The sequence below is a fragment of the Neomonachus schauinslandi genome, chromosome 12 (genome assembly GCF_002201575.2).
Source record: "Neomonachus schauinslandi chromosome 12, ASM220157v2, whole genome shotgun sequence".
Lineage (NCBI taxonomy): Eukaryota > Metazoa > Chordata > Mammalia > Carnivora > Phocidae > Neomonachus > Neomonachus schauinslandi.
Genome location: NC_058414.1, coordinates 99,308,408 through 99,379,520, shown reverse-complemented (window position 1 = coordinate 99,379,520; position 71,113 = coordinate 99,308,408). Strand labels below are relative to the sequence as shown.

Below are 71,113 nucleotides of genomic sequence, written 5' to 3'. Positions count from 1 at the left end.
CTGACTAGGAAAGATGCACCCAGGGAGCAGACTCAACTGGCCCCTCCAACCTTTCGACCTCTCCCTACCCTAGACCCAGGCACAGATCGATTTTCCCAGATTTACCCAGTGTCTCACTCCAACCTGCTCTGGCAACTTTGAGATGAGAGGCAGATTGTCAAAGCTGTCATGGTCGACCGACCAACTGCTCCAATTGTCTATTGCATCACCACAGAAATATTATGCTTTTCATTATATACTTTGGTTCACTACATGGAGACATTGGATTAGTCACTGTTCAAGCCTGAAGGCAGGTACTAAGAAGACTAAATGTGGCAGGAAATAGTGGACAATGGGCTAGCTACCCGTGGACGGAAGAAGCTAGATTTGGAAATTATGGTGTTAGTGACTATATTATTGGTCCTTATCATTGGACCAATTATTGGTGTTAATGACTCGGAGAGCCCCAGGTAACTGTTTTCCAACTTCCAATAAGGGCACAGACCAGGACCAGCTTTGTAATTTGCAAGGTCTGGCACAAAATGAAAATGCCAGGTCCTTTCTTAAAAAAAAAAAAGAAAGAAAGAAAGAAAAAGAATTTCAAGATGACGTCAATAGAGCATTAAACCCTTCTAAGCATACGGCCCTGTGCAACTGTACATGTCACCTATCCATGAACTTGATCTTGATAAGGCTGCATACGTAGGAGTCTAGAGGAGACCCAGAACAGTATCTCCTGCTCGAAAGATCTCTCCCATTGCCCAGTTTCATTTCATTCTACATATTCCTTAAATGAAACTTGCCCAGCCAGAGCCTCCTTGGATGTTTTCCTGGTCAGCTAGTTGCTTCTCCAGGTATTATGCTCAGGTACACTGGTAAGTTCCCTAGAGGGAACAGGGCAGTCATTGAGGCAGAATCCATGGATGCCATAGGGACTAAGGATGCAGGTCTCAAATGGTAACAGCCTTGAGACCATTGGCCAAAGAGGAGCATCCAGCTCATATCCGTCCCATCTGGAACCCTAACTTAGGAGTGATCTCCCTCTAGAAGATTTGGGCTAGGAACAGAGTTGCCCCATATCTCTGCTGTATTGTTCACTTAGCCACTCTCCTCATTGTTGAGAGCGCCCTTCCACTCGCAGCTATGCTGTGGGCCACCTGTCTGTCTGCTGCTGGTCCCCACCTGCACCCCCCTGAAGTAGCCCTCTTGCTCCAGGATGCTGCTCCCTCCACACGGTCAGAAGCAGAGAGATGAACATGCACAAAGCCACAGCTTCCTGTTTTACATTTTCTTATTATTCTTTACACCACACACACACACACACACACACACACTCACGCTCACACTCACACACACGGCCATGTGGATAAATGAATTTTCCCAAAGGTTGTGGGGTCTTTAAAAGACATTTCTTTAAATTCCATGGGAATCTTCCTTTGTGGGGCTCAGGGCATATTCTGCTGCTGGGATCTAGGTAAATTCAAAGCTTAATTTATTCAGACATTGCAGAAATAATAACACGAAATATAAAATAATGGCTCCTCACAGTGTCTACATATTAACTATGTCACCTTGGTGTGTCGGTTTCCTATTGCTGCTGTAACAAATTACCAAAAATTGAGTAGCCTAAAGCAATATAAATGTATTCTCTTCCAGTTCTGGTGGACAAGGGCCTGAAATTTGTCTTATGGAGATAAAATCAAGCTCTCAGCAGAGCTGGTTCTTTCTGAAGGCTCTGGAAGAGAATCCATCCCTTGCCTCTTTCAGCTTCTAGAAGCTGCCAGCATTCCTTGGCTCGTGGCCACATCACACCAATCTCTGCTGCCTCCACCCCATTGCCTTCTTCCTCCTTTGACCTTCTTGCCTCCCCCTTATAAGGACCTTTGTGATTACATCAGGGCCCACCTGGATATTCCAGAATAATCTCCCCACCTCAAAATCATTAACTTAATCCCATCTGCAAAGATCCTTTTGCCATCAAGTAACATTCACAGGTTCTGGGGATTTGGATGAGGCTATCTTTCAGGGGACCACTCTTCAGCCTAGGACATTTGGGTAAGTTAAGCTCTCTGCACCTCACTCTCCTAATCTTTAAAATGGAGCACCTAGCTCAGCATCACTCGGCATCAGGGAAATCCAAATCAAAACCTCAATGAGATACCACCTCACACCAGTCAGAATGGCTAAAATTAACAAGTCAGGAAACGACAGATGTTGGCGAGGATGCGGAGAAAGGGGAACCCGCCTACACTGTTGGTGGGAATGCAAGCTGGTGCAGCCACTCTGGAAAACAGTATGGAGGTTCCTCAAAAGGTTGAAAACAGAGCTACCCTACGACCCAGCAATTGCACTACTGGGTATTTACCCCAAAGATACAAATGTAGTGATCTGAAGGGGTACGTGCACCCCAATGTTTATAACAGCAATGTCCACAATAGCCAAACTATGGAAAGAGCCAAGATGTACATCAACAGATGAATGGATAAAGAAGATGTGGTATATATATACAATGGAATATTATGCAACCATCAAAAAAACAAAAACAAAAACAAAAACAAAAAACCAAAATCTTGCCATTTGCAATGACGTGGATGGAACTAGAGGGTATTACGCTAAGCGAAATAAGTCAATCAGAGAAACAATTATATGATCTCACTGATGTGAGGAAATCTTAATCTCAGGAAACAAACTGAGTGGTGGGGGGTGGGAGGGATGGGGTGGCTGGGTGATGGACATTGGGGAGGGTATGTGCTATGGTGAGCGCTGGGAATCGTGTAAGACTAATGAATCACAGACCTGTACCTCTGAAACAAATAATACATTATATGTTAAAAAAAAAAAAAGAGAGAGAGAGAGAGTAGGAAGGGAAAAATGAAGGGGGGGAAATCGGAGGGGGAGACGAACCATGAGAGACTACGGACTCTGAGACACAAACTGAGGGTTTTAGAGGGGAGGGGGGTGGGGAGATGGGTTAGCCCGGTGATGGGTATTAAGGAGGGCACGTATTGAATGGAGCACTGGGTGTTATAGCAAACAATGAATCATGGAACACTACATCAAAAACTAATGATGTAATGTATGGTGACTAACATAACATAATAAAATAAAATTAAAAAAATAAATAAATAAAATGGAGCACCTACTTCAGGGGGTTGTTTGAAACTAAATAAAGTAGTACTTGTGGTACTGTTAGATCGGCACTTGGATCACAGTGATCACTAAGTATTAAGTAGTAGTAGGAACAAAAGCCTTGATGCTAGTCCCAGGTCCGAGATTACCCTCCAACAGCTGGCCTACTGTAGGATTTCACATCGTCGGTGTCTGCATCAGTCAGCTTGGGCTGCCATAACACCACAGCCTGGGGGCTTAAGCAACAGGCATTTATCTCCCACAATTCTGGAGGCTGGGAAGCCCAAGGTCAATGGGCCAGCCAAGCCCTTTCCCTGGGGAGGGTTCACTCCCTGGCTTGCAGATGGCACCTTCTCACTGTGTCCACACCTGGTGGCATGAGGAATCGGCTCTCTGGTATCCCTTCCTACAAGGGCTTTGTAAGAATCCCAGCATGAGGACCCCACATTCATGACCTCATGGACACCTGATTACCTCCAAAACTCCTTAGCCCAAATATCGTCACCTTGAGGGTTAGGGATTCAACGTATGAATTTGGGGGACAGGCACACAATTCAGTCCACAACAGTACCCAAATACATGAACAGAACTGAAGACCCTTCAGGGAGAGGAGGAGAGCTTGGCAAATCCTTACTTCATGTTTTCTGTCCCTGCAGAGGGCCTGTCCTCACATCCTGAGAATGGCAGATATGAAAGTTCTAGGACTCTGTTGATTTCTGGCTCAGCTTCTCATCCTCTGTCTATACATCTGAAAATACTTCCTTCCTACATCTTCAAGAAATAAAAATCACAAACTTCTGCCAGGGAACACCACTTCCTTTGGCCAGAGATCAATGTGGGGACAGACACAGGGCTTGATCTAGTTTGTCATTTAGCAAGAAGGTCAAACAGATCATGGGTGAGGACAGCGGCTAGGGATATTAGAGCCAGCTACCTTGTCACCAAATAAAATTAGTTAACTCCCCTTTCTAAGAATCCCCTTTAAGTGAATTGTTAGCTATCGCTCAAGCTTTCTGGGTTCTCCCCACTCACTCCTCTCCCAAAGGGCACTGCCTGAGAAAGAAGACTCAGCACCTCCACAGCCTGTCTACCGGGGCGAGGGACCTGGATTATCTCTATCCCAGCACTCATACGTCTTTATGGAAATGGTCTTCTGGCTCCAGGGACTGGCAAGAAGAGCTGCCTCCGGCAGTCTGAGGTCAGCCTTGTCACAAAAGAGATACAGTTGCTAAGTGTGCCAGCGCGCTTGGGGCTGGATCCCTCAAAGGAAACATTGATCAAAGCCTGGTGAAATACAGACCAGCCCCCTAGAGACTTTTGCTCTCTTGCACTCTGATATATTCGGTTATTCTAATAAGTTAACCATGACCATTCAGTCCTGCTATCAAACAGGTCTCCATTTCCTTCTAAGGCTTGTCTGAAGACTCTGCCAAAAGCTACTGTTCAGAATTTGTATCTTCAAAAGAGAAACACAGTCTCAGAGCTTGGGGGGGGGCGGCGCGGCCGGACTGGAGGAGGTACTCCGAACTATTGTTACTCCAAGTAGACTCTTCAGAGCAGGTTTCCAAGATGCAACACTTAGTCAACGCTCAGACTGTGCCAGTGAGCAGAACCAGGACTGCTGAGACTCTCAGTCTGGAAGCATATGTCCCTCGTGAAATCAGGTGACTGACTCAGGATCCAGCAGAGTGAGAATTAATTACATAGGACTGAATGAATGGATTAAGGAAATTCATTGTGGTTATTTGTCTTGAATATCGATGGCATTATTTTCAATGTTCTACTTGTATGGATATAGGAGGAAACCTGATTTCTTTCTCCTTAAACTATCTCTAATCCACAATTTAGTAGACTATGAATTTGTAAACTGGTATCAACCATTTTTTTCAAACTTTTTTATACCAAACAAGTGAAAAATTGTTTTAATTGTATAAAGTGAATTTAGAAACGATAAAGTTATTAAAATAATAATATCAAGGCAAAATCCACCTAGTCACAAGACTGACATTAAGGGGCTATTTTTTTTTTATTTTGGGGGTTTTTTGCCTATTTTTTTTATAGAAGAATATCTTTTTTTTTTTTTAAGATTTTATTTATTTATTTGACAGAGAGAGCAAGAGAGCACAAGCAGGGGGAGCAGTAGAAGGAGAGGGAGAAGCAGGCTTCCCGCTGAGCAAGGAGCCCGATGCGGGGCTCGATCCCAGGACCCTGGGATCCTGCACTGAGCCGAAGGCAGACGCTTAACCATCTGAGCCACCCAGGCACCCCGTTTTTTTGCCTATTAAATGAGTGATTTATTTTTATTTTTACTTTTTTATTATTATTAACATATAATGTATTATTTGTTTCAGGGATACAGGTCTGTGATTCATCAGTCTTACACAATACACAGTGCTCACCAAACTATATATCCTCCCCAATGTCCATCACCCAGCCACCCAATCTCCTCACCGCCCCAACCGTTTTAAAATGTTATCTGATCTTCACTTACCCTCAGAATTCCAAAACAAATGCTTCTGCTGAGTCTCGTTCACTTTCATGATGATAGAATCATTTGTACAGAGTCAGTAAAAATCTATCCTTTTACAAAGATACAATTGGAAAAAACAATTCTGCATGAAGATCATATGTACAGTGTGGTTTTTTTTAAGTGGAGGAGGGGCAGAGGGAGAGGAAGAGAGAGAATCCTAAGCAGACTCCACATCCAGGGCCCAGCCCGTTGTGGGGCTCAATCTCAAGACCCCGGAGATCATGACCTGAGCCGAAATCAAGAGTCAGATGCTTAACTGACTGAGCCACCCAGGTACCCCTACAGTGTGATATCTGAGAGTGATTTTTGTTTAATCAAGGACAACCAGACCACTACTAAGGAGCAATGGTTGGTGTTGTATATCGAGCAAATGCCTACAAACCCTCCCAAGAAAACATGACATCTGACTTCCAGGATCCCAGTCTCTCGGGAAATAAGGAAGTCCACTCTCTGGCAGTTCAGAAAACTTGGCAAATTTTGGAGACCTCAAAAAAAGGAAAATTCACGGAGATGTATAGGCACAGCATGCCAATTTTATTGGAGAAAGTGTTTGGGTCTCGGTTTCCTACCCTTGGATAGAAGAATGATAGAGGCTTTGAAAAGTCTGATTCAAGACTCATTTTGAAAATTTCCAAAAGAAGTCTGTTCTTTGGCATTAATAGTTCCTTAATACTGTTAGGCTGAGCAAATTCAAGGAGGCTTTTCCAGTTAAGATTCTTGCTGCATCCATGTAAGTCATCAGGCCATGTGTAATAAAGCCAATCTTCTAGGACCAACAATAATTGTTGGAGACGGTTTATGATCACAAAGTAGACAACACCATTAAAATGGTCCACAATTTAGAAATAGGTAAGAGAGATTACTGAGTGTTCTTTCATTCTGTGTGATGCTGTGCTTCCTTCACTATCGTCTGAGGTATTTTACAACTCTATAAGGAAAGAGAGGTATTTTGCATATTTCTGCCTTATAGATATGCAAATACTTTTCTGTCTGGTAGAAAGTGTAACTCAGAAGTTACATTTTACAATTCTCTTAGAGAGTCAACCCTAGATTCTCAAATGAACTTTGAACCAATTATAATACCCTACCGGTTCCCTCATTAACCAATGAGGTGAGCAAAATCTTTGTTTATACTTGCACAAGAGTCTGTGATTTTGCTTTTTTTTTTTTAAAGTAGGCCCCACACCCAACATAGAGGCCAACGCAGGGCCTACGTCACGACCCTAAGATCAAGACCCAAGCTGAAATCAAGAGTCAGCCTCTCAGTTGACTTAGCCAGCCAGGAACCCCATGATTTTGCTTTTTTTTTTTTTTTTTAACTGCACTGTAACAAGAAAGATAGGGAGAAATAGCAGGAGCAAAGCCTTGGAGGTGGAGCTTTACTGGACACAGGCAGAGAACAGCAAACAATTTGGAGAAGAGGAATCATTACCAGCCAGCCCCCTTGAGGGCCTCTGTGTTCCAGGCACCAGCCATTACATCATTACCACCTTGACTCCTTACAACCGTGTAAAACAGATATGAACAGGAACAATGACTGCTAATTTGGGTACACACAACTCCACTGAAACTACTGTATTACATTGCTTCTCAAGGAGAGAAGTAGAAGACTGGCTTTGGAAGAAAAGTTGAGACAGATTGTAATGATTGTTGAGTACCAGGCCAAGGAATGTGGACTCTCAGCCCTAGGCAGTAGAAGTCTCCCCAGAACCAGTGACATAAGAAAACTATCCCAGTGGGTTTACGTAGAAGTGCAACTAGGGCTGGAAAGGAAGAGATTGGGGGTATTTTACCCTCAAACAGCATGCACTGTCCCTTGCCTACCACCCACTGTAGGTTGAATTGTGTCCTCCTCAAAGATATGTTCACATCTTAACTCCTGGTACCTGAGGTGTGACCTTTTTTGGAATAGGGTCTTTGCCATGTCATTAAGTTCAGTTAAGGTTGTTAAGGTGAGCCCTAATCCAGTGACTGGAAGTGTTTTAAAATGAAGGAAATTTAAGCACAGATACACAGGGGCGCCTGGGTGGTTCTGTGGGTTAAGCATCCAACTCTTAATCTGAGCTCAGGTCATGATCTTAGGGGCTGTGAGATAGAGCCCCTCATTGGGCTCTGTGCTAGGTGGGGAGTCTGCTTCAGGATTTTATATATATATCTGCCTCTGCCCCCTGCTCCTGCACACACTCTCTCTAAAAACAAATAAACAGCAAACACAGATACACAAAAAATCCCATGTGACGAAAGAAGTGATGTACCTAGGAGACAAAGAACACCAAGGATGCCCAGGAACCACCAGAAGCTAAGAAGAAGCAAAGAAGGATCCTTCCCCAGAGACTTCAGAGAGCGTGCGGCCCTGAAAACGTCCTCATTTTGGACTTCCAGCATCCATTGCCATGAGACAATAAATTTCTGCTGCTTTAAGCAACTGTTTGTGGTTGTTACAGCAGCCCTGGGAAACTACTATAGATTTGGGGGCCAAGAAATGGGGTGCTGCTCTAAAATTACCTAACATCTAGAAGTGGTTTTGAAATTGCGTAATGGATAGAGGCGGGAAGAATCCTGAGGTACAGGACAGGAAAGGCCTAGATCTCCCTGAAGAGACTGCTGGTGGAAAGATGAACCTAAGGGCACTTTGTGGTGCGGTCCCAGATAGAGGTGGGGACCAGGTTGCTAGACACCGGAGGAAAGACCGCACTTGGCACAAAGTGGCGAGAAGTCGGCTGCACTGAGTTCCACTGCAGGGTGGACAGTAGGCCGTGTAAGTGATGAACTGGAATGTTCAGCAGAGGAGGTTTTCGAGAAAAGTGTGGAAGGTGCACACCTTGCTGGTTTCTCCTTGCTGCTTCTCATAAAATGCAAGAGGAAAGAGACTGGCAACGTATCCGCCAGCAAGGAGCACCAAGATGGCCAGCAACCAGCAGAGCCCAGGAAGAAGCAAGCAAGGCTCCCTCACCTAGAGCCTGCAGAGAGAACGCGGCTCTGCGGCCATCTGGCTTTTGGACTCTGGGGGCGATGAGAAATCAAGTACTGCTGTTTCAAGCTCGAGTTTGGGGCAAATCTGCAAGAACAGGGCTAGGAGACGACTATGTCGCCTTTCTCCTCTCCTCCACCCTTCCCCCTGCCTGTGTTTTGTCCCAAAGATCCCCTCTGCATCACACCATGCAAGCAGGGTGAATTCTCTGGACCATGTTCTTCCTCATTTCCCACCAGGTATCTGGCCCAGATGGACCACGGAAATCTCAGTGATAAGAGAAGAAAGCCTTCTCAGGAGAATTTAGATTTAAATCCTCTAAAGAATTTAGTTGTTGTCAACAATTTATATAACACCAAAACAAAAACTAAAAATTTGTTTCTTCTAAAGAGAGATAGAGGGGCACCTGGGGGGCTCAGTCGGTTAAGCGTCTGCCTTCGGCTCAGGTCATGATCTCAGGTCCTGGGATGGAGCCCCGTGTCAGGCTCTCTGCTCAGTAGGGGAGTCTGCTTCACCCTCTCTTTCTCCCACTCCCTCCCCCTGCTTGTGCTCTCTCTCTCAAATAAATAAAATCTTAAAAAAAAAAAAAAAAGAGAGAGGAACTTAAAGCTTGGCAGTGCAGGTAAGGCCTCCTGAACTCTTCAGGGGAACAGGCAGACTGTCCAGGTGGGGTGAGCTGAGGAGGTGATGAGCCCCCTCGGCCTAAAAGGTAAAAGCATACCCAGTCCCAGCAGCAAGAGTCAATCCCATGCTCTTACAGAATACCAAACCCACTCAAAAGAACTATTTTATCTTAATCAGCACCGAATGTCTCCCATTAATATATGAAATACAGGCAGCGGAAAAGCGTGTGGGTCTGATTCTGCCATTATCATAATCTATGGCTTGGAGGAAACCAAAAAAAAAAAAAACCCAACAAAACCATAACCCCTGTGAGGCCCGGTATCTTTACGGATAAGAAGGTAGGGAAGTCCCAGATTATCTAAATTGGAGGCCAACTCCAGAGTTGTATCATAGGAGAATACTGGGGCCTCGCCCAGCAAGGACAAATCCCCGGACTCTCCCACTGGCACAAAGCATGAGCCCGCAGACCCGCACCACTTCTCACATGTTGGTTGCTTGTAGTTCTGAACCTCCATGGCGGAGCAGGGCACCGTGGTCCTCAGAGGGAGACCACGAGGGGGGCCCAGTCCTGGGCTCCTGGCTTGAGGGGTCTGGTGTGGGGGAGCAGTGTGAGGATGCACCTTCTTCTCCCACTGCTTTTGAGTCCCTGGGGCCGTAGAGTAATGGACAGTTACAGACAGTTCCCAATACCAGCTTTATTTACCACCTGGCACCAAGAGCCAAAGAAGCAAGAAGCAAGAAAACAGGCAGGTTTTCCACCAGGTTTCGGCTTCTCTCAACACACACACAGCTCCCTTCCTTCCTCGTCCACCTAGACTTTTCCGCCCCACACCTCCAAACCCCACAGCATTTGCTTGGCAGCGCCTGGATTCTTAGCCATGCCACGGTGGAAGAGGCCCCGCTCCGGACAACAGGATCGGGGAAAGGATCCAGCCCACAGCACTCAGTGACTTGCTGGGATTTACAGGTTTGCACAGCTGGTGCTGTTACCTTCATTGCTTTCTTTTGGTTTCAACTTAACATCGTTTGTTGCTTCACTCCGATCTTCCTGTAAAGAGAGAGCTTCTAAGTGCTTTACTGCACATGATAAATGCGATCAATAAAACGTTGACAAGGGGGCACCTGTTGGCTCAGTTGGCTAAGGGTCCGACTCTTGGTTTCGGCTCAGGTCATGATCTCAGGGTCCTGGGATTGAGCCCTGCATCTGGCTCCCCACTCAGTGGGGAGTCTGCTTCCCTCTCTCTCTCTCTCTCTCTCTCTGCCCCCTACCCTGTGCTCTCTCTCTCAAATAAATGAATGAGTCTTTAAAAAAGACTTTTACAGGGATAAAGGAACGATTGTAATGGGTCTGTCAGCACACCACAGCATGACTTTTTCTTGTTGTTCCCATAATCCCCTACATTTCCGATAAATGAGCAACAGGGTGATTTATTGTGAATTCACTTCTGTACAGAAAAACATGCATCTCATCTCACCCGCAGCCATTTCCTCCCTCACCTACCCCGAGTCTGTCTTCCTCTGCACTTCGAGCTGTGGACACACAGACCACAAAGATTAGGTCACGACCCATGCCCTCTCTTTTTTTTAAGATTTTATTTATTTATTTGTTTGTTTGATGGAGAGAGAGAGAGCACAAGCAGGGGCAGAGGCAGAGGGAGAAGCAGGCTCCCCGCCGAGCAGGGAGCCCGACGCGGGGCTCGATCCCAGGACCCCGGGATCATGACCTGAGCCGAAGGCAGGCGCTTGTGCATCAGAGCCACCCAGGCGCCCCCCATCTGTCCTTTCGTTCCTGCCCACTGCCGTGCTCCCAGGGCGCTGGAGGAGGAGGGTGGGGCTGGGAGGAATCCTGGGATGGCGATGGCACTGGTCTCTTCGCGGGACACTCTCCCCACCCCTCCGCAGGCTGCTGCTGGCCTGAGGATGAGCTGCGGGATTTCCTGGGAATCTCCAGCCTGCACCGGGGCCGGGGTCAGAGCAAGCACAGCGGTTAGCACTTTTGACTCTGACGTGCCCTGAACAAAATCGGCTCTGCTCTAAATCCGTGCAGGTGCCCGCGGAGGTTGCTACCTTTCAAAATCTTAACAAATTTTTTTTTAAAGATTTTATTTATTTATTTGAGAGAGGGAGAATGAGAGAGAGAAAGAACATATGAGAGGGGATAGGGTCAGAGGACGAAGCAGACTCCCCGCCGAGCAGGGAGCCCGATGCGGGACTCGATCCCGGGACTCCAGGATCATGACCTGAGCCGAAGGCAGTCGCTTAACCGACTGAGCCACCCAGGCGCCCCAAAATCTTAACAAATTTTAATGCAAAGCCCAAGTAGCTAAGAAACAGCTGAGCAGCCTCATTGTTTTCGACTATTATTTGTCAGGAAGAAATATAACTTGAAAATTGTGTTTACATGACTCACTTGTAAGCTGTCAAAGAGCGCAAGTGACTACTTGGAAATGGAGGGTGACGGCCGCGTTTCTCTCCCCTCTGCAAGGATGCGGTATTTGCACTTGGCGGGAGAGCAGGTCTGCACGTAATCCTGCCACCTGGCTCCCCACTCAGCGAGAGGGCCTTCAGCTACAACAGAGAACAACAAACAAAACTATACAAAATCCAGGCACCCAGGAGGAAGGAAGAAGAGGGGAGCATCAATGTGGCCGGGGTTCCATCTAAAATGACTGACGGGCTTCCACTTCCAGAACGCACCCTGAGGAACCGGGCAGGCTTCTTACTGGTGGAGAAGCCACAGCTGGTGAAAGTCAATTAAAAAAATGATTAAAGTCCGTAGGAGTTCTCCTAAGGTCATATAGCAAATAAAGAAATATTCATTCAGGGGCGCCTGGGGGCCTCAGTCGTTAAACGTCTGCCTTCAGCTCAGGTCATGATCCCGGGGTCCTGGGATCGAGCCCCGCATCGGGCTCCCTGCTCGGCGGGAAGCCTGCTTCTCCCTCTCCCACTCCCCCTGCTTGTGTTCCTGCTCTCGCTATTTCTCTCTCTGTGAAAGACATAAATAAAATCTTTTTTTAAAAAAGAAATATTCATTCAAAAAAATCAACTAAATCTTCGTAAAAACAGTGAGTCTATGACACCTGAGCCATGACCTGCTTCCTCCCTTCCAGCTCGTGCTCAGCTCCTCTGGAAGGAACATGCATTCTGGGCAGCTGTGGCCAAGACGATGGGCTCCCCTCCCCTCGGCGAACCAGCAAGAGTACAGTATCTGAGGACAGCGGTGAGCATGCAACATTTCTCATCGCCTCCATGTCTGGGCTGTTGAAACTAAACTCCTGGTGGGTGCAGCCAGCAGCACCCTACTATTCCTCTACTCACGGGGCTGAGTCTGCACCCCAGGCACAGCGAGCGACCAACACTAGCGCCCCAGCTGCCCGCACCCCGGTTCCCTCAGAGGACAGCAGGTCCGTGCTGGGAGGCGCAAGCTGAAAAGACCGGGGGCCCAGCCTTCCTCTAGTGGGAAGTTCGATCAAAGGCTACTCTTGGAAACAAGGAACACTCCGGTGGGAAGCAATTTAGAGGGGCTAGGTAACCCTATGAGCGATACAAGAGAGACCACAAGCCAGCAAGTTAGCCAGAGAGAACCAGGAAAAGAAGCAGTGAAGAAGAGTCCTTTTAGGGTCACAGAAAACCTGAAAGACTGGCCACAAAAGCTATCCCTGCAGATTTAGTTCAATCAGACCGTGGGGCGATTCATGCGCAAGCGCATTATCAACAAGAGAGCAATGAGCTGGCCTTGAGTAGGCTTGACAGCCGGTCCGGTACCAGCAGAGACAGGCGGAGGAACAGAGCGATTAGGGAGAGAGACAGAAAGCTCTCCTGCAAGTGGTGTCACCCCAAGACTTCGTGCACGCCCGAGCCTGCACCCTGTGAGGAGCGCCCGGGGAGTTCACAACGCAGGGGACCCAGACACCCCCGGAAGAGTCTAGCCAAGACAGTAAACACACGCAAGCCTCCTACACCAAGCTGAACTGGAGTGACCAGAGCGGATACCCTTGCCTTATTTCTGTCCACGGGAGCAAGGCTTTCAGTCTTTTGTCATGAAACATGGCGCTAGCTGTGGGATTTCTCACCGGGTTATGGAGGGTTCTTTCTAGTTCCAGTCTGTTGAGTGTTTTTATTATGAGAGGGTGTTCAGTGTTGTCAAATGTTTTCTTTGAATCTCTTGTGCTGAGATACTGTCTCCAGAGCTTTCTTTAATTCTCTAAGTGTGATTTCCTTCAATTCTTTAAACATACTTATCATTGCTGCTTTCAAATCCAATATCCAGCGCCTCTCGCAGGCTGTTCCTGTGGCCTGATTTTTTTTCAGTATGTGGGTCACCCATTCTTGTGTCGAGGTAGGTCTTGTAGTTCTTGTGAAAAACTGGGCAGCTGAGGTAATATAGTGTAGCTAGTCTGCATACTGATTCCCCTTCTGCTTTTCTAGGCCTTGCTTTGCCGTCCTTTGCATGTCAATAAGAATACAGAAATTATTGAGACGCCTGGGTGGCTCAGTCAGTTAAGCATCTGCCTTCGGCTCAGGTCATGTTCCCAGGGTCCTGGGATCGAGCCCCGCATCAGGCTCCCTGCTCAGTGGGGAGCCTGCTTCTCCCTCTCCCTCTGCCTGCCACTCCCCCTGCTTGTACTCTCTCTTTATCTCTCTCTCTGAAAAATAAATAAATAAAATCATTTTTACAAAAGAATACAGAAATTATTTTTAGAACAAAATAGAAATTCTGCAATTGAAAAGTATAATAACTGAAATGAAAAATTGTACTAGTGGGGCTCAATGATAAATTTGAGCCAGTAGAAGAAAGAATCGGTGAATTTGAAGATGTAATAGTTATAAACATACATGAACTTCACAATCAAGACCTCAAACACACAAAACAAAAAATAACAGAAGTCAAGGACAAATAGACAATTCAACAATAAGCTGTAGGCTTTAATACCCCACTTTGAACAATGGGCACAGCAACTAATCAGAAGGTCAAAAGAGAAAGAGAATATGTGACCGAGACTATAAACCAACTGGGCTACCACTGGAACGCCCTACCCACAAAGTAGAATACACATTCTTTTCAGGCACACAAGGAGTGTTTTCCTAAATATGATCAATAGGCCATAAAATGAGCCTCAATAAATTTAAGAGGCTTGAAATCATACAGTGTGATGGGGATAAGTTCTTTTACAACAGCCTTGGCAATGATTTTTTGGATTTGACCCCAAAAGCAAAGGCGATGAAAGATAAAATAAATAAATGGAATAACATCAAACTCAAAGCTTTTGCACAGTAATGGAAACCATCAACAACATGAAAAGGCAATCCACTGAATGGGAGAAAATGTTTGCAAATCATATATGTGCTAAAGGGTTAATATCCAAAATTTATAAAGAACTCATATCATTCAACATCAAAAAACAAGCAATTCAAGGTATGCCTGGGTGGCTCAGTCAGTTAAGCACCTACCTTCAGCTCAGGTTATGATCCCGGGGTGTGAGATCAAGCCCCACATCGGGCTCCCTGCTCAGTGGGGAGTCTGTTTCTCCCTCTGCCCCTCCCCTCCACTTGTGTTCTCTCTCCCTCAAATCAATAAATACACTCTTTAAAAAAAAAAAAAAACACCAATAATAAATTCAATTTAAAAAACGGGCAGAGGAACTAAATAGACATTTTTCCAAGGAAGACATACAAATGGCTGATAGGTATGTGAAAAGGGATTCAGTGTCACTATCATCAGGGAAATGCAACTCAAAATCACAATGAGATCTCAGCTCATGCCTGTCAGAATGGCTGTCATCAAGAATACAAGAGACAACAAGTGTTGGCGAGGATGTGGAGAAAAGGGGACCCTTGTGCACTGTTGGTGGGCATGTAAATTGGTGCAGCCACTGTGGGAAACAGTATGGAGGGTCCTCCAAAAATTATAGCTAGAATTACCATGTGATCCAGTGTGGGAATACAATCACGGGTTACTAAGTTATAGGACTGCATAGCCCAGCAGAGACCTGCTTTCTGTCTTGTTGAAAACAACAGGACATGCTTCGCTTATCTAGAACAGGCTCTACCAGATTTGGGGGATTCGTAGGCTTGCCTGCTTTTGCCTTACCTATAGAAAACTCATCTCCAGAAATAGTAAAGTCTACCCTTTGAATTGCTTAAGATTAATTGCCTTGTTTGCTTCAAGAACCTTGTAACCCCCTGCTCTGCATTTTCCCTGAATTCCTACGATGTCTGTTACTTTGTTACCTGAAGTCTTTCTATTAATAAACAGGAGAGTCTAGGAGTGGCTCAGGGACTCTATCCTCAGGCTCCATCTCACCTCTCTTGACTGATCCGTAGTCTGGAGTAATTATTTCTGCCACCGTGGGTTTTGCCGGTCGAAGCCCACAAGATAAGAGTCAGACCCTCAATCCAACAATCCCACTACGGGGTATTTCTCCAAAGAAATTGAAAGCAGAGTCTCGAAAAGGTACCTGGACTCCCATGTTCACTACATTATTCACAAGAGCCAGACCTGGAAACAACCTAAGTGTCCATCTGTAGATGAATGGATAAAAATCTATCTATCCATCTATAATTTAATATAATATTAATATAATTTATTTATAATGATATATATATAAAATTATTCGTCCACAAGAAAGAAGGACATAGTGCCATTCGCAACAACGTGGGTGGAACGTGAGGGCATTATCCTAAGTGAAATAAGTCGGACACAGAACGACAAATACTGTATGATATCACTTTTCCATGGAATTTTAAAGAACCAAACTCACAGAAATGGAGAGTGGACTGTTGGTTACCAGAGGCTGGAGGAAGGGAAATGGGGAGACATTGGTCAAAGAGTACAGAGTTCCAGTTATAAGATGAGCAAGTTCTGGGGGTCTAATGCGCAGCACAGTGGTTAGAGTTAATACTACTGGATCATACATTAAAAGTTGCTAAGAGAATAGTTGATCTTAAATGTTGTCACTAAAAAAAAAAAAAAGCAATGGCAATGATGTGATGTGATGCAGGTGTTATTTAATAAATACTACAGCGGTAAGCATTTTGCAATATATAAGTGTATCAAATCAACACATTGTGCCCTTTAAACTTACACAGTGTTACAATTCAATTATATCTCAACAAAGCCGGCGGAGGCGGGGGGCACCGGTGGAGGGTAGTGGGTTGGCGCTCCTCACTAGAGAGAATAAGCTAGCAAGAATGGGTAAAAATCAGACCCCAACCAATTAGCTTCAGATGGAGTTAACTCCAGAAAGTTTAAGTGAGTTAGGCAGGGTTACAGAGTGCATTAATGACCTAGCCAGGTCCGGGGCCCATTACCACCATATGCTGTTGCAGCCTTCTCTCCACACAACGGCTGGCTATTTACTCACCTCTCTCATGACCCTCCTGAGAGAAGAAACAGAAACTCGGGTCAGAGAGACCAACTGAGGCTAGACTAAGCCTCGTATGAAAGATCTCCTTCCTCTTCCTGCTGTCTGATCTTTAATGACTGGAAAAGTCCTCCTTTCCTTTAAGAAGGACGGGACTGGCAGATAGGACCATGCTGGTGACCTTGTCCAACCTGATGTCCAGTCGAGGGAAGGAGACTCTCAAGAGGCCATTTCATAGGAAAACACCTATTAAAAAAAAAAAAAGGCAACTGGAGGTAAGATTGGTGGGCAGAGGCTGGAACTGAAACAGGCCTCAGAAATCTCAACTGCTCTTCTCTGAGGTTACAGCCCGTACTGGGGATAAGGTGGGGAGGTCACAGGGACCTTTGGAAAACATCGCCACAGTCCAAAGCAGGGGTTGGGTTTCCCATCGGAAAGGCTGGCCATGGTCCTGTCCCTTTAAATTGTCACCCTCCCTCCGGGGGCTCTGAGCTCTGAGAGGCTAGGACACTTCCTCCCCATGCTGGGAGGGGCAGCCTTCTGCGCTCACAGCCAAAGGCAAAGCACTAGGCCAGGGGCCTCTCCACCACCCTCAGAGCCTGTCACCACTGCTGCGGGAAAGGTGAGCCCACAGGGCAAGGGGGTCGCCTGGGGAGTGGGAGCTGTGAGGACTTGGGGGCCTGTGTGAGCTCACTGAGCGAGCACCTGCCTTCTACTACCTTTGAGGAAGGGGAGCAGGGTCTAGAAAGGGTAACTTCACACTTCACACTTCCAGGCTTGGAAGGATGTTCTGACTTTCAAACAAAGTAATTTCAGAAGAAGTGCTAAGCATCTTCTCCAGCCGTGGCCTGCACACACTCCTATCTGGGACTAAATCCTTTCTCCTTCCCTACTTCCTGACTAGTAAGGAAGGTGTTTGCTAGAAGGACTGCAGGAGCAGAGCACACTGGGGAAGCCTGCAGACACTCCCCGGGGGCAGATGCAGCAAAGCCGAAAGATATTTCTGAGGACAAAGAAGGCAGTCTACCCTCAGATCGTGGTACAAAGCGAAAATTATGTCTGTGAGCTGGATCCTCCTCAAACACTCCACCTCCTCAGCCCTGTGTGCGACAGGGACTAGCAGGAGCCAGCGACCATGACGAACACCGTCTTCTAACCCTTGCCCTACACATGCCCTTACACTTCACTCCCCCCAGCCCGAGCCGCCCAGGGCTCCCTGGGCTGTGAGCCCGCTTCATACCCTCATCCCCACTGGAAATGAAGGGCTTTGAGCCCATTCACCCCATTCACGGGGTGAATGGCTCAGAAACTCAGAGCACCCACCAAAGGCATTAGAATCACTCAGGGGGGTGGGGTGAGACATACCTTTTTTTGTTTTGTTTTTTTAAGTACAGATCTGTGAATCCAAATGTCAAAGAAATAGATATATTTTAAAGAATCCTTAGACATTGCCAAAAGATAGCAGGTTCAGAAGCACCGGACTAGATAAATCATCTACCATCCCATTTAAGATAACGGGAGTCTCCATGTTTTACATTCTTCAATGACTACACACCTTTGTAACCCCGGATTTCAGCTCTCAAAAACTCTGGAGGAACTCTCCAAATCCCAATCCAAACCCTGTGGGAGGTTCCAAAGGGCCCAGGAGTTCTGTGAATATTCTATAGCACAATCTCTCATTTCCAGCATGGACAAGGACTTCTGGCTTTAGCTAAATGTTTGTTCTTTGCACTGAATCTTCTGGCTGTTTCTTCACTTCTGCTCTGGGGTCAGTTATGGGAGTTTGCTGATTTGTATGCACAAGATCACTCATCACCTAAGGCCTGTGGGGTGACCTTTACTGAGGGCTTTGGGGGGTGGCAGGGGTGTTACTGCAGAAACACAAAACACTTTGGACTGAGTACCAGGCAAACCTGTCACCTGAGTTCTCTGGCCAGAGACAAGTTATCCAGCAGCCCCGCCCTCTGCTTTTCCTCATGTGGTGCCCACGGGACAGAACACGGTCACGCACAGTCAGCAGGTGTCGCCATGAAGAGGTAGACATGAACTGGATGGTGAGGCACAGACAGGACTCAGACACGTGCGAGAGAATCAGTGGTCAGAGGAGCAAGCACACAGGTGGGAAAGGAAAGGTGCTGAAACCCGCTCTCTGCCGAGCAGCTGACTGAGTAGGGGACGAGCGGGAAACGGGGCTGGGGAGGCGGACGGAGGACGGGCTGCGCGCCTGTGTCCAGGCTCTCGTGCGCTCAGACAAACATCATCACGAAGTGTTTAACTGTATTAAACCATGTCGGAATTGGGTATCATCACTTACTCTGAGAGGCCTCAGATTTGGGGCAAGACCATCAGGAGCTGGAGGGCAGTGGCCCGTCTCCCCAGGCACACAGATCAAACTTAGACCAATGATACAAGCCCAGTTATTCGGTTTTCTGAGAGCAGATCACAGGCTCTTCAGATCAGCTTGGGAGGGATGTTTTCTTTCCAATTTCCAAAAACAAAATGCAAATTCTCTTCTTGTTTTTGCCCCAGGCCAACTGCCCTAAGGCGGTTCCTAAGTCACTGAGCAAATTTTCGGATTCTCAGGGTTTTCCAAAGTCTCCCCTGGCTATGGAATCTCCTGGGAAAACTCAGAACCTACAGCTAATGTCACTGACACAGAACCACCTGGGAAAACATCAGCATCTAAAGCTCACTCTCTGACACAGAGGACCTGCTATCATCTGCCCTCTGCTTTTTGCATTCGGGGTCCCTGAAAAGTCACCAAATGTTCTCCCGGTATCGTTCCAACGCCAGCCAGGTCCTTCCAGGGTTCTTCCCTATATGCTGATGTCAGGGGAAGGCAGGAGCCTGGACATTTCCACTGGGGTGCCACCAGCGTTTTGGACCTTGCCTGACCCACATAGGTAGTTATACCTATTTGATGAATGAATGAATGAATGAATGAACAAATTGTGTTTGGGGCTCTTTCAGGCAAATGGGAGGACGGAAGATGGCAAGGGATGAAGAAAATGCCTATGGTAAGAATTTCCTCGCGGTGTGTACTGGCCTCAGGTGTCAGCTCTGGGGAACAAGGGGATGCGCTAAGTCAAGACTGAACAGACACAAATCCCAGAGGTGTCTCCATGCTGGGCTGAAACAGCAAGAGCCCAGATTTGCCTTTGTGCTGCATCTCTGCCCCTGCCCTACTGTGAGATATTAAGTGCTTTGACTAGCCTGTGCCTCCCAACCCAGAGGGTAAACCGAGGATAAGAAATCTACTCTGGGGGCGCCGTCTGCCTTCGGCTCGGGTCATGATCCCAGTGTCCTGGGATCCAGCCCCGCATCGGGCTCCCCGCTCAGCGGGAAGCCTGCTTCTCCCTCTCCCACCCCCCGGATTGTGTTCCTGCTCTCACTGTGTCTCTCTCTGTCAAATAAATAAATAAAATCTTAAAAAAAAAAAAAAAGAAATCTACTCTGACCCCCACAGAAGAGGAGGTGGAGGGAATGAGATCATGGACTAGAGGGAACACGATTTACCAGGTAGACTGCGCTAGAGAACAAGGACGGGGGCTTAACAGGTATCTTCCGGGCAGCAGGTGTAAGAGCTAGGGAGGAGGAGGGGAAGAGGGAAGGAGGGAAGAAGGAAAGAGACCAGCTCCCCTAATCCTCTGAGCAACCCCGGGAGAAACAACTGTCACCACTCCCATCTGTGCAGAAGAGGTTTAACACTCAGATGGGGCAACTTCCCCACGGTGACACGGCGGGCACACGCTGGGGCTGTGATTGCAACGCGCGGTGGCCGGGACTGCAGACAGCCCTTCACTCCCGGGCCTCCGTGCCCTCCCGCCTCTCCTGGCTGGGACGCTGGGACGGCGCCTGGGAGAAGCATCCCAGAGGCCAGGGCAGGCGTCAAGCAGCAACAGGTCTGCAGCGCGTGCGTGCCCAGAGATCACGTCCGCGGGGTCCGGGCCTGCCGTCACGGAGGGGTGCCCTCCAGAGACGTGCGCACCAGCTGCTGGAGCGGGGACAGGGGCCTGTGCTGAGGCCAAAGACGGAAGAGACACGGGGACAGACGCCCCGGGGCGCAACGAGCTCTGACCAGACCCCCTAGGGAGGGCTCGGTGGGAGAAGCAGAAGCCCAAGGCCTGGTGCTCTGCCGTGTTCCACAGGCGCCCCCGGGGCCCGCGGGAGCGGGACGCGGGTCCGAGGCGGGCAGCCCACGCCTACTGTGTCCTCACAGGTCCCGAGGACCCGGACGACGCGCCGCCCGCGCACGAGCCCCAGCTCAGGCTCGTCCTGGCCGGCAAGACCGGCGCGGGCAAGAGCGCCACGGGCAACAGCATCCTGGGCCACAGGCGCTTCCCGTCCAGGCTCGCGTCCACCCCGGTGACCAGGACCTGCGCCCTGGGGAGCCGCCGCTGGGCCCGCTGGCGCGTCGACGTCACCGACACCCCGGACCTCTTCAGCGCCGACGGCCGCCGCGCCGACCCGGACTGCGCCGAGCGGGGCCGCTGCTACCTGCTGTCGGCGCCCGGGCCGCACGCGCTGCTGCTGGTCACCCAGCTGGGCCGCTTCACCGCCCAGGACGAGCAGGCCGTGCGCGGCGTCCGCCAGCTCTTCGGGGCCGGCGTCCTGGCGCGGGCCGTGCTCGTCTTCACCCGCGGGGAGGACCTGGAGGGGGCCTCGCTGCACGACTACGTGCGCGACACCGACAACCGCGCGCTGCGGGCCCTGGTGGCCGAGTGCGGCGGCCGCGTGTGCGCCCTGAGCAACCGGGCCGCGGGCGCGGCGCGCGACGCGCAGGTGGAGGAGCTGCTGGCGCTGGTGGAGCGGCTGGCGCGGGAGCACGCGGGCGCGCCCTTCACCAACGCCGTGTACGGCCTGGCGGAGGCCCTGCGCCACGCGCCCCCCGACCTCCGGCTCCGGCGGGTGGCGCAGCGGCTGGCGGCCGGCGGCCCGGGGCGGGGGCGGGGGCGGGGGCGGCGCTGGCTGGAGATGGCGCCGCGCGGGTGGCGGCGGACGCTCGTGCTGCTCGGCGGCGCGCTGCTCCTCGGCCTGCTGCTCTGGCGCCTCAGACCAAAGGCCTTGCCGGAGGTCAGTCCCGACTGACGGTCCAAGGAGGACTTGGGCCCGTCGACTGAGGGTCACTTCGCCGCTCCTGCGGTGTGCCTTCGGGGCCCACAGGCTCTTCTTTCCTCCTTCGGTGGCGGGGATCAGCTAGGCAGCGTCCCGACAGGGCCGGGCTCCCACAAAACCTTCCCTTGGGACGTGGCCCTCCCTGCGCTCTCCTCTCACTGAAGCCAAACAACCAGAGTTGCTTTGTCTGTTTTTCCTGACCTCAGGCTGCCTTTCCCTGTCATTGGATTGTCTTCCCTGCTGTCTTTGCCCTCATGTCTCGTGGTCCCCCGAAGCCCGAGGGGGAGAGCCAACACAGAGCAGAACCTCAGTCCATCCTCGTTAATTTGAGTTCAATCTGAGTTGAATAAATATTAGAAACAATCACATTGTGTGAAAGGAAATCGGTATTTTCTTTAGATGGTAGATGTTTGTTCTGCCTTATATTCTTGTTGAATAGACACTAACTCCTGTCATTCCTAACCCAGTCTGCAAAGACCATACACCCCGGTGCAAACACACCCACACACATTCAGGCATGTGATCAGAAGAACAGAATACATTGGCATAAAACTGTCCATCTACCGGCCAGGCGATGTCTCCCTGGGCAGGGCCATTCCCACTCTCCAGCAGCTTGAAGGCAGACGGGTTCCTTAGGGGCCATTGAGACCCTGCAGAGAGTCACCTTCCAAAGAGGAGTGTTTTCCCTGGTTCACACACTCACAGGGGAAGGTTACACTTTCCAACTCAGGGATAAATTGAAAAACATTGGAGAGGTTTGGAAATTTCTCTTTAATTTCAATTTCAAAAAAGGGGCAGACAGTCTTGGGGGCCAACTGGTGAAATGATGTGAGGTGCAGAGTCATCTTCTGTCCCATGTGTCTCTGGGAGGGTCAGCTCCCTGGTCCAGGTCAAATGAGCCAGGTTAGCCCGTCTCGTCCGTCCTGACTGTGCCTCCCTGTCTCTCCGGCACCCCTACCCTCACGCACAAACTCAAGCTCCTCTCTGATACTGCTGTGTATTTCCAAATCTGCCCCCTCCCGTGCCCCCTGCCAGGTTGGCCTCACAGCCAGCCATTCTCAGCTGACTGATGACCTCAGCTTACTAATGAGATGCTTACAAAGGGACAATCCCGCCGCAACAGCTGAGCACAAATTGCAGAGAGAGGCCCACAGTCCTGCATGGAAGCCATGCAGACACTAACAGGAATGCCCAAGCCCAGTGCCGAGATTTGAAATTCCCTCAGCTGCAAAGGTCAGTTTGGTTTAAGGGGTTGTGTGCAGATCCCAGCAGGAGCCCTGATAGGGAATCTTGATTTTGGTCTTGTTCACTTTTCAGTAGACTCTTGTGATGAACAAACAGAAACAAACAAAACAAAACAAAACATTGGCATTGTCTCTCTGCTGAGAAAAAGGAAAAGGGTCACCGGCAAAAATAAATACAAAAAATAAAAATGAAGAAAAGAATAGCAAGGTGTCCAGTGTGAACAATGGAAAGTTTTAACCCATGACCCAAATAGAAAAGTCAGATTCTTCTCTTTTTAGTTGGGGAGGTTGGGATCCCAGGGAGCTCCCAAGAGGCAGTGATTGAGCTGATGGAAATGTGGGAAGGAGCACTCTGCGGGTCCCACTAAGGCTGCAATCCAGGACACACTGGGAAGAGAGTGTGTTTGTGGGCAGTGTGTTACAAGCTGGGATATATGCGAAAGGATAAAGGATGCCATGAAGAATATCTGAAACATATTAATGGGTAAAAACAACATATCATGTTAGGATAACTGGACATCCACAGGCACAATGTGAATTTGGATCCCTGTATCACGTTATATATAAATATTAGTATACAAAGTGGATCAAAGAGCTAAACCAAGAGTTAAAACGGTAAGACTCTTTTTCTTTTCTAAAGATTTATTTATTTATTTGAGAGAGAGAGAGAACACAAATGGGAGGGGCAGAGGGAGAGGAAGAGAGAATCTCAAGCAGACTCTGCACTGAGCACAGAGCCAGACGTGGGGCTCGATCCCATGACACTGAGATCAGGACCCAAGCCTTTGAAACCAAGAGATGGGCGCTTAACTGGCTGCTCCCCTCAGGCACCCCAAAACTGTAAGACTCTTAAAACACAGGTGTAAATCTTTATAACCATGAATTAGGCAATAGTTTCTAACGTATGACACCAAAATCACAATCGATCAAAGCAAAATAGAATAACTGGATTAAAACTTTTGCCCACCATAGAACACCATCAAAACTGAACAAACAACCCACAGAATGGGAGAAAATACGTGCAAATGCTATATCTGATAAAGATCTAGTACCCAGAATATATAAAGCACTCTCACAACTCCACAATAAAAAGACAAATAGCTCAGTTTTTTAAATAGGTAAAAAATTGGTTCAGCATTTCTCCAAAGAAGATACGCAAATGGTCAATAAACACATGAAAAGATGCTCAACATTATGAGTCAGTGGGGAAATGCAAATCAAAACCAAAATAAGATACCACTTCATATTCGCAGGATGGTTATAATTTAAAAAAAAAGAAAGAAAGAAAGAAAAGAAAAGCTAACAAATTCTAGTGAGGATGTGGAGAGATTGGACCCTGATACATTACTGGTAAGGGTGTCAAATGGAGCAACCACTATGGAAGGGAGTCTGGCAGTTCCTCAAAAAGTTAGACGCAGAGTTACCACGTGACTCAGTAATTCCACTCCTAGGTATGTACCCAAGAGAACTGAAAACATGTTCACACAAAAACTTATACATGAATGTTCATAGCAGCATGATTCATAATTGCCAAAAAAGTGGAAGCAACCCAAATGTCCATCAACTGATGGATGGATGGATGGAATATTATTTATCCAGGCCACCACATGAATGAAACTTGAAAGCATTATGCTAAGTGAAAGAAGCCAGATGGCACACAAAATATCACATAAAGGTATGAGTCCATTTGTATGGAATGTCCAAAAACTAGAGTGGGCTCATGAGAGTGTCCTTGAGAGGGTTTGATCCTTAGTTCCTTGTATTCTGTCAACACTTATATTCAACTTCACTTTTTGAAATGTGTTGTTGTTTTTTTATGTAGGCTCCACACCCAGCATGAAGCCCAACACGGGGCTTGAGTTCATGACCCTGAGATCAAGACCTGAAATGAAATCGAGAGTCGGGAGATCAACCGAGTTATCCAGGAGCCCCTCAACTTCACTTTTTAAGCTTTTCTCCCCTCCTGTGGGTTGAACTGTGTTCCCGCAAAAAAGATATGTTCAAGTCCTAACCCGCAGTACCTATGAATGTGACCTTATTTAGAAATAAGGTCTTTGCAGATTTAATTGTTAAGACCATTTGGTCATCTCAACCCACATGACTGGTATCCTTATCAGAGGAGGGAAATGTGGCCACAGGCACACACAGAGGGAAGACAGTCACATAAAGATGGAGGCAGAGATGGGACTATGCTGCCAAGGAACCCCTGGGCACATTGGGACCTGGAAGAGGTAAGGAAGGAAGCCCCTTCGGTCTTCACAGGGAGTATGGCCCTACCAACACTTTGATTTTGGATTTCTGGCCTCCAGAATTATGAGAAAATAAATGGTACTTCGTTATAACAGCCCTAGGAAATAATACAGTTGATGTTTGAACAACTTTGCGGATCGGGGCGGGGGGGGTAGTTGGTTAACAGCACTGATGTCGCCCTCACCCACAATTGAATATCTGAGTATAACTTTTTTTCCAGATACAATTTAAAAAAAATTATTTAAATTCAATATCTGAGTATAACTTTTAACTCCCCCAGAACTTTACTAATAATGGAAATGGTTGATTAACACCTATTTTGTATGTTATATGTATTACATGCTGTATTCTTACAATAAAGTAAACTAGAAGAAGAAGAAAATGTTATCATAAGGCAGGGACACCTGGGTGGCTCAGGTCTGCCTTCGGCTCAGGTCATGATCCCGGGGTCCTGGGATCGAGCCCTGCATTGGGCTCCCTGCTCAGTGGGGAGCCTGCTTCTCCCTCTCCCTCTGCCCCTCTCCCTGCTTGTGCTCTCTCTCTCTCTCTGACAAATAAATAAAATCTTCTAAAAAACCATAATGAGGAAAAATACATTTACCGTATTATACAGTATTTATTATTATTTTTTAAGATTTTAGTTTTAGGTAATCTCTACACCCAACTTGGGACCCGAACCCACAACTATGAGATCAAGAGCCACATGCTCCGCCGACTGAGCCAGCCGGGCGCCCCACATAGTACCGTACAGTATGTATTGAAGAAAAATTCACATAAAAGTGGACCCACGCAGTTCACACTCATGTTGTTCAAGAGCCAACTGAACATCTTTCATGTTGTGATTCCCTCTCATTAACCCTGGTCAACATACAAGAATTACATGTTTGTGCCATTCAAGATGAAATGGCAGGTCGCACATAGATGTGAGTAGGCAGGGCAGTAAGGGAATGCAGGCTGCCCCCACATCACTCTCCTTTGAGGATGGCCCAGTGGTGGCAGTAATGACCTAGGGAGGACATCAGTCCCAAAGGGGCAGCTGTGGATCAAAACCGAAGCAAGCTGAGCCCCACTGTGAAGCTCGGTGACATTCAAGCACAAAGTGATCATTCATGGGGACAAATTGGAAGCGCCTGGAAAGATACCTGCCCTAACCCTAAATACATAGTGGGAGGGGGGCTAGGTGCCTGGTTCCTACCGTTCTGTAGACAAGGGCTATAGAAGTGGCAGACCCTGGAGAGGTACAGGGTCATCTCCAGAGTTCTCATCAGGAACCATGGACGTCAGAAGGAAGTGACAAAGCATTTTTCTTTCTTTTTTTTTTTTTTTAAAGATTTTATTTATTTATTTGACAGAGAGAGACATAGCGAGAGCAAGAACACAAGCAGGGGGAGTGGGAGTGGGAGAAGCAGGCTTCCCGCCGAGGACCCTGGGATCATGACCTGAGCCGAAGGCAGAAGCTTAACGAATGAGCCACCCAGGCGCCGCTGTGACAAAGCATTTTTCAACTGTTGAAAGAAAAGGACTGACAACCCAGAATTCTGTTGCCAGAGAATATGTTCTTCAAGAATAAAAGGGGAAATCATGACATTCTCAGGTGAAGGAAAACTAATTAAGGGAATTTGTCACCAGGAGACCTTCTCGAAAAGACTAAGGAAGATTTGAAACAGAAAGGAAACAATAAAAAAAGGAACCTTGGAACACCAGGAAGAAAGAAAGTAGCAAAAATGTAGGTAAATGGATTCTCCTTCTCCTTGAGTTCTAATTATGTTTGATGATTGAAGAATATATTGCAACACCGTCTGATGTGGTTCTAAATTTATGTAGAAGAAATACATTTAAGACAATTACATTGTAGGGCGCCTGGGTGGCTCAGTCACTGGGCGTCTGCCTTCGGCTCAGGTCATGATCCCAGGGTCCTGGGATTGAGCCCCGCTTCGGGCTCCCTGCTCCAAGGGAAGCCTGTTTCTCCCTCTCACCCTCCCCCTGCTTGTGTTCCCTCTCTCGCTTTGTCTCTCTCTGTCAAATAAATAAATAAAAATCTTTTTTTAAAAAAGACAATTACCTTGTAGACAGGGGAGTTTCAATGTTCTCAAGGGTGGTTAAGTTCATATACTTCACTCTGACTGGTAAAATGATAATACCAATGGACGGTGGTAAGTTATATATATATGTGTGTGTGTGTGTGTGTGTGTGTGTGTATAAAATAATACCTAGAACAACTACCAAACCACTAAATAGTTACTCAGAAAGGGACACTTTAAAATAGTGTTTTTAAAACAGTGTTTCGAAAGTGTCCCTTTCTGAATAACTATTTTAGTGGTTGTTCTAAGTATTATAGTACAAAATTAGACACACAGATCAACAGAACAGATTAGAAAATCCAGAAATGAACCCACAACTATATGGTCAATTCATCTTTGACAAAGCAGGGAAGAATATTCAATGGGGAAAAGATAGTCTCTTCAACAAATGCTGTTGGGAAAATTGGACAGCAAAATGCAAAAAATGAAACTGGACTACTTCTTACACCATACACAAAAATAAATTCAAAATGGATGAAAGACCCAAATGTGAGGCAGGAAACCGTTAAAATCCTAGAGGACAGCACCGGCTTCAACCTCTTTCACATTGGCCATAACAACTTCTTACTAGATCTGTCTCCCGAGGCAAGGGAAACAAAAGCAATAATATACTATTGGGGACTTCCTCAAAATAAAAAGGTTCTGCACAGCAAAGGAAACAATCAATAAAACTAAACGGTAACTGACAGAATGGGAGAAGATATTTGCAAGTGACATGTATCTGATAAAGGGATAGCATCCAAATTATAAAGAACTTATAAAGCTCAACACCCCCAAAATGAATAATCCCACTAAAAAACAGGCAACAGGCAGGAATAGACATTTTTCCAAAGAAGACAGATGGCCAACAGACCCATCAAAAGATGCTCAACATCACTCATCATCAGGGAACTACAAATCAATACTACAAGGAGATATCACCTCACACCAGTCAGAATGGCTAAAATCAATAACACAGGAATCAGCAGGTGTTGGCAAGGATGTGGAGAAAGGGGAATCCTCTTGCACTATTGTTGAGAATGCAAACTGGTGCAGCCACTCTGGAAAACAGCATGGAGATTCCTCAAAAAGTTAAAAATAGAACTACCTTATGACCCAGCAATTGCACTGCTAGGTATTGACCCAAAGAATACAAAAATACTATTCAAAGGGATACATGCACCTCGATGTTTATAGCAGCATTATCAACAATAGCCAAATTATGAAAAGAGCCCATATACATAATAGAATAGTACTCAGCCATCAGAAAGAATGAAATCTTGCCATTTGCAACAACATGGTTGGAGCTAGATAGTATGCTGCTAAGTAAAAGAAGTCAGTCAGAGAAAGACAAATACCATATGATTTCACTCATATATGGAATTTAAGAAACAAAACAAATGATCATAGGGGGGAAAAAAGAGAGAGGAAAACCAAAAAACAGACTCTTAACTATAGACAACAAACTGATGGTTACTGGAGGGGAGATGGGGGGTAGAGGGATGGGTGAAATCGGTGATGGGGATTAAGGAGGGCTGATGAGCACCCGGTGTTGTATGGAAGTGTTGAATCACTAAATTATACACCTGAAACTCATAATACACTGTATGTTAACTAATTGGAATTTAAATAAAAACTAAAATGAATGAATCAGTATAAAAACACTATATTAAAATCAGAATAGAATTATAAAATTGTTCAAGTAACCCACAGGAATGTAGAGAAAAAAATAGAGAAGTGAAAACTGGAGAGAACAAGGGAAAAAACAAAATAAAAATGGCAGACTTATGCACTAACACCTCAATAATTAATTCTACTAAATGTAGGGATCTAAATTAAAAGATAGAAACTGGAGAGTAGATTAAACCATATGACCCAAGTATATGCTGCTTCCCGAAAATAATTTCAGATGTTACGGTAGAAACAAGTTGAAAAGAAAAGGATGAGAAAAGATAAATAGTGCAAATGTTAAACATGCAAAGGAAAGAAGGAATGGCTATATTAATATCAAATAAAGTAGACTTCAGAGCAAAGAAAATTACCAAAACCAGAGAGGGACACTATGCGTGATGGAAAGGTCAATCCATCAAGAAGACAAAGCAATCCTAAATGTGTATTCCCAAAAACAGAACTGCAAAACGTGTGCAGCAAAAACTGAAAGAATCGAAAGCAGAATTGAGGAATCCACAATTCCATTTGGAGACTGCATATCCCTCTCTCAACCGCTGATAGTGCAATTATGAGAAAATGAGCAAGATTATAGGAGAACTGACCCCATAACACCATCAATCCACAGGATCTAACTGATATTGATAGAAACAAGCGGAGCAGACCCACCCTTCTCAAGTGCACATGGAACACGGACCTAGATAGACCACATCCTGGGCTACGAGACACATCTCAACAAATGTAAGAGAGTTGAAACCGTATGGAGTGTGTTCTCCGACCACAATGGAATCCAGCTAGAAATCAGTAAGAGAGAGGTACCAGAAATGTCTTCTTCTCTGCCCTAGCAGCCTCGTGATTCCCTAAACCATCATCGGAAGCTGAGCAAAGGCCTTACTGATGGCCCTCCAGTGTCGAATTCTAAGGCTGAAAAGGGAATTTTCTGGGCTTGGAAAACACTCAAGACTCTGTCACTGAAGGGTGGAAAAGTAAGTGGTAAAGACCCATTTCCTCCTTTTTTCTACCCATTGCTAAAGCCAACCTCCTTTGTTTTGAAGAGAAGGGGGGAGATTACTTTCCCTAGTGCATGTGTGTCCCCGGCCCCAATACTCACTCCTTTTCCACTTTGAGCACAGATGGCTTTGCTCAAGAATGGACAAACCCAGCGTCGACTCACCCTGGGCCAGCCTCTGCCCATGCTCCGGCTTAGCCAACCCTCTGGGCATGATCAGCTCAGCTATGTAATTTGGCCCCTTGGTGGACAGTCTGAGGGCAGCTGCCTGGGCAGGGCAGACACCTTCCAGGCTGTGTGAGAATAGGCCTTCCAGGATGCTGGGCACACCACGGCTCACAGCCCTGGGGCACTGGCAACAATCTCTTCCATCCACTCACGGCGATTTCAGGGACTCCAACTCCACTCACACAGGAGGAAAACGACTCTCTTTTTTTTGACAAGAGAGGACCCTGGGGCCCAGAAAGCTTACATAGCATGTACCAGGCCACCCTGCCTACCAGACCTGAGTCTTACAGTTCACCTTCCGTCTGTCCCTCCACGCTCCTCTCCAGACCCCCTCCCATCCGCTCAACGATGAGACTGTGGGAAATGTGGAAGTGAAAGCTCAAGTCAGAGTTCGATGGGAAGACATCTGAATTATGAAACACGATTTCTCTTCCCTTATCTCTGCTCAGTCTTTGGGAGAAAGGGAAATAATACACCCTGTTGAGAAAGGAGTGTTGAAATCTCCAGCTATAACCAGGGATGTGTCGGTTTCTCCATTCACTTCTGCCAGTTTTACTTCTTCAATTTTGAACTTTTCTTGTTTTTCTGAAGCTCGGTTACTTATGATGTGCATGCGATGAAGGACAGTTGGAAGAAAGGCAGGCAGGGACAAGGGGCCCCCGCCCTAAGAGGAAACCACCTGTGAGAGGATTTTACACCACCCTGGAAGGAGCCCTCCACCCTTTCCCATGTGATAGAGAGATGACGGAAACCTGATTGGATGACAGGCACAGGGAGGGCTAATCAGATTAAAACAGCGAGCCAAGGGGCGCCTGGGTGGCTCAGTCGTTGGGCGTCTGCCTTCGGCTCGGGTCATGATCTCAGGGTCCTGGGATCGAGCCCCGCATCGGGCTCCCTGCTCATCGGGAAGCCTGCTTCTCCCTCTCCCACTCCCCGTGCTTGTGTTCCCTCTCTCACTGTCTCTCTCTCTGTCAAATGGATAAAATCTTTAAAAAAAAAAAAAACAGCGAGCCAACAAGCCCATAAAACACCCTAGACTTAGAAATTCTGGTGGCAACCCTCTCGGGGCCCCTCCCTCTTTGAGAGCTTGTACTATTGCTAAACTCAATAAACCTTGCTCTGCTGCCCACCACTCTGCCTGGTCTCCCTCTTCATTCTTCGAAGCGGCGTGACCGAGAACTGCGGGCACCAAAGGAGAAAATCCTTTCCAATATGTAGCTAGAATTTTTGTATTAGGATATTCTTTCCCTCTTCACTTACTTAGTAACCTGAAGTACAGTCTATGCTAGAAAGGCAGGATAAATGCTTGATAAACACCAGGATAAATTACAAATGAATAAAAGATTTAAATGTTAGCACAAAGAAAATAAAAAGTTCTAGAAGGCAACAGAAAAGTATTCCACCATAACTGATGCATGTGGAAGTTCTTTCTAAGTATGACTCAAAAACTAGAACACACAAATTTATGGATTCATATGCCTACATAATAGTGATACACATCTACATTTAAAAAACAAAGTAAAGGGGCGCCTGCCTGGCTCAGTTAATGGAGTGTGAGACTCTGGATCTCGAGGTTGTGAGTTCGAGCCCCACATTGGGTGCAGAGATTACTTAAAAATAAAATCATTAAAAACAAACAAAAACAACCACAACAAAAAAACAAAGTAAAATTTGAATAACAAACTAGAAAATAATATTTGCAACCCATATAATAGACAAATGACTAATCTGCCTAATACGCCAAGTTTCTAGGAAATTGAAAGGTAAGAGAGCAGCAACCCATTGTAAAAATGGACGAAAGAAAAGAAGACAGCAGAAAAACCAGCTGATACTAAACATACGAAAAGATGCTTAATTGCACGCATATGGAAAGAAATGCATATCAAATTGCATTCAGGTATAATTCCTCCTCTATCTAGTTTGTAAAACCCAAAACTATGCCTCTGACAGATTTTAGCCATGGTCATATGCTTAGAAAGACAAAAGAGTAAGCGTGTTAATAATTTTTGAACTGCTATTCCAGATGTCACTGTTTCCATTCAGAATGCCAAGGAGCCCCTTCTTTCCTCCATAGTTCTGAATAAAAGCATATACACCCAGAGAATGGAGGCATTTGGGCAAACTGTCACCTTTTCATCCAAAGCACAGCACCCCCCCTAGTATGCTGCAGTAAAGAATGTAGCAGGAATCAAGGTCAAAATGGAGCTCCCCAAACCTTCTCCCTGAATGGAGGACCATTGAGGCCAGAGTGGACCTCTACTCAGGACACACCACATGAGACCGAGAAGGGTAAACTCACCTGAGTTAGCCAGAAACAGGCCTTCTCTGGTCAGCTGAGAGTGTGGACACAGGAAGCCCCAGGCAGGTGAGGCATGGGTCCAGGGAGCCCGGGAACTGGAGCGAGGGGACATGGAACTCATTTCTTGCTTTGAGGCAAAGAAACTCTACTCCAGTATCTGGAAACAGTGGATGTCAGGCTTTCCGCCAACTTCTTTCCCCCAAATTACTTCTATTTCTTTTTTTATGTCTTTTTTTTTTTAAGATTTTATTTATTTATTTGAGAGAGAGAATGAGAGAGAGAGAGCATGAGAGGGGGGAGGGTCAGAGGGAGAAGCAGACTCCCTGCCGAGCAGGAAGTCCGATGCGGGACTCGATCCTGGGACTCCAGGATCATGACCTGAGCTGAAGGCAGTCGCTTAACCAACTGAGCCACCCAGGTGCCCTTTTTTTTTTTTATGTCTTTTTTTTTTTAAAGATTTTATTTATTTATTTGAGAGAGAGAATGAGAGAGAGAGATTACTTCTATTTCTATGAGAAGGAGTGAATATTATTCTCTTCCCAGAGAGTGGAATTTAAATATTTTCTCCTTTGGAAATTGAGGAGCAAGAGATTCTCTCTGAAAAGAGAAGGGGACTCATAGAAGGCTGCTTTTTAAATAGTCTCCCTCAGAAGCCAGACTGGAGGAGAAGACCCCACAAAGGCACTGCAGTCCACAGTCCAGCTGGACTCCCAGCCGACAGCCAGCATCCACTCCCGGCCTATGAGTGAAGCGTCTCGTACATGGCAGCTTAGGTGGGCCACCACGTGACTGCAACTCCCGCCAAGGTACACGAGGTAGAACCATCCCACAAGCCCAGTCAACCCAGTTCTTGAGAGGTAATGAAATGTAGGAAATGTTATAAATCCATTATGACTATATAAGACTATGTATGACATGAATTAATTGGCAAAAAAAGATCAGTGTTTTTACATTCTCCCCAGGACCTCCATCATGCAATGTTCCTGAAAATAAGACTGTGCCTTCTTTAACTGAAGTGAATCTGTACCTTTCTTTGGTCGCTATCATGAATCTTTAGCCACAAAGTGTCTAAGGCCAGTAAGGATTCAGAGCTTCAGGCGAGTTGACAATAGCTAGTATAGATGTCAACAAAGCCATTTCCTCCTGTGGATGACAAACATTCTTCTACACCGCACAAATGAACAAAGAGCCACCATGCAACTACCAGAAGATGACCCTAGTGACGATGACGTTGGCCTTCCAGCCAAACTCTTGTCAAAGCAAAAATTTGCTTGGTGCCCTGTGCTCGCTTGGTTGTAAATTTCACGTTGGAGCTGATTCTCATATCGCAGCCCACTAGAGCTTCCACATAGCCGTTCTAGTACTGCCTGGGTTTGGAAGACAAGGAGACACATGGAGCTGTGCGGTGTTTAAAAACTCAAACTTATTGGGGTGCGCCTCGGTGGCTCAGTCGCGTAAGCGGCCAACTCTTGGTTTTGGCTCAGGTCATGATCTCAGGGTCGTAAGATCAAGCCCTGCGTGGGGCTCAGCACTCTGCCTGGGGAGTCTGCTTCTGGATTCTCTCTCTCCCTCTGCCTCTGACCCCTCCCCCTGCTTGCACACTCTCTCTCTCTCTATCTCTATCTCTAAAATAAATAAGTAAATAAATAAATAAATCTTTGAAAACACACACACACACACACAAACTTATTTCCAAACCAGTGGACTCTAATGTTACAAAGTTTGCTTAGGGTCCAGATAAACACAAGATTTTGCATTATACGAGCACCTTCCTGCACAAGAGTAATGTGCCATCAAATGCAGAAATACGGTCATTTTTTAGCAGAAAGCTTCAGATGTAGTATCTCCGGTGAAATCAGTAACTTCTCAAGCAGTTCCAAGCAAAGTCCCCAGTGAAGAGCCAATATGGGAATGCCTTTTAGAACCCCAGCCATAAGAAACAAACAAGTCCCTGCTCTCAACCTGCATGAGGAGACACCCAGAACATGAAACCACAAGAGCAAAGTAATGACCCCTTATCAGAAACAGCTCCTAAAAGACAAAGGAAGAATGAGGCCAAAAGCTGCAAAACAAGATCACAGCACAAAACATCTCTCAGCCCACATCACAAGACCCTGAGAAAGAGCAAAGAGCAAGAACCTAGAGAAGGGATTCACAGCAGACAACTGAAATAACAAGCAGAGATGAGCAAAAAGCTAGGGGAAAAAAAAAAAAAAACAGTTGGAGAGCATTCCAAAAAAGACTGCCCTTCTCCAGGAGGGGGAAGATTTAGAGTGGAGTCTTTTAAGTATTCATAGAAAACAAATGGGATACCAAAAATAAGTACAAATGTATCTTCTTGCTGAACTTGATGGAGTTCCTTGCACATTTTTTGGTCCACACTTGATGTTTATCTATACTTTATCCAATATTCTAAATATGTGGGAAATTGTTAAAATTTAAATTAAGTTTATTAAATTGACTTTTCCTACTTCTCAATATAATGCAGAGCAGGGTGCTGTGGGGAGTGCTGGTGAGGGGCTTTTTTTCACCAAAGCTTGGCAGACTGAAAGAAAAATGTCATTATTGGCCACAAAGGGACAGGATCTCATATACATGAGTAAAAGCATCTAAAAATCTTTTTTTTTTAAGATTTTATTTATTTATTTGAGAGAGAGAGAACACATGAGAGGGGATAGGGTCAGAGGACGAAGCAGACTCCCTGCCGAGCAGGGAGCCCGATGCGGGACTCGATCCAGGGTCTCCAGGATCATGACCTGAGCCGAAGGCAGTCGCTTAACCAACTGAGCCACCCAGGCGCCCCACATCTAAAAATCTTTTTAAAAGAGAGGAGAGGGAAGCGAAAAGAGTGATCAAAATGAGCGAGGAAGGCTGTGGGCTTACTCTTGTACTCTGCACAGTCTCCAGTAAAGTTCCTAAAATTAAAAAAAGAAAGAAAAAGCTGAATATGAATAATTATGTTTGAATACAGTTTTTTAAAAAGAAACAGTAAAAACACTGTGCTTTAGGCTTTCAGGGGCATAGGATGAAACAGAAACGGTGCATAATTTCATAGAAATGAGGAAACAGAAAAGGCTGAGGAAAAAGTGAAGGGACCTCTTAGAAATAGTAGGGAGGACTTGGAGCCCTCGCATATTATGTAATGATGGATTGGACCACATTTAACCAATTCATCGGGGACTGGGGGATACTTAACTGACATCTGAGTGACAAATTAAAAACTGAGGGCCTTGGACAGATCAAATATTAGGATGTAACTTAACAATAAGGAGTTTCGGTCACCAAGGATTTTACAATGTACTTGGGTATATAGACAAGAAATAGTAAGCCATGGATCTGGGTATGCATAGAATGTGACAGAATCAAATAGGAGAGGGGCTTAAGCCAGGCTTGGCTGGGTCTGAAAACTTTCCTTAAGAATATGAGATGTGGGGCACCTGGGTGACTCAGTTGGTTAAGTGTCCAACTCTTGATCTCAGCTCAGGTCTTCATCTCAGGGTCATGGGTTCGAGCCCCGCGTTGGGCTCCTTGCATATGAGATGTAAGATGAATCATTAAATCTAAGTGATGAGTTGGAGCGGTCATCCACAGCATGAGTGTGTGTCTGGGGAGGCGGGGAGGGCTGCAGCGGGAGGCACTGGAGGCAGGAGGACGAGACCCTGGGGGGTGACTACGGGAGTAAGAATTGTGAGCAGAGAGTTACATGGAGGCCACAGTATGAACAGCTTTGCTTAAACTACCAAGGAGTTTGGACCGTTGTGAAGTACACCACGATTATATTTCTTCCTAATTTATCGAGTGTTTTATCATGGGTGTTGGATCTTGTCAAATGTTTTTTCTGCATCTATTGAGAGAATCATGGGATTTTTGTCCTTCATTCTATTAATGTGGTAAAACTCACCGATCAATATTTATATATTGAACCAATCTTGTATTCCCAGGGTTAAATCCCAGGTATACGTATTTTTAGATGGTGCTTACTTCTCATGGTCTACACTTCTTTTTATAAGTTGCTGTATTCAATTTGCTAGTATTTTGTTGAGGATTTTAGTCTAAGTCAAGATTCTTAGTGTGGGCCTCAATGGAGTGTGTCACCGCTTCCAGTGTAGGTAACCCGGGGAGGAAGGGGATGAGTGGCCAGCAGAACCACAGTGGTGCCCACAAGAACCTCATAGCCCAGAAGAAATACAGAGGTGTTTGGCGAATGCTCCAGTCCCTGGTAGACCTGGCAATGTTGACAACCTGAAGACATGGTGACCAGTAAGACGGAGAGCCATGCCTGTTGATAACAGTGCCTTGAAAGCAGTGCCCAGCAGAGGATTCACGTCGGGAAAAGAAGAAAAGCATGGTAAGTACCACATGGCAGGTCCCAGAAGTTTTCAGGAGCTTATAGAATTCATCCTTTGCGGAACCTCAGAAATATACCCAAGGAAAACAAACTAGAACTAGCAGGGGCTCTGGAGGGCTGCAAAAGCAGGAAGAGTGAGGGCTAGGAAGACATTCATAACGTAAATGACCTCATTTTAAATTACTGTAGCCTTAGTACAGACAAATTACAAATATATTTCCAAAGGCTATGTTTGGGGCATAACACCTGACCCAGGCTTGACCCCTTTTAATCTGGGGAGCAGAAAACACAGGCCCGCCCACTAACATTTTTGAATACAGGTTTAGGTGAGAAGAGAAAAACAGGAAGTGTTTGTAGCTGAAGAGCAAAGTGTGTCATGTTGTTCACAGGTAGATTTCACACCGATCTGGTAAGTACATCCTGTGTCTATTCTCAGAAATAAATGCGAGAATTATGACCACAAAGTCTTCTTGTTAGCGTCGCATTGCCTCTCCTGGAAAACTGGAAGGTGAGACACTGATGTCTCAGTCTGCTGGGGAGAAGCATAATATGGCAGTAGGGAAGGCTGGACCAAGGGGTCCATGGCAACAACCATTGTAACGATGGGATAGGAAGATGAAGTTTTTTTCAAATTTTCTATCTTTTTGTTATCAGCACACTTTTTTTTTTTTTTACTCTGGAATTTAAACTCATCACAAATGCCACATTCTGCACAAGGTCTTTCTCAGGGCAGGAAGAGCGAGAAGAGGAAGTGAAAGGGGTCACCGTGAGGAAGGGGAGGCTTGGGGGGGGTGGTCTGGGGACATTGGATGACCCCATGTGACAAATAGGTATATATGCAATGCATTAGTTGAACAGAAACACTGTGAATAAGGAAAAACCACCTCCTTACAAGTTACTTCTCCCACTCTCTAATCCAAAGAGAGCTGGAACATCTGGACTTCCTCCAATACACCACAATGATCCATTGCATCAGGGTCTCTCAATCTCCCTACTACTGACATATTGGGCCAGATCATTCTTTGTTATGCAGACTGTCCTGTGTATTGTAGGACATTTAGCAGCATCTCTGGCCCCAGCTACTGCATGCGAGTAGCACTGCCCTGCTGTGACAACCAAAGATGTCTCTAGAGATTGCTTAACCTACCCTGCGGGGCAAGGTCATTCTCAGTTGGGAGCCACCCCCTTACATCAATGATACCTCGCTGAACAGGCAGGATGAGAAATTCATAGCCAGCATTTAGTGGCCTTGCTAAGACACATATGCTTGAGAGTCTTAGAGTCTTACCAGGGTCTCAGATCCTTCAGGAACAAGAGTGTGGGTCACACAACAGGTAAACACTGACATGAACAGAAATGAAAGCTGAAGGCAAGGGGAACGGGAGGGAGCAGTGGAGGAGGAAGACCGTGAGTTACATGCAGCCCAAGATAGAATGCAGCGACAAGGGCCGCAGTTCATTCTAGAAATCTTCCACTTTTAGTTGCCTCACAGGAAGAGAGACCCAGTGGAACCCTACAGGAACTGGTCTCCAAACACAGATGGAGAAGAGGCTCCGCAGGGAGCGAGTGTGACAGCTACAAAGGTGCACCACTCTCGAAGGCTCTCCCTTCAAGAAAATTTAGTCAAGTAATCTTTGACAAGGAAGCCAAGAATATATGGGGAAAGGATCGTCTCTTCAATAAATGGTGTTGGGAAACTGGATATCCACATGCAAAAGAATGAAACTGGACTTGTATTATTCAAAAATGATCTTGAAGTGAATTAAAGATTTAAGTGTAAGACCTGAAATGGTAAAACTACCAGAAGAGAGCTCAGGGAAACACTCCTTGATATTGGTCTGGGCAATAATTTTTTTGCACACACACACACAAAATAATAATAATAATTTTTTTGCACAGACAACAAAAGCAAATATAGACAAGTGGGATAACGTCAAAGCAAAAGAAACAACAAATGAGAAAGCAACGTACAGAATGGGAGAAAATATTTGCAAATTATGTATCTGAGAAAGAGTTAATATCCAAAGTTTATAAGGAACTCAGACAACTCAATAGCAAAAAAAAAACAGCAATCTGATTAAAACACGGGCAAAGGACCTGAACAAATATTTTTCTGAAGAAGACATACAAATGGCCAGCAGATACATGAAAAGATGCTCAACATCACTGATTATCAGGGAAATGCAAATCAAAACCACAAGGAGATATCACCTCACCCCTGTGAGAATGGCTATTATCAAAAGGACAAGCGATAACAGGTGTCCACAAGGATGTGGAGAAAGGGGAAGGGGACCCTATACACTGTTGGTGGGAATGTAAATTGGTGCAGCCACTGAAGAAAACAGTGTATGAATCTTCAAGAAATTAAAAATAGGGATGCCTGGCTGGCTCAATTGGTAGGGTGTGGGATTCTTAATCTCGGAGTTGTCAGGTTCAAGCCCCATGTTGGGTGTAGAGATTACTTAAAATAAAAAATCTTAAAAAAAAAAAAAAGAAATTAAAAAGACAACTACCATATGATCCATCAATCCTACTTCTGGGTGTATATCCAAAGAAAATGAAATCAGGTGTTGAAGGATATCAGCACCCCTTACCCTGTTCATTGCAGCATTATTCACGATAGCCAAGACATGGAAACAACCTCAGTGTCCATCAACAGATGAATGGATAAAGAAGATGTGGTATATACCGACAATGGAATATTCTTCAGCCGTTAAAAAAAAAAAAAGGAAATCCTGTCCTTTGTGTCAGCATGGATGGATCTTGAGGGCATTATGCTCAGTGAAATAAGTCAGAGAGAGTAAGACAAATACTCTATGATCTCTCTTACACACGGAATCCAAAAAACTCTAACTCGTAGAAACAGAGAGTAGGATGGTGGTTTTTGTGGGCTAGTTGGGGGGGTGGAGGGGTGAGAGATGTTAGTCTAAAGGTGCAAACTCCCAGCTATAAGATGAATAACTTCCGGGGATCTAACGTACAGCATTTAAAAAAGAAAAAGAAAGGAAAACTTCCACTCTGCTCCAGGGAGGGCAGTTAGCTGGCAATCTCCAGCTGCAACACTTTCAGGACCCACTTCAGCTTCTGGGCCAAAGCCATGCCGTTCCCAGGCAGCCCTTAGCCAAGGGCTGAGCACCGAGGAACCGCCAGCATCCACCCAATGCAGGACATCGTTGCTATGCGTCAGTCTTTGCCCTAGAACTCCCTATTCAGACGGAGCCGACTTGTCGAGGGTGTACTCTCCCTACCCAGGCAGCACCGCACCCCTTCCCTTTGGCAAGTGTCAGATCTGCATTGCAGTGTGAAAGCTCTCTCAGCCCGATTCTGCTTCCTCTTTAGTCTTTAACAGCCATTACTTCGTCCCCTGCCCCTGGGGAAACCTCTTGCACTCCTAACTCCCAGCCTGTGCCCCTTGGGGGAACTGACACAGCAGTGTTGTCCAGCCCCTCTAGCGTGGTCCTAAAGGAAAGTGCGGATGGATGTTAGGTCCTACCTGGGAGAAAATGTCGCATGGCTTAGCCCACACATCCCCTGCCTCATGCAGGTCCCAATGCCACCTGCTCAACCATGGGTAGGGCACTGGGCTTTGTGCCTACCTTCCAACAGAAGGGAAGCTCTGGGAAGAGGCACAAAATGCCTTCCAGACTTTAATCCTCCCATGCTCCTGGTTCTAATTTATTTGTCCTTGCCACAGTGAAATGCCCGGAGTGGGGGATTCCTGAGCTGGCAGACGCCCAGTAAAGAAGTGGCTGTCACCCACTCTGAAGGTCCTCATGCACAAAAGATGCAAAAACCTCACCAGAGTCAGGGTGTCTATAAACATCTGCATGGCCTCTCCATGGAGGCGGGCTCTTCCTCCAAGTCAGAAAAATAGCAACCAGGAGGATGTGAGTTTATAAAATAATTCACCTTTATTATTTCATTCAACCCAATATATTTATACACACATTATCCAGAATTTGTCATATTCAGGGTTATGGAGAGTACAACATATTAATGGTGACAGCCCATGCTCTGATAAATGGGTTAAACTTGAAGGCAATGGATAATTTGAAAAAACAAAAGCAGATGACATAGATCCTGTCCTCAAAGCATACACAAAATGGTTAATAGTGATAACATCTGACCGCGCTTAGCTGGGAGAAGACTCCATAGTTCTCGCCTCGTATATCGCCCGAACCGGGCAGCCCTCGATACCATCTGCTCGGCCTCGGCAGAAACCACCATACCTGGACCCGAGAAGTGACCGTAAGCGTGGAGGCCACACTGGCCTCGGACTGCCTCCCCTTGGACTTCCTGACATGAGACACAATAAGCCCTTAGTGTGGTCAAGACATTATTACTTGAGTTCTATGAGCTTTACCCTAATTTCTAACCCTCAGGGATTAAAAAAAGAGAAAAGTGCAAAGGAGTTTTCTTTTTTAAAAATTTTGTGTACCTATTTATTTAAATTCAATTAATTAACATATAATGTATCATTTGTCTCAGGGCTACAGGTCAGTGATTCATCAGTCTCATATAATACCCAGTGCTCATTACAACACATACCCTCCCCAGTGTCCATCATCCAGTGCAAAGGAGTTTTCGATAAACTTTTCTAGAGGTGATCTAGACTTCTACTTAGAATTCTGGAACTTTGCAAAATTGGCTAATCACCAATTAGCCAACTGGCAAGCACCAATTGGCTAATTGGCAATTTCACCATGTGTCTGATTTTTGTTCTACTCTATTTCACTGCGATGGTTAGCAATAAAGTCTTTTAAAACCTCCCAGACTCATGTTCATTTCCTAAGGGACAAGAAAGAAGAGTAGACTAGGTCCCAATTTCTATTCAGGCTTGGAATAGCCACCCTGTAAGGAAAGGAACATGCTGGCCCTGAGTCCTATCCAGTGGTGCCAAGGCAGCCCCGGGGGGAAGCGGGGGGCGGGCAGCAGGCCGGGCAAGCAGTCCAGGGCATATGGAGACCCACATGAGTCTGGCTTCTCCATTCTGCCATGCCAGGAGTTGGCGGGGACACTGCTCACGGCTCTGCTCTCATGGATCCGGATCCCCTGATCCTTGGGTAGGTCTCTGTATTTGACGGCAGGCTGGCCTTGGCCTTGGTCGCAGTGTCTGTCCTGATGCCAATCTACATACACAGGCATGGTGACTCATGTGACTTAATTCTGACCCCCCAAACCACCGAAGCTCTGAAGCTTCTTTCCAAATTTCCCCACCTAATTTCTTCTTTCTCCTTTAGAATCAATCCCCTGCCGAGCCTGATGATTCATTTACCCACAAAAAGCTGCAGCAGCACAGACTGAGCTGCATGCACCTGCCAAGCCTTCAGCGTCCTGGAGCCTCCTCCCATCCCAGCATCCTACCACACCCCGTCCCCAAGTGAGGGTGTCTCTACCTTAGAGAGACCCCCAGGCACGTCAGCTGCCTACAATAAAATCTCTTTTAAATTCTTCAGTAAATTTGCGGGCTTGGGCTTTTCCTGGGCATTTTTAATGATTTTGCTGACTTTCTCCCATTCGTGCGGGTACCCCTCCCCTCCATGGCTCTTTATCAGCTCATCAGCCATTTTCAGAAGCTCTACTGCCTGGTTTTCCCTGGCTTGGCCCGTTTCTCTGTTATTAAAAGCACAGACTCGCCCCCCACACCTTTTAATGATGTTCTTAAGAGTTTTGTTATCTGTATTCTGGACATAGTCTCTAAGGTCCCCTGACTCGAGGTCCTCCTTCCGAGTGAACAGCACGATCGTGTACTTCAAAACTTCCTCTCCGAAGATGTTCTCCAAGTCCTTCACTGCCCTTTTGTCCTCTGGAGTGAACCGTCCCAGCTGGAACACCAGGACCAGAACCTTGTTCCCTTCTTCACAGCAGGACAAACAGCGTCTGACCTCCTCCTCCAGCGGGAACGGACCCTCCTCGGCACTGGTCATCAGGCAGAGCAAGGGCGTGTCCACAACCACCACCTGCAGCCTGCCCCACATCCTCCTGCTGCTCTGGCACGTCTGAGTGACCGGCTGCACTTGGAACCGAGAGCGGAAGTCGGGGTTCCCGAGAATGGTGTTCCCGGTGGCGCTCTTCCCAGTGCCGCTCCTCCCCACCAGGACAATGCTCAGGGCATCTGTCGAAAAGAAAGCGGGAAAGATTGGTGGCCACGAGCTGACCTGGGTGCAGCTTTCAAAGTGCTGCCAGACGTCACGGCAGAGGATGCCCAGAGAGCACCCTGGCCACCCTCTCACCCGGCAGCTCTATCCCCAAGCACGGTTCCGGGCACTCGCTCTGAGAACCAGAAGCATGACTTGGACCATCATCTCTGCCCCGCGTTCATCCATGACATGGCACTGTTTCTATCTCTGAATTCACTCCCTCCTTCTGGTAACTTCCCTGACTCCCTGGCACCCTGTGAGTGCCGCTGGCTTTATTACCCATCACCCGCTCAGCTGCGCCCAGCCCCCACATCTCGATGTCTTCCCGTTGCTAGCTAATGCTAACTGCAGCAAAATCTCCTTGATGGATTTGAAAAATTATTCCACAGAATTGACTTTTCATGAAAAAGCAACTACATATATCATTGACAGATTCCTAGTTCCTTCATTTGGATCACCAAAAATTCATTTCTCATTAAAACCACATTAAACTGAGTTGTCTTTCATTGATGAGTCGAAAGGCACCTCGTGGTTGTAAGAATGAATGTACACTCACACTGTTTTGTGTAGTGATGATGGAGAACAGATGTCCCTTAAAATGGAATGACAGATGCTAGCGACCTTGCAATGGGTGTTAGTGGGGGCTCCTTACAACTCTGCACTTGTACTGTGGTCTTTCTCTTCCACGCTGGCCTTTTCACAGTTCTCTCAATTATACATTCTTTGCCAAGCTACCCATATCCACCTTAAAACAAAGAGGGAGGAAAGCCTACCCTGTGCTCTTCCTTCCAGGGGAAATTATTGGATTGCTTATCCTGAACCCCCAATCTCATAGCTATGCTTAAAGATTCATCTTCCAATAGTCCCATATTTGTCACAATTTCAGTCCCTGCTTCCACATCCTCAGAGGGGGTGGTTCTCAAGAACCTCTGTGATCTGGTCTATAAGCCCCATCCCACATCAAGCAGAGGCATGAACCCTCCATTTCCATCATGACCACTCCGTTGGCAATAGGCTTAGTCCCACCTCCTTGCTTCTGATTGCTGGAGTATTCTCTGCAACGTCTTCCAGCTTTCTGCCAGCCACCCAAACCCTGCCCATTCTCCAAAGCCCATTTCAAATTGGGCTTTCCCCACACAGCCTCTCCTGACCTTCCTGCATGTCTATACTTCTTGAGGAGGCCCCCCAGCACCTGGCCCTCCGTGCTGACTATGAAAGGGCTCATAAACAGATACACTCCTTTGAGTCCGTGTTCTTCTCAGGGGAGGGCATTTGAAGTGAAGACAAAGGGGTGAGTCATGCTGACCTGGAGGAATCTCAGCTCAGGGCAATAGAACGTGTGGCCCTGAGGGCATGGGGACTTCCACTAAAGCCGTGGGTAGTGTGACTGGGCTAAGAAACCCATCTAGTGCCATGTGAGGATTCAGGCTCCCAGTCCTCATCCTTCTCTCTTCAAAATGGCCTCCCCTCTCCAAAAAGAGAAGAGTAAAGAACCAAGAAGTCAAGAGAGGGAGAAAGAGAGAGGGAGTGTCAGAGCGGGCTTAAGAGAAAGAGAAAATCAAACCAACGGTCCAGAACTATCTATCTCATCACCAGCACTGAGTCTTGAGCCCTGGGCAACAGACACACAGTGGGGAAAAGAAGAGATTGGAAAAAGCTCATTTCCTTCCCTCAAGACCTTCACCATCCAGTTGGAGAGAGGGGAGAAGGGTCAGAGAGAATTAAAGACAGTTATGTGCATGGAAAGGCACATAACTTCAGTAACCTTGGAGAAAGAGAAAAGTTAGTCAGTAGACTGGACCTGTCCTTTCTATCTTCTCTCCACCCTTTTCGTATATTTCATATCTAGTTTCTGAAAGCATCTCGAAAATGTTTTTAGACACCGTGTACCTTCCCCTCTGAAGCTGCAGGGCCTGCCCCCATTGTGCTGCACCATACTCTCAACTGTTTCCAGGAGCTTGTCCACCTGGTGCTGTTCTTCTTCCCCCGTCACTCGGTAGTTGAAGATGCAGAACCGGTCTTTGCACTCCTTGATGAGCTTGTAGAGAGCTTTATTTCTGTTTTTCAGGAACATGTGTAGATCCTGATCCCCTAGGTCTTCTTTCCTGGTGAGGAGAATGATCAGGTACTGCACGAATTTCTCTCCAAAACTGCACCGGATGGTGTCGAGTACCGCCTCATCTTTCTCGGTGAAGGAGCCCAGAGGCGTCACCAGCAGGAAGGCATGGGGGCGCCCAAAGGCATGTCTCCGGAGCTCCGCTTTAATGCCCTTTGAAGACGAGATGTCTGGAGTATCAAGGATCACAACGTTCCTCTCTCTCCAGATTCTGCTCCCAGACACAAACCTCTGGGTGACTGACTCTTCGCTGAATTTGGTCTCAAACTCTCGCTTCCCCAGAAGGCAGTTCCCGACTGTACTCTTCCCAGCTCCGCGCCTGCCCACAAGCAAGACCTTCAGTTCCGACGGCCCAGGGCTCGGCTCGCATCCTGGGGCCTGAAGCTGCTTCTCCTCTTGCCCTAGGAGGAACAAAAGAGCAAATTCAGAGTCTCTTCTTGCAGCTGAATGCAGAAATGTGGACAGGTTCTATGCTTTCTCATTCTTGTCCGTTTTTACAGAGAATGCCCGTAGTGTTCTGAGCAGCAGGACTCTAGTCCCAGTCAGAAGCTACCTCCCCAAGTAAAAGCCACAAAAGGGGCCATGAATAAATGAAGAGAGATGTAAAACGCTCCAGATTTCCCAGGAACGTGAAAATGTTAAACTTGGCCTTTAGTGCTCTTGGTCCTTAGAGTTCCTTTCATTTTACTACCAAAGGTAAGTGCCTGGGCCATGAAGTCCATGGGCTAAAGCAGGACAAGGGAGAATCTGAGTTTAAGATGTCCCTTCAAAAAAAATAAATGAATAAAATAAAATAAAATGCCCCTTGGTAGTATATTTATAAAATGTTATACTACTCAACAATCAAAAAAAACAAAACAAAACAAAACAAAAGAATGAGTGGATGAATGAACTATTGATATGCAACATGCATGGATCTCCAAAGCATGCTAAATGAAAGAAGCCAGACACAAAACCACACGCTATCGGGTCCCACTCTATGAAGTTCAAGAACAGACAAAATTAGTCTATGTTCCCAGAAGTCTGGATTCAGTTCCCTTTGGGGAGACCCAGCAGAAACTTGTGAGGTGATGGACATGCTCCAGATCTTTATCTACATGGTGGTCACATATGTGCAGATATGTAAAAAGTCATTGAGCTTATACACTTAGGATTTGTGCATTTTACTCTGTTAACTGTACCTCAGTAAATGGCTGTAGAGACCTGTGCCCCAAAACTATCCCTGCCCTCATGCCGTGGCCCCACAACGTCTCCTCAATCCGAGGTCAGCACCAGACCTACAGGCTGAGCAAATGGCAGAGTCAGCCACTCCAGGGAACATTCAGAGTCTGAGGCATCCTGGGCGCTATGCGCCGCAGGTCTGGGAGGCGGTGTCTGAGCCGTCCCTGGGTGTCTGAGCCGCAGGTCTGGGAGATGGAATGAACATCCTTCAAAGAAAGCCACTGAAACACCAGTGATGGCGCATCCTTCTGCGCCTGATGTTGCGCCATAAGAAGGATGCGCCATCCTTCTTATGTTGCCTTCGAAAGCTCCGACTTTCCCCCAAATCACCTCATACAAGTCTGCATCCTATCAAAAGTCCCTTCCAATGCCCTCATTCTGAGATACCCCGTGGCTCCCCATGGCATGCTATTTCCTCAGGGCCACGAGGATCATTTGGGGACATAACACGAAAGTTCCTGGAGGTCTTGACTGAAGGACATCAACAGAATTTTAAATCCCTACTTCTGCCTGAGTTCACATATTTCGGGCTAAGTTTACTCATCTGTAAATGAGAATAATGATAATACCACCCTCTTCATAGGGCTGTTAAGAGGAATATATGTGTATGGTTATTATGAGAATTATGTTATATGCGGGAAAGATTGAATTATTTATATATTTTTACAGTACGTAATGTTAATTGTGATTATTATCACTAAAATTGAACTAATAATAACTATTATCATTATTATTTGGGGGAGTTCTATGAGGACAGAGAACTCATCTATCTTATTCATTGCTGAATATTCAGTTCTTGCACAGAGTTGGTCCAGAAATAACCTGAAGGTCCATCAGTAAAGGGATGGTTGAATTAGTCATGTACGCCCTTACCATGGACAAAATTGCACCTACTAAACAGAATGAGGTGGATCTATACAAACTGACGTGCAGTGTGCAGGATGTATCATTAATGGCAATCATTACACGGATCCTGACCTCCACCACTGAATTCTACAAATGAGTGTTATCCATGAAGATGATTACTGCTTTCCCAGGGGGAGTCAACATCGTATAGTTCTGGATCCAGGGCCAGAAAGACAAGGCTGAGTCGGGGAAGAAGCCACGAAAAGCAAGCCCACCTCCATAACATTTCAGGGAAGGCCCAGGACACCCACACCATGTCCAGAACCTACTCCCAAGTGTTAGGAGTTCCCTGGGAGATAGGCTGTGGACACCAACCTGAGCTAGGCCTCCAGAGTACATCTTTGTTCCTACTTATCTAATTTCTCCACTTCATTTTGATGCATGATGCATTCAAAAGGATACAGCTGTAAGCTTAACATTTTTAAGGATCATCTTACCATGTGGCTTGTCCTCCTTCTGAGACGTGGCTTCATTCACACAATCCTAGGAAATAAAGGGGAAAATGATGCACAGGGACCTAAAATTTCATCTTTTCGCAAAGTAAAGAAATGGAGATACAAGTATATAATTCAGAGTAATTTGATGAGGAGGCTGTGGTCAAATCAAGGCCATGGTCATGTTCCTTGTTGGCTTCTGTAGACCCGTCCACAATGACAGTAGATCTTAAGACCCCACTGCTGTCACCACAACAGGCTTGCCAGAAGTATGAAGATGGGTCTTGTTCTTGCTCAGAGGAGCCCCACAAATGCCATCTAACCAAGGCATTGAGCCTGAAGTTCCAACTTTCCTTCTCCCCAGTCCCCAATAGTAATGGCAATTCCTTTCAAAGTCTTCCAGAGTTTCTGCTGTCCCTGGAGAAAATCTAGAGGCTTAAGAAGAGCTACTGGACTTCCTGGAAGAAGAAACTATAGCCCACTGGTGTCTGAATGTTCATCTGAGGGACCAGGGGAAGGGAGGAGATTGGGTGTGAAGCTCCCACACACCTCTGGTGTCTTCTGCCCGCACTGCACCCCCAGGATAGAGATAAAGCTTCTTCTGACATAAGAACCAGGGAAATTTGGAACTTTCCCCATCCAGGTGGGCAAGTGGAGCCAAACACACAATTGGTATTCCCTTCCCCTGCCTGGCAAAGCAGACTAGCTCCCAAAATTTAAATTGTCATAGAATCAAAAGAGAAGGTAAAAACGATACACAATCCTGATGAATCTGCTATTCCTAGAAGCTTCCAATACTTTATTTTAACCATGCCAGCCAAGGAAATTTTCCCTCTGCTTTCTTACCTGGCCTTACCCCAAGCTGTGGATCCCTTCCACCATCCCTCTCCCTGAATCTTCTCCTCGCAGTTCTGACCATCAGACTTCTTTCATCTTACCTAGCACAACTCAAATTCTTTCATGTGTTTTAAATGCCAAAGGTTGTTACAATGCAAATATGTACGATCTAAAAATTAATAATTTTAAAATTTCTAACTCACTGTAAAAGGAGCAGCTGCTAATTAACATACACCCTTCTGTATTTTTCTGAGTTTATACGCATACACTCAGGCATATATGAACACACAGGGAGACTTGCTAGACATCTTGTTCTGCAATCTGCTTCATAATATGTGCTGTACAGCTGTACAAGTCGGTATGCGTAGATCAACACCGTTTTTTTAGGAGATGCTATTTGCTCCACAGCATGGGGCATGGAACATCCTGTACTGATGTAATGACTATCAGGTTATTTCTGGCTTTACTATTTCAAAAGATGCCATGATAAATATCCTTATGCATCCATCTTTATATATGTGAATGTTTTTATTTCTGGGTAATAGTCCTAAAAGTGGGTCAGTCTCTGGGTTGTTAAAGTCCTTAATGCCTCCATAACTTATGTGAACCTTATACACATCCATAACAATACTAATAACAATAATAATGGCAGCTGATAATCACCGAATGCTTACATCTCAAGTATTAGCAAATAACTTTGTAAGCACTTATTTCACTGACTCCTCACAGAAATCTCAGAGATACGTATTATTATCTCTGTTTTACGGATGACAAAAGTAAGATCCTGGGTCAAGGAAATGGATACGGGTTCCATCCCTCAAGGAGTCTGTGGGGAGGCAACCACCGCAAGTATATTCACAGTAATCACTTGACTCGTGGGGCCATGTGAGGAGCGCCATGATGGAAGGAAGGGCCGGCAGGGAAGACCCTCTGAGGAAGTGAGCTCACGCTGAGGCAGATGGATACACAAAAGCAGACATGGTACATGGTCAGATGGGAGAGGGGAAGTGTCCAGGGGAAACAAATCACAGGTTGGAACCTCCAGAGTGGACATGAATGCAAGTCAAGGACCACAGGGAAGGCCAGTGAGACCAACACATGAAGAGCAAGTTAGAGGGTGAGGGACCAGCTCAGGTCAGGGATTCTGAACTTGATCTGAAGATCAGCAGAGAATCACTGCAGCATTTTAAACAAGAGGGTGTCGTGTTCAGGGTACATTGCAGAGAGCTCACTTGTGCCCGGATCCTCTCTGTGGACATCCCTGTTCCAGACAGCCTTCAAGAGAGAGACAGATGGTTATAAAGGAGAGAGAGGGAGGGCAGACCTAGGAGATAAGAGAGTGACAAGTTCTCTCGCGCCTCAAGGTCCTCACCTGTAGAAGATGAGTACACAGAGTGCTTGTGGAGACTTCATCCGTTCATGTGTCTGGGACTCAGTAGGTACTCAATAATTATTGCCTTCCTTCTCACTTCCATCCTGTTTGGGCTTAACGCTCATCAGTTCTCAGAGTTTCACTCTGACCAACACCACCCCCCACGCTGGATTATTGCTTGATTACCTCTGCTGGCACTTGCGTTAAGAATCCTCTGTACCAACATTCACTTACTTACCCTGCATCTGGAACTGTTTTGTGTCTTATGCATGAGTCACTCAAACCGAAGTGTAAGCTCCTCAAAGGCAAAAGCCTGAATTTTTGTATCTTCCTTAGCTACAAATACATTTTCTGTTCAGGTTTAGAAATTAAATAAAATACCACTCTGGCTGTTGTGTATGAAACGGATTGAGGGTAAGGCACAAGAATGAATGAGGGGAAGGTTGTTCGTAAGATAGGATAGGCAAGAACCGAGGCTGGCTTGGACCGGACTAGGGGGGCAGCAGAGATGGAGAGAAGTGGGTGGGTTCCAGGCACCCCGACCACACAAGACTTGATGACTTCTCAGATAACAGCTGCCAGCTAGTAGGGGCAGCAAAGCTGAACTCTGGGTTTAGGTTCGAAGAGCATGGTGAGCAGCACGACCATTTACCCAGTTGAGAGGAAATCAGAAGTCTTAAAGATTTCAGAGGGAAAACCAAAAGTCTGGACATATGAAGTCTGAGATCCTATACGAGAGCCGAGTGGACATGTCAAATAGCAGTTGGATAAGGGAGTATGATTCAGAGGAGAGGCCTGGACTGGAGGAATGAATCTGGAAACCATTAGCGATCGACAGAGCTCAAAGCTGGAAGGCAGAATTGAGGAAAGCCTAGAAGATGCCAGTGTTCAGGAGGCCATGCAAGGAGAGCTCGGGAATCTCTGGAGTAGCCAGAAAGGGCAGGAGGAAGAAAACAAAAACAGTGTAGTTGTATTGAAGCCAAGGGAAGAGAGGGTCCATTTGTGTATCCAATACTGTGAGGGATATAGTTAGGTAAGGACTTAAATGTATCCATTAATTTGGTAATAAAGTCCAAAGTTCAAAGGCTAATACTCAAAGCACCCTACCGTCTGGTGCCTCATCTTTGCAGATCATGGATAAATATCTCCTTAAACAAAGCCTGTGGTCCATCACAGAATACCACACCTCCCTTATCTGTGCCCGTCATCCACCACGAGCTCTAGCAAGAAAGATCCTTGCAGACCTTAAGAATGTCTTACCAGGAATCCGCTGCCTTCATTTCTGAAGTTCACGATATATGGTCCTCCATTTTCATCCACCAACCTCTGGACCTGGCAGAGGAGCCCCCTCACCTGACGGGCCCGCTCCTCCTCGCTTGCCTTGTTGTTCAGAGCGCAGTATCGGCCTCCATGGTTTTCAACCAGCTCGGCAAGGTACTCCTCGCCTTTGATGTAATCTTGCAGAGAGTCATCCTCCAAATCATCCTCCCGAGTGAAGACGATAATGATATATCTCTTGGCTTCGGCTCCAAACAACTCGTGGATGCCCCTGACTACCTGTTGGTCCTCCACCTCATAATGGCCGATGGGAATGACCAGCAGCAGGGCGTGGAGGCTGGGCGCAGAGAGCTCCAAGCAGCATTCGATGTTGTATTGCTTGTCTTTGGCACAAGACAGGGAGGAGAAAAGGTCGGGGGTGTCGATGACCACAACCTTCCCCTCTCCCGTGGCCCCGCTCATTCTCTGGCACACTTTCGTCACCATCTGGCCACTACATCTGGACACAAACACAGTTTTGCCCAGAATCGTGTTTCCTGTGGCACTTTTTCCCGCACCACTGCTCCCTAAAAGGAGAAGCCTCAGTTCCTGCATGGGGCAGCCAGGCTCCCTCTGCTGACAAGGGCTCCTGCTGGTCCTGCTGGACAAAGAGCAACTCATCAGTGTCCACTCATGAACAGTCCATAGAGGAACAGCAAGAAAATGTATCCTCTTTTTAGTTTCTCCCCAAGGATTGGGACTACTGACGTCAACTCAGACTAGATTAGGATAAGAAATCCTGTTTCCCAGGATCCTTTCTGCGCTCTTGTCTCTGAAATAAATCCGTATTGGTAAGATGTCACACACTGTTGGTTGGCTAAGCCAACGACCCCCTTCTGTCTACATTCATCCCCCACTATACACACTGGGGGAAATGCAGACACTATGATAGACAGAATAACGCCCCTCCCCAAGATTCTCCCTGGAATCTGTGACTACGTTATTTTACATGGGAGAAGGGACTTTGCTAATGTGATTAAGGATGTTGAGATGAAGAGATAATCTTGGATCATCCAGGTGGACCCAATACAATCGCACTGTAAGAGGTCCTTCCAAGAGGAAGGCAGGAAAGTCAGAGTAAGAAAAAGGAGATTTGAGGACAGAAGCAGAGGTCAGAGAGTGAGAGAGATTTGAAAATGCTACACTGTTGTCTTTGAACATGGAATAAGGGGCCACCAGTCAAGGGGACTGCAGGCAGCTTCTAGAAGCTGGAAAAGGCAAGGAAATGGATTCTGCCACACAGCCTCTGGAAGGATCCTGCCCAGCACCTTGATTTTAGGACTTCTGACCTCCAGAACTGTAAAATAATAACTTGGTGGGCTTTTAGCAACTAATTTTGTGGCAATTTGTTACAGCAGCAACAGAAACTAATACGCTTTTTCTCCCAGCTTCCTTTCAACTGGGAGTGGCCATGTGACCCAGTTCTACCTGATGACAGTTGAGGGAATATTTCCTTGGGCTTTCTTCTTATTTGGAATTTAAATGTGATATCTGGGGGCTCCTGGGTGGCTCAGTCGGTTAAGTGTCTGCCTTCAGCTCAGATCACAATCCCAGGATCCTGAGATCGAGCCCCACTTCAGGCTCCCTGCTCAGTGGAGAGCCTGCTTCTCCCTCGCCCTCTGCCCCCCCCACTTGTGCTTCCTCTCTCGCTATCTCAAATAAATAAATAAAATCTTTAAAAAAAATAAATGTGATATCTGGAATCACAGCAGATATCAGGAGGCAATGAGGTAACCAACAAGAGAACAAAAGGTCAGCGTGTGCCATCACACTGAAGGACTGCAGAGCAGAGAGAGAAAAGAATCCCTGATGACATCACTAAGCTGCCAAAACATCCTTGAGATCACCTTTTTTTTTTTTAAGATTTATTTATTTATTTATTTAACAGAGAGAGAGAGAGAGCCAGAGAGCGCAAGTGGGGGGAGTGGGAGAGGGAGAGTTAGAAGCAGGCTCCCTGCCAAGCAAGGAGCCCGATGTGGGGCTCGATCCCAGGACTCCGAGATCATGACCTGAGCCGAAGGCAGACACCTAACCAACGGGCCACCCAGGTGCCCTGAGATCACCTTTTTGTTAAGTAAACAGCTGGTATTCTAAAGATCTAGCTGTTGCTACTCAAATCGTGGTTCACAGGCTAGCGATATTGTCAATAATTGAGACCATGTCAGAAATGCAGAATCTCAGTCTCCACCCAAACTTCCTGAATGAGAATCTGTAACTCAACAAGTTCCAGGTGCTTCTCACGAACACTCAAGTTTGAGAAGCACTGGTGTAAGCCACCATTAGTTGAAGATCAGCATTCCCAACTGAATCAGGATCCACTTGAAGAGCCGAGTTTCCCAGCACCATTTCTTGAACAGTCCATCCTTTTTCAAATGATTCTGTCAGATACCATGTGCCCTAATTTCCTCAAGTTTATGGCTAGGTTGTCTGTTCTGTCCATTAGATGCTCTCTCAGTCTATTCCTGAACCAGAAAGCCTTATTTACTAAAACCAAAATGACTTAATATTATTCTACTTAAAATATAACTTTAAGTCTTCATTACATGATCCATCAGGTAGGTCCCAACACCTTGCTATTGTTCAAAATTGTCACACTCTTCTTGGTTTTTTAATCTCCTGTAGGACTTTGAAAATCAGTTGTCCTTGTCTTTAGGAAATCTCTGTTGAAAGCTAGAATGCCATTGCATTGAATGTGTAGCTTAGTTTTAGAACTGACATTTTCATAGCGTTGTTGTCCTCCCCACTCTTTTTGTGGGTCAGTTTTAAACATGTTCTAAGTTCAACCATTATTTCTTCTTGATCCATAAATTAGGAGAAGAGATTATCAAATTTAAAAATGTATTGGGAGATTTGCTATCGTTTTATTTATTTCTAATATTATTAGTCTCTGGTCAGAGAACAACATCTGTATAAAATATTTGTCACTGGTCGAGATTTACTTTTTAGCCCAGTAAAATTTTTGTAAATGTTTCACGTGGGCTTAAAAAGAATGTGTAACTGGCAATTGGGGGTGCCTTTCCCAATCAGGGACCCCACCTCAATTTTACCACCTAGGCTCCAGGTATCCAGAAGGTCCAGCATGCCCTTCTCTGCACCACTCTCCTGTCTGTCTGGAAAACTCCTCCCCATTCTTTACCACTTAGCTGAAGTGTCACCTCCATGTCAAGCCTTCTGTGATTTTTCCAGGTTGGACTGATCATGAGCTCTTTTCTGGACTTCTGCAATACCACTCTCACTGGTCCCCCTGTTTCCACCCTTCTAGAGCCTATTGCCCACCAACAGCCAGTGTGCTCCTACCAAAACAAGAGACAGATAACGTCCTTCATCAGTCCAAAATCCCCCAGTAGCTTTCCACTGACTTGAAGTAACAGGCAAAGCCTTTGCAGTGGTCAACAAGACCCTACCCAATCTGGGCTCTAGCTGCCTCTCCGATCTCATTCCCCACCCCTCTCCACCTTGCTTTGTCTGCTGTAGTCACATCAGCCTCCCTGCTGTTCCCCAAACAGGCAACCTTGGGGCTCTGTGCTGGTTGTTCATCTGAGCTAGAACATTCTTCCCCCAGACTTGTGCAAGGCAGCTTCCCTTCTTTTAGGTCTTTACTGTAGTGTCCCTGTGGTGCAGAAGGCCTTCTGCAGTCATCCTGTAATTAAGAGCAACCCTCCCTGCTGCATCCCACAAGCATTCCATGTCCCCTCCCACCCCGTTCTATTTTTCTCCCCAGCAACCACAGCAACCACCTTTCACATGGTGCATTGACTTGCTTATCACTTTTTTTTTTGTCTCCCCACCACTGAAAGGTAAGTCCCGTGAGAAGGAGGACTTGCCCTGGTTTGTTCACCACCGCATCTACAGCTTAGAGAAGGCATTCACTGCTAAGTACCTGCTTGTGACTGAGTGGATGGCTATGGACTTGAAGAACGAAGACGAGCAGCTGAAGGAACTGAAGAGTGGGACAGGAGAGCCCTGCGGCTGGGAGAAGCCGGAGAAGACAGTGCACAGACTCCTCCTCCCCCCGCCCAGAAGCCCACCACGAAAAAAATGCAGTGGACTGAGTGAGGTGCAGAGAAGCTCATCTGGCCACAGATGGGCTGTTCTCTAGATCTGCATCTCTGGATCTCCACAGGATGCAGGAGGCAAAGCCGCCTCGCCTAGAACACACACCTCAGAGCTGTCACGCCAAGGAGAAACAGACTTTTTGGTAGCTGAGGTCCAATCACTGTTGGGACACTTCTAAGAGTACCTTTGTACCATGACACAGCCCTGAATGAAGAGACCCTCTCCTTAACTCTCCATCCCCCTTAGTCTCCTTGGCTTTGTTCATGATGCTGTTCCTATCTGATAGTATTTACTGTCTAGCTTCTATGTTCTCTTTTCTCTCTACCACTCTTAGTATGAAACTCCATAAGCACAGAGACCACGCCTGTCTTGTTCTGTGTCCCGAGGTCCTAATACTGTGCCTGGCAGGTAGCATACACTCCCTAAGTGGTGTTAAATGAATGATCATGGGGGAGAGGGGTGACGAAAGGAGGAAAAACAGTTCTTAGAAATGAAGAGGGAGATTGAAGTGATGTCATTTTTTTTTCATTTTCATTCTGCTTTATTAGGTATTTATTTTATTTTTTATTATTATGTTCAATTAGTACATCATTAGTTTTTGATGTAGTGATGTCACTTTGAATAATAAAAGAGAAGTAACTTGGGGGCTCCAGGGTGGCTCAGTCCATTAAGCCTCTACCTTTGGCTGAGGTCGTGATCCCAGAGTCCTGGGATGGAGCCCTGAGTTAGGCTCCCTGTTCTGCAGGGGGACTGCTTCTCCCTCTCCCTCTGCCTGCAGCTCCCCTTGCTCGTGCTCTCTCTCTCTCTCTCTCTCTGTCAAATAAATAAAATCTTAAAAAACAAAAAAGAGAAGTAACTTTATATTGTATCCCAAGCCAGTGAAGTGGTATTTTTTGTACATCAATTTTTTTTACATTAAAAAAAAAAAAGACACTAATGGGTAAATAGATGAAGGACGCAGACACCTCCAGCAGGTCTGAAGAAGAAAGGAATTTATTTCTCACCTCAGCTCCACTGTTTTACATGACTGTCCATCACAGTGACTAAATTAGTCTTTGCTAAATTCCTAGCCAGGCCGCCATATTGAATCAGGACCCACCCACCTCCATGTGGACAGTTGCCAACCTGTGGCATTTTCTCCCCAGCATACAAAAACACTTTTAAGGACAAAAAGGAGCCAAAACACCCCCTTCCCTCACTCTCTCCTTTACCCACACTCCCCTCGGATCATCTCCCAGACCATTCTGGACACCCCAGCAGGTTAACGGAGACGAAAAAAGACAACTTTCTCTCCAAAACTTTAGTTGAGACTCTCCAGCAGCCTGCACTTCTCAGGATATAGCCCAAGGGGGCCGTGGCTTCAGCCATCCAAGCAAAGCTCCCAATGGTGTGGGGATCTGTCCCACATTAAGGGGCAGTTCACACCCACAGACAAAGATGGCCAGAGAAGCTTCCAGAGCCCAGCCTGGGGAGGACTCAGTCCCAGCCCAGCAGGTCAGTCATCAGGAGGAGGAGAAAGAGTTCAAAGGTGAGAGCCTAGGAGGCTTAAATGCAGGTAAAATCAGAGTCTTGTTTTGGGCAACCACCAGCACCTTCGGTGCTCAGTTAACGGGACCCACCAGTGCACGGGGAGGAAAATACTATAAAAGTGAACGTGGAAGACCGGAGTCTGAGCTGCCAGCTTCGCAGAGCCTCCCACGGGCTCCCTCCGGCCCAGACCAGGCCCTGCCATCGGCCCCCACGAGGGTTGGGGGCGCCCCGCGACGACGCCCTCCCCCTGGAAGGCCGCGACCCGCGCGCCAGCCCTCGAGCCCCACCTCCCACCCCCCCAGGCCGGGCTTGAGCGGCTGGCTGCCCGGGAGCCCGAGCCCGCTGCTCGCCCTCCAGGGGGCCCCGCTGCGCGCGCTGGCCGCCAGCTGCCGCCGCCTCGACCCCCCGCGCCGGCGCGCACGCACCTCGATCCGGTCCCCGGGAGCGTCGCAGGCTCCATGGCTCTGGGGAAGTCCGTGAGGTCCCCGCGGGCAGCGTGGAGAGAAAGCAGCCGCGAGCCCGGCGCGGCAGGGGCGGGATCTTTCTGACAAACTGTACTTCCGCGCAGGAAGAGGTTTCTAGGCTGATGTACAAACGGGACGCACACGGGCCGTCGGGGGGGTTAGGGGGTGGAGTTCGCAAGGGTGCCAGGTTCGAGCGACCGCCGACCCAAGGGCAGGAGGGTGGGGACGGGAGAGCGGAGGCTCGGGCTGGGGCTGCGGCGCCCGGGCTGGGGCCCAAGCCGAGCTTCGGGAGGGTCCGCAGAGAGGGTCATTGTGCAGGGGCTCCCCGTCCCCGGGACGGGCGTCGTGACGCCTGCAGAAGCTGAGGCAGGCCAGTGCGGGGACGGGGACGGCGCCCAGCAGGCGGTTCCTCTCCAGGTGATCTCCGCCACCCGGGCTCCGAGACCCCTTCCCGAGACTGCGGAAACCGGGAAGCCGCTGATTTCTTTCTCCCTCCCCCACCTCCAACAAATTCCTCACACCCCTCCAGGGGGACCCTCCAGCCCGACCTGGGGAACGCTCTGCTTCCCAGGCTAAGAGGTTCCTTCCTAGAGCTAGTGAGACATTTGAAACGCTAGAGCTTCCATGCTTCCCAATGGTTTATAAACGAAACCCTTTTTGTGAGTGATAGTAGTTTGGGAAAGCTCCCTGCTGCAGAAGGCAGTCGAACACTGAGAAAGACTTATTTTATTATGGTTTTTTAAAAAGGCAACGCAGGCATAACATTACATAAATTTACCATCTTAACTATTTTTAAGTGCACAGTTCAGGAGCCTCAAATACATTCGTTGTTGTGCAAAGAGCTCCGGAACTTTCCCACCCTGCAACAATGAAACTGTGCCCATTAGCCCCTAATTCCCCTCCCCTTCCCCCAGCCCCTGGTAAGCACCTCTCTACTTTCTGTTTCTTTCTTTTTCTATCTTTCTTTCTTTCTTTTTTTAAGATTTGATTTATTTATTTGAGAGAGAGAGAGCTTGGTGGAGGGGCAGAGGGAGAGGGAGAAGCAGGCTCCCTTCTGAGCTGGGAGTCCCCCATGGGGCTCCATCCCCCAAGGGGCTCGATTCGAGGACCCTGGGATCACAACCCGAGCCAAAGGCAGATGCTTAACCAGCTGAGCCACACAGGCGCCCCTCTACTTTCTGTTTCTATGATCTGGGGGGCTTTAGATACTTCGTATGAGTGGAATCAGACCGTGTTTGCCCTTTTGTGACTAGCCTTATTCACTTAGCACAGGTCGTGTCCTGGAGGTTCATCCTTGTGACAACACTTTTAATGGGAATGCAGAAGCTGATGACCCATGGACTTGAGCTCACACTATCACACCAGGCTTGGTCTTTGAAATGTCTGAGGTGGTGCTGAGACTTCCAGAGAGAGACCCAGAGGAGGGGGGGTGCTGAGCAGGTTTTGAGGGGCTGCTCCGTCCTAGGGGGGTCCACCTCCCCTCTGGGCTGGTCTTCATGTTCCATCTCGTTAGGAAGCCAAAGAAAACCTGGAGATACTGGCCCTGCCCACCAAGGACCCGGGTCTACACAGGCTACATCTTGGTGAGAAAAGCCTCTCGCAGGGGTACCTGGGTGGCTCAGTCAGTTAAACGTCTGCCTTCGGCTTAGGTCATGATCCCAGGGTCCTGGGATTGAGCCCTGAGTCGGGCTCCCTGCTCAATGGGGAGTCTGCTTTTCCCTCTGCCCCTCCCCTCCCCTGCTCTCGCTCTCTCTCTCTTTCACTCAAATAAATAAATAAAATCCTAACCAAAAAAAAAAAAAAGGCAGCCTCTACCATTCCCCACCCAATCTATGCTCCTAGTAAGAAGGACCTGTTCTAGAAACAATCCCCACCCTCTTTGGGGTGCTAGGTCAATTCACATAAAATCAGTTCATTCAAATAATCAGACAAAAAGCCTTCAATCCCACCCTGTGATCATCCCAGCTGTGCCGCTCCCAGAAGTGGAGGTCAGTTCAGAGGCAGAGAGTCATAGCCTAGTGGAATATCATTTCCCCAAAATAGAGAAAATAGACTGAGTTCAGGAAAAGCTCGCTTCTTCTGAAACATTACGCATGTGGGGAGCATTCTGAGTAAAACCACAACTTCAAGTAATTCCTCATTGACTTAGCAAGCTGATTATCTGCTGAGTTGACCATTTTGCAAAATGATCTTTCAGCACATGGGCTTGTGGAAAATTGAATTCTGTGGGGAAGGCTGGTTGGGCTTGCATCTAGGAAAGGATGGGTGTTTCCTGCCCCCTAGTGGCTTTGTGGCTAATGACAGGGGCAGCAAGACCGTTTCCCCAGCAACTTACTCTCAGAGCGGATGAGGAGAGGGCTGGCCTTCTAAAAATCATATAAGCCTGCGAGACACAAACTATACAAACAAGAAGGAGTCTCCCAGGCCAGGCACCATATTATACAGAGGGGCTCAAAGACCTTCAAGACAAATCTCCATTGAAGGAGATCAGTCAAATGATGGGAAGAGGGACTGAACTATGGTTAAGGAAAAATAGAACGTGTACTGTCATAGAGATGTGTTCAGGGTGCCATGGGAGCAAAGAGGAAGCTCCATAAATCCTACAAGATGAGAAACAACCAAGTGGGGAAACAAAGAGAAACAAATCCATAAACCATTCATTTTCTGTGGCAGGTACTGTCATGGAGGACATTATAAGACACACGGGAGAATCTGCACAGTGGAGCTTCTGCCTATCCTAAGTCATGACGGGTATGTAGAAATTTCCCTGCAAAGGACATTCAGGCAGAGGGAGAACGGCAAACCCCACAGGCATTCAGGTTCAGCGTGCTGTGAGCAGCGTGGGCGTGTGGGGAGGTGGGGTCAGGCTGGAGGTAGGAAGACCAGCTAGAGGGTACTGCAATAGTCCAAGCTCGATGCGCAATGGAAAAAGGAACAGATTGATGATATATTTAAAAGATGGAAACAATGAAATAAATTTTAAAGAGGCTAATTCAGGCTACCACATCAAAGGGAGTGCTGTTCACGGCATAGACAATGCCTTATTTCAAAAAGTTGTGTTATATGTTTAACTTCATCAATGGGAATTGTATGTTTACTACAACTTTGGCAGATGGTAGTGAAGTCTCTTGTAACTGAATTTGTATATTTTGACAGTTTTCTGATGGAATGAAAAGTCTTATTCAAACAGAGTCCTTGTTTGTTACAGTAATTATTAAGAAATACTGTGCTTATTTATAAATGTTTCACTTGAAGAAGAGACACAATTTTCTCATTCACATAATGAGGCTCGTGGTCATCCCAGGCCGATTGGCTGTGGGATGTGGGGCACTTCTAGTGGCCTTCGTGGAGACAGAGCTGTGGGAGGCCCATGTTTGGGAGGGGTGGAGGGAGAGAGGAGCACTTTAGCTCGGGGACACCGGGTTTCAGGCACTGGAGAGAGGGTAAGCAGAGAAATCCCAAAGGTCATGACTGATTCCTCCTTCTCATGTTATTCATATCAACCCTTCATTGGAAACAACTGAAATTAAGCAGGATAAAAATGTTTTCTTCTGCTCAAAAGCATCCAGGAAGCCATAAAGCAATAAGGAACTACCAGGCCAGAGCAAGAACGGAAATGCACGCAGGAATGCTTTCCCTGCGGCGTGTGCCCCCCCACCTTCCCGGAAAGATGAGAACCTTTGCTTTGCAGCCTCCCTGGATCGGAAACCAAAGCCCAGCGGGAAGGGGCAGGGCAAACCTTCCTTGGACAAAGCCACCCCATCAGGGAAGACTGTTCAGGGCTCTGGTGGTGGTCACGAGAGCCCCGCTGCTGAAGGGTTGGCGTGAGCTGGTGGCAAAGTGCTGGAAGATGTGAGGGGGACACTGGTCAACGTGATTAGGCCACGTGTGTTTGTGGAGAGGCACCCACATCAGTTAGGCTTCTACCCTCCCACAGAGACTGGGAGATGGGCTGGCATCTCCTTGGATTGGTACGTGTCAAAGGGATAGCGCCCACATCCTTGAGAAAGACAGTTCTGGGTTGTAAAACTGGCAGGAGGCTTTTAAAAGATTTACATCTCCAAGGGGCAGAGAAAGAATCTGCAGTTACAAGTTTTCTAAAGTAAATTCTCTAAGAAGGGGGAGATGGCTGGCTAAGCAGCGGGGGGAGGGGGGCCAAGAGTCAGGCCTGATCAGTCTCAAGTTTAGTCAGGCTGGGGGATGTGAACACACCTGGCTTTACCTGTACCTGCCTGGCTGCAGTGGCTGGCACGGGGGGGCGGGGAGGGGCGGGGGACACACCTGCTGGCCGGTTTCTCTTCAGGTTCTTGATTACGGTCCCGGACCCACTCCGGTGTCGCAGGCCTAGCCCCTCACCACTGCCCCAGCCAACTACTTCCTAGCTTCTCCTCTCTTCTAACACGCCCCCACCTCCCCATCCCCACTCAGTGCGTGACCTCACGTCCTCATTCTTTAAGAAAACAGAAACGTGGGTCCAAAAGCCCCACTGCTGCATCCCCCACCCCACCCCCCCACGGACTCCACCTGCCTTCCCATTATCTCGACTGACCTGTCCAGACCCCGGCCTGAGCCCAGCTCCTCCGATTGTACATCAACCCCTCTTCTTCACCCTTCTAGGGACCTCGCTCTGGCAAGTGCCCCTCGCCCCGGGCCATCTGCGTCCCCTCTCTCCTGGACCACTACTAACAGCATGCGACCATGCGTGTCCTCCCATCTTTAAAAAAGAAAACTCCCTTACCCGACTCTCCCCTCAGGCTACCACCCAATTTCTCTCTCCTTTACTGCAAACTTTGCTGGTGTAGTATCTAGACTCAAGATCGCCTTGGGAAGAGGCAAACTTTCCAGGCTTTATTTTTTTTCTTTCATTTTTTTCTCAAGGATTTTATTTTTAAGTAATCTCTACACCCAGTGTAGGGCTCGAACTCACAACCCGGAGATCAAGAGCAGATTCTACTGACTGAGCCAGCCGGCTCCCTGCCCCCAGGCTTTAAGCCCCTGGACATGGGGTGTTGGGGAGGGAGGGCTGCTCCACCTACAGACGATTCTGTCGGCACCTAGCAGGACTTTTTCCGGTACCCCAGGGCATCTTCTCCTGCCCCTACCTGGCTGCTGGCTGGAGAAGAAGCAGAGCAGGATTTGCAATGAGCTTTCTTCCAACTTAGGGTCGCCCTGGAGCCTCTGGGCCACAGCCACCAACCCCACTCTGTGATTCCCCCAGGGTGCTCTTAATTTGTTTTCTTTCTTGTGTGTTTTTGGTTTGGGGGTTTTCTGAGTGGTTTAGGTGTGGTTTTTGTTTTCCCTGATGCTGCTGCTATTTTTGGTTTGGGTTCCTGAAATCTTTGTTTTTCTGTCCCTTCTTCTCCAAAGGAGACTCCGCAGAAGGGGTGAGCACCAGGCTGCAAGCTCAGCGTCTCGGCAGCACCAGGCTGACCTTGCTCTCCCCCAGGGAAGCAGGAAGCTGCCCACACTGCCATCAGGTGCTGAGCAGGCAGAGGTGTTTAGCAAGGCGCCCCAGCAGGCCCCAGCAGGCCTAGAAGAAGAACCCCTTCCAGACACCTGCTACCAAAATCCAAAACACAGAGGCAGATGTGTTTTGCTCCTACTTCTCTACGTCCCAAGGGAAAACAGTCATGGGACACTTTTCTGTGGCCTCTGTTACTGTGAGAACCCCCCAGCCCCCACACTCCACCTCCCCACTCCATGAGGCCCAAGATAGCCTCTTCCAGTGAGCAGGGAGAACGGGGGTGGTCCCCTGCAGTGAAGGGCCATGAAGGGCTGTCCTGAATGCTGGCTGGCTGTGTCTTGTTGTGTTTATTGCTAAGCAAAACAAAGTGCTCCCTTGTTGTTATGGTGATGGTCATTCTGTCTCCACCCCACTGGCAGCAAAGAAATTAATGAGTTGAATTGCTTCTGGAAGGTTCTAGAGAGACACAGGCCAGGCACAAGAGTCCCAGAGACTTGAATCGGCAGCGAAAATAGAAAGTTCTTAAACCACAAGTAATTGATAATGGTAGCAAAACAGCTTTGTGGAGGTTAAAAGTGTGTTTGCATCAGACTTTTGAAAGGTCAAGAGCGGTTAAAAGCTAGTGAGAGACCTGATTTTGACGTAAAGAAAGCCACCCAGAGAGAAGGAGGGTGTCAGCATAAAGGGAACGGGGGTTCCTGTGAGATTCTGCGGGAGTTATAGCCTTCTAGAGCCTCCCCTGAGGGGAGACAGCTTCACACTCGTTCTCCTTCCAGAAGTTTCTCCAAATTCTCCAGAGTTGTTCACCTATAAAAAGCAAAGATTTCAGGAGAGGGGAATGGGGAATTATGGTTTAACAGACACAGAGTTTCAGCTTTACCAGATGACCAGTGCCGGGGATGGATGGCGGGGGTGGTTGCAGGACATGACCGTGACCGTGACTGTGTGAATCCTGCCCAACAGCACACTTGGGGTGGAAGGGAAGGCTTTCGGCCATGACGCGACCTCCACCCCAAGTTGTTCCTCTGGGGTGTCTGGTTCATTCCTACATCTGCAGACACTGCTGCGCACAAGGAGAGCTCCCTGCAGGCAAGGACCGTGGCCTCTCGCTTCCAGCTGCATCTCCAGCTCCTTCATTCCGGGTCGCTTGACATACGTCCCAGGAGTTACACGTTCCTCCCGGAGCCCCCTTCGATAGTGTGGCTGGAGGCACAGAAATTCGGTCTGCCTTCCCCAGGACTTGGTGCATGCTGACTCTGCTCAACCACACAAACGGCAGGTGTTAAGGGGACAGCCACCACCCGCTCAGAAGACCGTGAAGGGGAGGGGTGTGCTCAGCAGCCTGGGACCCCAGGATTCGGCCACTGTCTGAACAGCTAGAACCTTTTCTCCTCTCCACAAAGCCTTTCCCTCCAGCACCACTAGACCTGCTGGGGGAGGGCGGGCATGAAATGAAAAACCGCCGGGGAAGACGAAGGTCTCTGCCTCTCTGGGCTGGAGGACCTGCCACTGCCACCACCCCGGCCAAGCCCAGCTGCAGCTGTCCTCTGGGGAACCCCCTTGTTTGGTATTTAAAGAGTATGTGTAGGGCCGCCTGGCCGGCTCAGTCAGAAGAGCGTGCGACTCTTGATCTCAGGGTTGTGAGTTCAAGTCCCATGTTGGGTGTAAAGATTACTAAAAAAGGGGTGCCTGGGTGGCTCAGTTGGTTGAGCGACTGCCTTCAGCTCAGGTCATGGTCCTGGAGTCCCGGGATTGAGTCCCGAGACAGGCTTCCTGCTCAGCGGGGAGTCTGCTTCTCCCTCTGACCCTCCCCCCCTCTCATGTGCTCTCTCTCCCTCTCATTCTCTCTCTCTCAGGTAAATGAATAAATAAAATCTTAAAAAAAAAAAAAGATTACTAAAAAAATACACTTTAAAAAACTAAGTAAATACATAAATAAAGAGTATGTGTGTCTCTTCCGTAATCCAACCTGCAATTTCCTCAGAGCCCCATAGGTGTGTCCTGAGCTTCTACCCCAAAAGAAAGGAAGGAAGCAGGGAGCTCAGAGTTTGGCCAGCCAGCAGGGTGACGAGGAGAGAGTGCCAGTGCCAGGGAAAGGAAGATGGGTCGCTATGGGAAGGGGTCTTGCCCCTTCTCCCTGTGGATGTAGAGTATCCCACCTGGTCTCCTCAAGGATTAATTCCCCACCTTCTGGGGTATGTAGTTCTTTCTCTCCTCTCTTCTATCTCTGTACATCCAAAACCTGCGGGCCTTGCTTGGCACAGCAGCCCTGACACTTGACCCCAGCACCCCCAAAGTTTGGGGAAAAAATCAGAAGGGCCGTGGCTTTTGGGTTTGCTCACAGCTCTGCCATGAGGCCCTCCAGTCCACTGGAGTCCCTGGTACCGCCAGGGACTTGGCACTGAGTGGGTTAAAATGGGAGCGTCTCCTGAACAGTAGGCTCCAGCCTACACACACCCGGACTAGCCTTACCTGCGGCCAGAGTAATGTCATTGCTCCAAACAGCTCAGGCAGCCACTAAATTGTTGTTCTTCTCTCTGTTCCAGAATCTTCTGGGGAGAAGGCATTTACCCATGGACAACAGGTTCACCCCTCAACTGGAAGTCCCTGAGGCCCCATCAGCAAACCTGGCCTGATCGACCTGCCCTGAGGCCGATCACCGAGTGGCCCAGGAGCTCTGAGGGGATTTTTGTGCGGCCAGAAGCACAGTTCTTAGAGGGGCCTGCTCCTGTCCACGGTTCCAGCATCCTCTTCCTTCCGCTCTCACCTCCAGGCCCCTCCGACCGCTGACCTTGGCCAGCATAAGAGCCAGGCAAGAAGATGTGTGGGGCTAAGCAACAGTTTCTCTGTCCCCTGTCGGAGGAGTGACCCTCCCCGCTGCCAAGAGCTGGTCTGACTCCCCACCGACCGCCGCTTCCCTGCTGAAGAAAAGCACAGAACAGAAGCTGGGATGGAGGCATGTTCGGTGGGCCAATGGAAGCAGATGCGGTCAGCACCCTCTCCCTTGCCCCACCCTCCCACCCCTCTTCTGATGCAGACTGCTCCCCCAGTCCTGAGCCAGCTCCCGAATCACTGGGGATGCAATTAGCCACAGGACACTCTCCCTAAATCTCTGCCTCTGGCTTTCCTTGGGATCCTGGCGCCAGGCCAGCTCCCTGGAGCTCCAGACCCAGTGCTGGCCCCACCCCGCTGCACCCTGAGCACTGCATGCAGGGACCCCATGAACACATGCTCTCCTCCAGCACCCCAGCTTCCTAGGCTCCCACCAGACCCTCACCCCTGTCCCCAGAGGACACTTCCACAGCCGTGTCTGGAGCCCCTGCTGCTGGAATCCCTGGGGACTTATTCTGCAGGCAAGGAAATGGACATCTGGCTCCCGATTTCGGCTTCCTGAGCATATGATGTCTCCTCTTAGGGGTCGTAGTTGGCCTGGCTCCTGGTCCTTTAGTGGGGAACCGAGACTTGAGGAGATGGTGGCCGTGGGACTGAATTCGAGGTGGAGGCTAATGGCCCAGGCCAGCACACCCTGAGTGCCGGGGAGCCACACTGCCCTCGGGAGGAACTTGGAGGCCTGGTGATGCTCTCCTTTAGCGGGCACCTGGCCCCAGTCAGTGCTTGAGACAGATGCAACTGTCACCCCAAAGTCCTCGGTCATGCAGGGTGCTCAACTGGTTGCTGTTAACAGACACTCAAAGAGGGTCCCTGGATCTTGAAAGGAGTGTCAGGGGCCAAGAGCCCTGGGGACAGCAGAGGCCGGAGATCAGGGCAGATTCATGCACCCCCTGAATCTGAACGCCAGCTCTCTCACCACCTGTGTGAACCGGAGCACGTTCTGGCCACTCTGGGTCTCAGTTTGCTCATCTGCATAATGGAGATACAACTCTTACCTAGCTCATCAGTTGTCAGGAGTCAGAGGACCCTGTCGGTATGACATTTAACCACTGCCTGATCAGGGGCCGCAAGACGTTTGGAAATTGATCACTGAATCCATTTCCGCAGCCGAAAAGCTGCCAGAAGCAGGGCTCACGGATCAGGTGGCCGGTGCAGCTGACTTGGGCCTGCAGGGGCTGAAGGGCAGGGGTGGGTCAGACCTCCACAGCTCAGGACTGAGCTCCGCGGGGCAGAAAATGAGCGTCTGGAGGAAGAGGGTTCCGAGAGGCGAGTCCAGCTTTACCCCAAGACTGTGAGAGACCCAGGGGCCTCCCTGACCTCCAGCCTGACGCTCTGCTGGGGAACCATACGCTGAGTCCTGGGCCTCAGCCCAGACACTGCCTGAGGCATCACATCTACTCTGAGAGCCTGACCCAGGTCACTGCAGCGTCAGGCCCCTGCCCCAAGCACCCAGGAAATGGGTCCCCTCTGACCGTGAGCCCCATCCTCGCTTGCCACGCCCAGACAGGAAATTTCGGCCCTTTCTTTGCTGTGACTCTCTCCACCACAGCCCTGACCCCAATTTGGGGGTGAAGATCGGTGATTTCATGATTGTTGCTCTAACTGTGGACCATCCTGGTGGTTCTCTACTGAACGTAATTTCTAGAGGAACCAGAAAAGGCCAGAAAGCCAAGAGACTCAGAACACGTGCACAGAAGGTTCCCAAACCAAGCCCGGCAATTGTCAAATGCCAACATGCACCATGGTAGAAACCGACGCCTCCCACCCCCTCAGCCATGACCCCAGCTTTCAGCCCCAAACCGCCTCACGTGGTCTGTGCCGCAGGTGAGCTCACGGGGACTTCGTGGGGACTTCATGCCGCCAACAGAAGCAGAGGGGCAGAAAGACGGAGGGACCGCTCGACTCACCTCCAAGTGCAAACTGTCCCCCTTCCCCAAGGACACGCTCCCCTTCCTGCTTCCAAACCCCTTCCTGCCCTCTTCTTCCCTCCCCTCTGTATTTTTGACCAATAGATCTTTCCCTTCTCACATTGCCAATTGTTAAGATGTGACCTGTTAATCAAAATCACTTCTGTTTGTGGCTTTTCTGTACGTGCAGACAAGAAGTCAGAAGATGTGAGAAAAAATCAAGGAAGCGAGTCAGTCATCACTCGTGGTCACTCTTATCCTTTCTCTCCTGGGGTCATCATAATTTGATAATTATATATGTGGCCAGAATGGCATTTTCTGATATCAACCCATATGTATTATCATCCTGGTACCCCCAGTACCAGGGATGGTGGATGGTAGAATCCAGCTCGCCTGGCCACGCAACCCTCTGTGGGGCTTGGGGGACCAAGGATGTGAGTGCGAGCATTTAAAGAACCACCCCCCACGCCAACTAGATGCTACCTGAAGGAAAGCTACATCTTCCTCCCTCCCGGGGAATAATCAGGGCTGGGCAGATCGGCAGGCATCTGGCCCTGGGCCAGCTCTGCTGGAGACACACCTCACAGTGTCAAGACCATTAGCCCGGCTAAAGTGACATCTGCAGCAAATGGTGAGGGGTGGGCATTTACCATACGGCAGAGCAGACAAAGGCACCATGGCAGACCAGAACAACAGCGGGGCCGAAACTCAAGGGAGCCGACAGACCAGCCGCGAGCCAGAAAGAACCTCAGAGTCACTTGCTTCCTGCTTCTCAAACTTGGGTGCTCCTGCTCCGTGAGTTAAGGGCTAGCACTAAGGCTCTGATGGACCAAATATGGATAAATAATAAAGAATCACTCACCGTGAGAAGTTTTGAGCTAACTAAAAAGCCTAGTTTGCAGATGGTGGCCTTGGGACCCCTCGCCACGCCTGTCTCTTGGGCCAAGGACTGAGTCAACCCTTTCTGAGAAGCAGAGAATAATCACATTATATACTTGAATGTTGTTAAAAGAGTAGGTCAGAAATGTTATCACCACACACACCAAAAAAAGGGGATTACGTGAGAGAGGGAGGTGTTAACTAACCTTCGTGTGGTAAGCATCTTACAATATATACGGTATCAAATCGTCACATTGTACACCTGATTTACATATGTTATATGCCAATAATATCACAATAAAGCTAGAAAAATATTTTAAAAATTGTAAAGTCCCTTTCTTTTAATAAATAAATAAATAAAGTTAACCACAAAGGTGTGACACCCAGGTGTCCTGACTCCTGGCCCACGATGTTTTCTGCCACACCACACCCGTATTTGATTCCAGGCGTTCCAGAGCATAAGGACTTAGAAGCATCAGGGCCATAAAAGTCTACTTAAGGAGACAGAGCAACACAGCCGGAAAGGGCCTGAACTTTCCAGGCAGGTAAAGCTGCACCGAGCCCCAGGTGAGGGGACTCTCTGCTGCCACCTGCTGGCGCTCATCGGTTACACCAACCAGTAATCTTAAATTAGCAACCTTTTGGTCAATTACATTTCAAACATACTTCCCCATCGGGGAGTCTGCTTCTCCCTCTCCCTCTGCCTCTACCCTAACCACCCCCCCCAACTCGTGCTCTCTCTCTCTCAAATATATAAATAAAATCTTAAAAAATAAAGAAATAAAAGATACTTCCCCCCAAAACAAAGACATCACACACGCGCACACACACGCACACTCCCTATATTTATACAAATAGATATATCCACATATACCAATTATACCAATATAACACATATCAATATATCTTATAAATATGGATACACAAATCCTCAGCAAAATACTAGCATACCAAATCCATAAATATACAAAAAGAATTATACACCATGAAAAAGTGGGATTTATTCCAGGAATGCAAGGTTGGTTTGACATCTTAAAATCAAGTAACCCAATATACCATATCACCGGAATCAACAACAAAAACCACAGGATCATAGACACAGAACAAGCATTTGAAAAATCCCAATGCTCTTTGGTAATAAAACACTCTATAAATGAGGAATGGAAGGGAACTTCCTGAGCCTGATAAGGGGCATCTACAAAAAATCCACAGCTGAACCTCGGGTCCTCTCACCCCGAAGTGGATGCGCCTTCCACTGTGGAGGGAGGCGGCTGAAGGTTGTCCTCTGCCCCTTGTCCCCCAGGTGTCTCCTGGCAGAACCCCAGGACGTGACAGCCTGGGGGGTCACGAGAAAGGCCTCTCCCCCCTAAAATCTCTCTCCCCCATGTCCCAAACACCACACTGTCATCGGGCCTCTGGTCTAAGGCATGAAAGGCCCAGTGAGAATGCTAATTTTATGCAGGAGGGCTACTACCTGAAGCCACTATCGCTTGTGACCCCTTGGCCTGAATGAACTTTCATGAGCCCTAGCAGGGGGCTCAGGCATGGCTCATGGGATGAGTATATTTTGGTGAGTGGAGGAAGAAGGAAAGCTGGAGCTCAGGGGGCTGAGAGCAGACCAGGTGGGCATTGGGGCCGCAGACGCAGAAAACTGGAGGTAAAGCCGGAAGGTCAGGATGGGCACTGAAAGCCATTTGGCCATGTCCGGTGCCACAGGGCAAGGAGCCCTGCCTGCCTGGAGTGTGGAATCCCAGATGGAGAATTTGCTCTGGGAAGGACAGAGCAGGCACTCAAATCTGGTGGGAAAGGGCAGAGAGCCTCCAAGGCCTGCAGAATGCTCTGGATCCACAGCTGCTCCACACTGGAGAGCGGATAAGCCCCAGACTGGAGAACAAAGGAGAAAGCCCACAGCTGCAGGAAGAGGCCCGACACCAGCTCTGCCTTCCCAGCTGGGACCCTGCAGGACTTTGTGCACCTGTCCAAGCATGGTTCGCCCCTTTCTAGAAGGGTGGTAAGAAGACCCGCTTCCTGTGTTCCCTGATGCACGCGATGACAGCTTGGTGGATGGAAGTCTGCGTCCTGCCTTTGCTACTTTTGAACGGCACATCCCTGGCCAAGTGCTGGCGCTCTGCGTGCGTCCGTTCTCTCCTACAAAACGGGGAAAGTGGAACACACTTCAGAGCCGCAGGGGGAGGACTGAATGAGACCATGCTTGTAAGTGAGCAAGTGCCCATCCCGTGGGGGTCCCTAGTAAATGCTAGCTCAGACTGTAACCCAAGCCCCGGGAGTGGCAAGCAGGCACGGAAGGGCTGGTGAAGTATGTGAACATCGAATTTGGGGAGTGGGTCCCGGTGCCCCACCAAAGGCAGTGAAGGCAAAGGGCGGAGCCGAGAGTGGGAGCAGCCCTCCCGTCGTCTGCCTCTCTGAGCATTTCTCTCATTTGACTCAAGATCTCTCAGCGTCTCCCGCCAGTGGAACTGCCAGCTCCAGGCTCCGACGGGCAGGTCACCTGGGGCGCCAGGGGACACCCTCCATGCCCGAGCCGGGCAGGGGATCGGACGCTCCCCCCAAACCGCCAGCCATTAGGGATGGCTTCACGGAGCCTGAGGAAGACGCGGTGCTGGAATGGGTGCCCACCCCGCTACTTGGACCTTCACCAGGAAATTACCATTTTAAACAGACTGCGAGCTGTGTGTGTTGGCTTCTTTACAGTTGCTCTTTTCAAGGATGGCCCGGAGCCTTCCAGAGCCTTCCTTCCCA

General features: G+C 47.8%; 2 protein-coding genes across 3 annotated transcripts; one reads left to right on the top strand and one right to left on the bottom strand.

Moving 5' to 3' along the window:
- The first annotated feature begins 17,172 nt into the window (after positions 1–17,172).
- Positions 17,173–21,701, top strand: GIMAP1 (GTPase, IMAP family member 1). Of its 2 annotated transcripts, none has more exons than XM_044920157.1 (3): positions 17,173–17,219; positions 19,568–19,614; positions 20,817–21,701. In XM_044920157.1, exons 2-3 carry the CDS (start codon positions 19,572–19,574, stop codon positions 21,683–21,685), a joined length of 912 nt encoding a protein of 303 aa, XP_044776092.1. In that variant the 5' UTR covers positions 17,173–17,219; positions 19,568–19,571; the 3' UTR covers positions 21,686–21,701. The 2 variants fall into 2 exon arrangements, with proteins under 2 accessions (XP_044776092.1, XP_021548582.2); XM_021692907.2 differs by lacking the exon at positions 17,173–17,219 and adding an exon at positions 18,688–18,715.
- A 19,613-nt stretch (positions 21,702–41,314) lies between these two features.
- Positions 41,315–57,317, bottom strand: GIMAP8 (GTPase, IMAP family member 8). The gene is made up of 5 exons (XM_021692910.1): positions 57,173–57,317; positions 51,105–51,759; positions 47,639–47,684; positions 44,849–45,475; positions 41,315–42,933 (listed from the first exon to the last, which is right to left on the bottom strand). Exons 1-5 carry the CDS (start codon positions 57,205–57,207, stop codon positions 42,245–42,247), a joined length of 2,052 nt encoding a protein of 683 aa, XP_021548585.1. The 5' UTR covers positions 57,208–57,317; the 3' UTR covers positions 41,315–42,244.
- Between the last annotated feature and the right edge of the window lie 13,796 nt (positions 57,318–71,113).

Bases quoted from the DNA above. Each gene is read 5' to 3' on its own strand.
- GIMAP1 (XM_044920157.1), top strand. From the start codon at position 19,572: ATGGGAGGACGGAAGATGGCAAGGGATGAAGAAAATGCCTATG. The intron at 19,615-20,816 runs GTAAGAATTTCC...GTGTCCTCACAG, and splicing joins GGATGAAGAAAATGCCTATG to GTCCCGAGGACCCGGACGAC.
- GIMAP8 (XM_021692910.1), bottom strand. From the start codon at position 57,207: ATGGAGCCTGCGACGCTCCCGGGGACCGGATCGAG. The intron at 51,760-57,172 runs GTGCGTGCGCGC...TTTGTCCAGCAG, and splicing joins CTCCCGGGGACCGGATCGAG to GACCAGCAGGAGCCCTTGTC. The intron at 45,476-47,638 runs GTAAGATGATCC...TGTTCCTCCTAG, and splicing joins GAAGGAGGACAAGCCACATG to GGCAAGAGGAGAAGCAGCTT.